The 72,089-nt window shown below is 41.9% G+C and overlaps 2 protein-coding genes across 4 annotated transcripts in view; one reads left to right on the top strand and one right to left on the bottom strand.

Moving 5' to 3' along the window:
• rspo1 (R-spondin 1) overlaps positions 1–11,626 on the top strand; it is a 20,673-nt gene extending 9,047 nt beyond the window's left edge. Inside the window, exons 3-8 of one of the 3 annotated variants that reach the window (XR_015106689.1) lie at positions 277–471; positions 3,058–3,201; positions 3,668–3,892; positions 7,953–8,042; positions 9,679–9,953; positions 10,083–11,626. Coding sequence is in view for 2 of the 3 variants with exons in the window: in XM_086153692.1 (XP_086009818.1) it covers positions 277–471; positions 3,058–3,201; positions 3,668–3,892; positions 7,953–8,042; positions 9,679–9,860 (836 nt within the window). In the remaining variant the exon portion in view is untranslated. Of the gene's footprint in view, positions 1–276; positions 472–3,057; positions 3,202–3,667; positions 3,893–7,952; positions 8,043–9,678 lie in introns of all 3 variants that reach the window. The other 2 variants (XM_086153692.1, XM_086153693.1) reach the window with 2 other exon arrangements.
• A 22,791-nt stretch (positions 11,627–34,417) lies between these two features.
• Positions 34,418–66,359, bottom strand: fhl3a (four and a half LIM domains 3a). Its single transcript, XM_086153691.1, has 6 exons — positions 66,092–66,359; positions 41,529–41,693; positions 39,927–40,101; positions 37,181–37,350; positions 36,855–37,041; positions 34,418–35,935 (listed from the first exon to the last, which is right to left on the bottom strand). The coding sequence occupies exons 2-6, from the start codon at positions 41,682–41,684 to the stop codon at positions 35,784–35,786; spliced, it is 840 nt and encodes a 279-aa protein (XP_086009817.1). The 5' UTR covers positions 41,685–41,693; positions 66,092–66,359; the 3' UTR covers positions 34,418–35,783.
• Between the last annotated feature and the right edge of the window lie 5,730 nt (positions 66,360–72,089).

Genomic DNA, 72,089 nt, shown 5'->3' with positions numbered 1-72,089 from the left:
TGGTTTGAAGTAAACAGTGAGTAACTGTTCAAACAGTTCGGCCCCCGGGCCCCGCGCTACAGTGCAACAAGCGTTAACCCCTGCGTGATAAAGCGCTGGCTACTTTACAGCTGCATCTGCAGGGATGTCAGCCAAATATCGAGGCTCCCACGTGCGCAGTCTTGAGAAATCCCCCCTTTTTTTTCAAATTTTATTTGCCGCAAACAACCTGGCTTCCCACGCGACGCCGCATCCCGCTGCTCCGTGGTCTGACCCTGATGTATTTCTCTTCCCCAGTTACCGCCGAGGGGCTGACGTCTTGCCCCAAAGGCTGTGAGAGGTGTTCCGAATACAACGGCTGCATCAAATGTAAGCCCAAACTCTTCATCTTCCTGGAGCGCAATGACATCCGTCAGATAGGCGTGTGCCTGGCCTCCTGTCCCATGGGATACTTTGACATGAGGAACCCCGAAGGAAACAACCGATGTACCCGTGAGTTGGACCGTCTTCTGTAAAAAAAAAAAAAAAAAAAATTGTATATTATATATATATATATATACTTATATGTATAAATGCACATATTTATAGTGAACGCATCAGTTCTCTGTTGCTACAACTTGTAATCTGCTCAGTATTTTTTGATAACATATGCTGCTGTTTGTAACATTTATGAGAAAATAAGAGCTACTCTTTTATTAGCTAAAGCACAGCAGGCCAATAAATCAATACAAGTGACTGCCTTATAAAAATCAGTCATTGCGTCGGAACTCTAAACGCACGGTCACGTGCGGAGGAGGAGGAGGAGAGTCGGAAAGCTTGCTCCGGTGGCATCGGTCCCGTTGCTCTAGCGAACGAGTGCCAGCACCACGGCATGTTGTCTGTGTCTGCTTATGTTTGGGCAAAGAGAGGGAGAGAGAGAGAGGATTGGAACAAAATCTCAACAAAAACATTTCTAATGCGTCGTTGTTTACGTGTTTTAAGAGGATATCTGTGTTTTCTATTTGGCCCTCACAAGCGGGGAATGGGCCAGACCACAACCAACTCCAGTTAGGATGTCACAGTTGTACTGCAGCCCGACCAATGGCTCTTTTTTTTTTTTTTTTTTTTCTTGAGCCGATGAATTGGTGTTAAAAAATAAGATAAAATGAGATAAATTAAAATGTGTTATATGATCAAACTGAAAATTAGGTCATTATTAATCATTCCCAGAGACTGTTGCATCCTTCCTTCAGCTATGTCTAAAAAATGTTGGGTTCAAGACGGGAGCATAGACACAATCAGCCAATCAGTCAAATATATTTAAATAAATACAATTATATTTGTCTGACCGATATATCAGCAACATTGGTGATTGGCAGCTATCCCTTATATCATAAATGATCCTTCCTTTTTCCAGATTCTTTTACGTCCAGATATTTTCTGTTTGAAGATATTTTATCCCCTCTCCCCGTTTGCCGCCTGTTGTGATTTTGCTGCGAGTTGTTCACGCCCAACATTTTTATTACTTTGTCATGTAATGTGTTACCGGTGTGCTCAATAATCACTACCAGGGCTGTGCAATAATTCCCTGCTTGTATTGTTCCTATTTTTAGATTTTTGATGCAGGTATTCTGTATAATGATGGTGGGCAGGGTTTTACTACACTTGCAACCCAACTACTTCAATATCTTACAACTACATTTATCTTATTTCATTTTTACCACAAAAGCTATAATAAAAATAACTCAGTATGCCATTCAAAATTAGCCGCAATCTTATTTTTCCTCAGACCAATATTAAATGAGCTATGGTAACTGGACATGATACTGAAAATGGAAAAATTATTGAGGCCATTAATAACCACTGTAAAAATATCATTCAGGAAACCATTAAAATTGGGTTGCAATGCAACACACGCAGAAAGGATCTTGTTTTTGCAATGCATTGATAATGCAAAGCAAATATGAATAAAACAACATAATGACCATGAATGCTTTTTTGCATACATGCATAAATAAATCACAACACATGCTGCAGTTCTGAAGAGAAATATTCTGTGTAAAATAAATGTTTTTCTTTTGGAATAGTAAAAGTTGCAATGAGTGGCAAAAATAAAGTAAAATAATTTGGTACACTTTTTGACAGAAGGTTTTCATTTTTTGTCATTATCATTATCATTTATCTATCTTTTAAATATTTTTCTTGAATTAATATAAGCAGCCCAATGGGACACATGTTTTGCTGACATATTTCAACCTGGTAATATTTCACTGACATGATATTTTGCGCCAAAGCCAGAATATCCCTTGCAATTACTTTTCTGAGCGGCCCTGGTGGCTAACCTGGGTCATTATCCAATCATCCGAGTAGCATGTCTGTCTTGTTCGCAACATTTATCTCACGTCAGAGGACTTCTAACCCTGTAATATACTTCTGTCAAATTTAGCTCTTGAGAGCTTTTAAATACCGATTAAGAGCAGGAGAGGAGACCACTAAGGCTCCGGTGAGGTTTGAAGGTTGGATCCTTCTTTTAATCTTGGTGTTGGATCGTGGGCGGGAGACATTCTTCGGGCTCAGCCCTCATGAACGTCGCTCTGCATAATATTGTAATACCCGGCGTATGGAAATGAGCACATTTCCATCCCTCTGTTCCCGTTCTGTCCGTCCAGTGTCGAAACCGCCGCCAAAAAAGTGAATGTTCCCTCCAACATGAGACCAAAGCCTTTGGGAGGAATCGCAAGGAAGTCTGTTTTTTATCCACCCAGTGTTTTTGATTATTGCGACTTCAATCATTGTATTAGCAAACCCAGGTTGTTTCTGTGTCTGAGCTTCAGAGAAACTCACTCCTGGCTGCACCCGTTTGCAACCCACCTGACACGGAGAACATATCCCACAAATAGATTTCATGTTGTTTAATTGCAGATAAATCTCTCAGGATTTATCAGGAAAGCAGTTTACGACTTTTTTTCTTTCAGACAATTGATTTCAATTGATGGACAATATGAGTCACAATTCTTCATCGCGACCTGTGTGACTTTGAAATAATTCTATCCTCCTCTTCTTCTTTTCTTTCTTTTCCCCCTCTCCCGTGTCTTTCAGAATGTAAAATAGAAAATTGTGAAGCATGTTTCAACCGCAATTTTTGCACAAAATGTAAGGAGGGCTTGTATTCACACAGTGGGCGATGCTACGTCAGCTGCCCTCCCGGCCATCGCACCGTCAATGAGACAATGGAGTGTGTTGGTGAGTGACCTTTGAACTCCCCCTTTTATAAACAGGAAGTTGAAAACCCACCGCTAGGTAAAGTCAACTCTTGGTCACACTATCAAAGATCCCTTGGGCTTAGTTGTAAGATAGAACCGACGCCATTAACGGCTGAAATCCTCAGCTGAGCCGTGGCTTGGAACCCTAGAGGCGCCGACCGCTATTTCCGGCATCATCTTCGTTGCCTCTAAACGGATCCCACTTGTCCAATGGAGAACATACATGCCGCCCTAAAATCTTGCCTTTTAGCACAACACGGAGCCTTACAGGTTCGGGGCAAAGCAGCAGTAACATTTTTGACCAATTTAATTGAATACGTAACTTTTAAACTACTGAGCTGTGGAAAATTAACAGGCTGGCCAAGGAGCAAATCAGTAATGTCGTAAATTCGGAATTCTCGCGCACAACCTTTTCTTACTTTAGTCGTTTATTGTTCTTTTTTTAGGTCAGCGTGCCTCAGAGTGCGAACTGGGCGAGTGGGGCCAATGGGGTTCCTGCATGAAGAAAAACAAAACATGCGGATTCAAGAAGGGCTCCCAGTCCCGGGTGCGGGTGCCGCTCCCGTCGGTCCCCAGCCCGGACAGCCCCCCGGCCTCCGCCCCCTCCCAGACCTGCGCCCCGCAGACGGAGAAACGAAAGTGTGTCGTGACCAAGACGCCCTGTGCGAGAGGTAAACAGCATACAGCCGATAGGAAACGGTTCCGTCCACTGACGAGAAACAACAGGGCGGATTGAAGGCAATGAGCCGGGATCAGTCAGCGAGCCGTAAACTGTGTGCGGCTTCAGGAAATGTCTCCGTCACGGCTGATGGATCCGTTACTCAACATCCACTGGGCTGAGTTCCCACTATGTGTCTGTGACCTGCCGCATGTTGATTGGGTTTGGTTTGGCCAGGGCCGAAGAGGGGTACTGAATCTCTCGATGTGTAAACAACCGGCCCCCGTCTTTGAGCGTGATGTTTGCACGATGATGACGTGTTTGCCTGGGAGGCTGTGTTAGGTAGCCCCGTCGACGCTTTGAAAGCAGGTACAGGTCATTCACACCAGTCAGCGGCCGTTATCGACTATCCTTAACTGCTTTTTAGTCGATCTTGGCTTCGGCTTCTGAAGGGGCTTATAAATGTCAAATCAGGCTGAACAGTCCCCCGTTTATTGAATAAAGCTGTAAGCGCAGCGGCATGTTTTCCCACATGTTTGGTCAACAAAATATCAGGAATGCCTCTCAGCACAACCTAGTAGCCCAAAATGAAGTTTTCGGTAGAAGACACTGCATTACCTTAATCCAGGTAGACCTTAAATGGCAAGATCACAAAAAGAGGCGAGAAGCTTGACATGTGTTGGAGCACATTGTTCCGGTGATGAGGCTACAACGTTGGGTTATGACAAATGAGAGGCAAATTCACTCTGTCTGACGTCGACATCCTGGAAAGAGCCTGGCTTTATAAGAATAATTAGCTGTGAAATATTATAAACTGCCCTATAAAACCTGCTGTTTTGACTGCTAAATACGGAGGAAGTTAGGTCATAGCCCGAGGGGAAGAATGAGATGAAGTGTTCGGCTTCACCTGACGCGATCAATCTTAAAAGCGTTGCGGGTCGTGAATCATCCGCCGGTAAAAATGACAGTGGGAGTCAAAATATCGACCTCACTCTTGCACTGCTCAACACGCTGCCAAAATGCACAGGATCGTGTTTTCTTGTGTGAGGTAATTCATGGATGATGGTACCGTGAATCCGATGAACCGGTTCGTGTGGGTAAACTCGTTGTGTGCAAAAAGGAGCACAGCTGTGGAGTCATCTGTGGGAGTTGGCTGGCAGGCTGGCTATATAAAACACTGGGGGCAGACCTTGTATAACATTAGTGATTTAGTGGTCTACAGATCTCACGCTTTGTCTTGGTTTGACTGCGGATTTTTTTTTTCTTCTCCCCCCTTTTCCTAAAGCTCTACAAAAAGGGTCTCACGCGAAAAAAAAAAAAAAAAAACAACCCCAAAACAGAATTTTCTGGATGTGTTATTGCATTTGTCAGGCAAAAATTTGTTTAGCTTGGATGGAGAGGCGGCGCAATCAAGGCTGTCATAAACTGATGGAGTTCCCCGCTCCTGCCTCCATTAGCGATTTGTTAGAGAAGTAATTAAGTCCTTAGGCAGTAATCACATCACCGCAAATACTGCAGTTTGTGTGAGGACCGTTACCCCCTTCATATAAAACGAAAGCATCACCGCTTAGCGCTGAGTGCTTTTTGGAAAATGGCAATTATTGATTTAGAATTACATAAGTGTCCTTGAGAGCGGTGGCCAAAATTTACTTATACACCATCAAAATAAATGTAACCGACAGACTGTTTTATCCAACCGCCTTGGAAAGGGATCCTTGTCTCTTGAGGTAATTTATAATTTTTGACATTTGGGTGTAAATGTGAGTCATTACCTTATTTATTTTCAGTATACTCATTTCCATTTTCAAGTATCCCGCATCCCACAAATTAATCCAACTTCATAACTTTGTTATACCGAAAATGCAGCATCTAACAAAAAAGCTATTTTTTAAATTATTCTTATACCCAATTTATCAGGAAACTGTACAGCAGGTCAGCAAATCTGTTAATTCTAGCCCCCCAAATGACCATTTAAGTCAATTAATGTACCTCTTGACCAGAATTGGTAAAATGTAAATATCCATGTGGTGAGGGGGATTTGTTGCCGAGCCAGAGTATTTTACTTCACACAAAATATGTCAGTGGTTTTAATGTTTTGGTGGATTTTTCTTTACTGAAGTTGATAGATGACTGGATGGTCCGATGCGCTGTGTAATACGTACTGTGATTGCCCAACTGGATCTGCGGTTGGATGTGGGATGGCAACCAGTGCGAAACATAGAAATAGAAAGTTAGAATTATGATGTTTTTAGTTTTTTTTTTGTTTTTTTTTAGTTTATTTCAAAAAGAAAACTTCATGTACGGATTTTATCGTGAAGCAAAATCCATCTGTGAAGCAAAGCCAAAATATATCTGGACTTTAACTTTGTTCATGTTTTTGTGCAGAAAAAGGTGTGGAATGTTATCAGGATAAAAAAACAAAACAAAGCGACAACAATGATGTTTTTATCATTTGGAAAACTCACTCAAAATTGCATTCTGATTGGTTTTGCCCAGTGCCTTCAGGCTGGCGCAGAGCCTTTTAGCTCTCAGACGGAGACGGAAGCATCTGCGCCTCAACGGAGCTGCGGTCCACAAATGCTCTTGTGCTCGATCCGCCCAGATTCACAGCGATGGATGTACATCATCATCGGATAATGACTTTCAAAGGGCCGTGCACAAACATATTTTGGGCGAAATTTGAGAAGTATTTGATGTGTGGCCTATTCTAAACTCTGCACATAAACCTTTGAATCGAAACCGTCTGTGCGACAGGTTTAAAAATGCCGATGGGGGAATAAACAAAGGCCTGCAGTTATTACTGTATGGTAGTAGACAAACACGGTGGCGCCATAACTCCTTACTATTGTCAACGGTGGAGCGAACACTCTCCAGCCCTTGGCACATGTTCACTCGCTTTCCAGGATATGCAAGGATTCTCAACGCATCACTTCACAACAAACATCCTCCAGTGTTACTACCCTCACACACATACAGTATACAAACCGAATACTTTCTAGTGTTCCTTAAACAATAGCCCTCCGATACTCAGTGCTAGGCCTCTTTTCACATTGTAACAGCTCTTCACGCATTTACGCGCCATCGTTATCCACTTGAAAACATTTAACTCGTTATTCCAGAAGCGATTTGGCGACAGAAGTGCCTGTCACTAAACGGCCCCAATTGCTTTTTATATTCCTCTGACGTCCTATTTTTGGGAAATGAAAAAACCTCTCCTCCACGGAGCCCTTTAACATGATGGGTGCTTCTATCTGGGCAGCGATTATACTCTTGAAACGTGTGACGTGTGAGTCCGAGTACATGTGCGTATATTTAATGGTAGACTGGAGTTAATGGTTGTGGAAATATAAATTTAAGAGGCCCGGAGCCCGCGGTCTCGCTGTTTGTTCTGTGAACCTGTAGGCGGGGGAGGACTAATTATATCTATGAGCTGATAATGGCACCACAGGAATCCATAAAGTGAAAACATTTTATTCTGAGAGAAACATGAACACTCGCACCAGAAATGACAGGTTATTCTTCAAACACTTGCTGGGATCCTGTAACATGAAACCAATATGAGCCACATGGCGGAACAAAAGAAAAAGCCAGATCAACAAATTAATTTGTCTCCATCCTCCAGGAGCCATAAATGTCATGGAAATGTACTCTTGAACATGTCAGTCCGCTCACTCGGACCGATAAAACACTTTGAAATGAAAAAATGTTCAACAATAACACTTCACATGATGGAGCCAGGGTTGCAGAAATCATATTTTGCCCATTCTGTCATTTTAAAGTATCTCTTTTATTTGACCTTCAAGTAATAATGTGGTCACTCTGTTTCAGATCTCAGCCTGTATCCTTTGCAAAGTGGGCTAATATTTAGCGATGTAACCCAGAGCTAATTTAAACTGTAAGCAGAATTTAATCTGATTTTAATCCAGCTGAATGCTTTTGTATTCCAGTAAGATAGTGAAGAATAACAGTCGTCGGCTCTCCCTGTTAAGTAACGGGACTCAAATCTGCATGGCATACACGTAACGGTATTTTGTTAATGAATGATATGTCCTAGTGGCATCATGTGTACACAGAACAAGAGGGGGACATCATTAGTGCCTTGGGGAACACCACAGTCAGAGGGGCCACAGAAGAGGAGACATTACCAGCCACTACTGAAAAAGGTCTGTCCTTTGAACAAGATCTGACAAAATCCAGGATAGCATTCCCGTTGTCAATTTAGCATCTCAGGGCGTGAATGGGGGGGGAGGTCGGTCACCGGTGAGCTCCATGGTAACCGGACAGGATTGTAACCTCAGAAAGATTATAGGTTATAAGTGATTACAGGATGACACAACAGATTCATGCTCACATACTGACATGTTTATAAGACTTAACTGTGCGGGTTAAGTGAGTTCGACACATGCTGTTCTTCCAGTCCGGTCGGCGAAGGAGTGTTCGGCAACTGTTCAAAGACTCGTTGTGAAAAGGTCGTCTTTTGAAGCGGTCCATCAACTTCAAATCTTTCCCCTCGGCACCTCCGGGATAGTAAACAAGTCAAAGCCAAGATGTTTCACAGCTGTTTTCCTCGCAGCTAATGAATCAGATTCGCCTCAACCCTCTGGTCTGCTAGGAACCGCGGCCCCTCGGTTTACCTACTTCTACACCTCTATGCTGTTACAGCAGCATCGCAGTAAAAAAGAAGCGCTAGTAGCCCCCAAAAAACTCACCACATAGGCAGAGATATGGGGACAGGTGGCTGGAGCGGTAGCTCGGTGGTGCAGAACGTGGCCCGTCATTTTCATTGGCATGACAGGCAGAAGTATGACCGACAGACTGAAGACTAGCCTGCAGCGGTAATGTGAACAAAAGGATGAAGGGAGGATTGTGACTGTATTTGTATTTTTGGAGTTGATATGTTGTTGCAGGACTCTAGACTGCAGTTGCTCCCATGTATCACAGCACGTGAAGTTTGAAGAGGTGGCCAAAGACAGGGAGGTACCGTTTGCCTGAAGCACTGGCGGTACTCCTCATGCAGCTTGTAGTTTACACTGACTGACTGCACAGCAGGCTTCATTATGGGAAATTGTAGATTACGTTTGCTTTGTGTGTCCCAAGGATTGTAGATGATTTCTGAGACTATAATTACGAAGTATAGCCCTCCTTATACCTGCTGATTATTAAAAAAAGCTTGTCCTACAAGTGTAACCGTTCGCTCCTTTGCAGACGTTCTTGTCCCGCTACACGTGGTGGGATGAACGTAGCCAGAGCTGATTATCCGTCATCAATCCACAGGGGCTTACAACAAAAAGCCTTTAGTCTCTACTCGATTAGACATATTAAACTGGCCTTTTATGTACTGATAGATATTTTCCTGCTTCTGCAACTCACTCAACGCTGGTATTCTGCCAGTACATTACCCTTTAATGAACTATTCAAAATAGAATATGGAAGGTTTCCAATTGTGTTTGTTTTTGTTAACTGAAAGTATGTACCAGAACCGGAGCTGGACACCAAACGCTTGTATTACTTACTTACTATTACTTTTCTCATTTGTCGTCAGACAGTTTTGCATAATTTTCTCAAAACTTCAGGCCACATTCCAACACTTAGACCAAACATGCCTACAGACCCCCTTTTTGGTTCCTTGAAAAGCCATCCCTGGAACTACAAGTTCTGTGTATGTTTTTTTTTTTTTTTCGTTGGAAATAGTGTATGTGGCCAAGCAGGAGCATTTTGTACAAAGTGATGACAGATATCTTAGAATAGTTTTTTTTGAGTAATAGCAAAGCTATTAATCCCATTTTCCACTTAACACAGACAGGAACAACAAAGGAGACAGACAAGACGAGTCAGCTGGGAGAGAGAGGGAGACCGGACGAGGGCGGGACGGCAAAGATGGCGGCAGGGGAGGAAGAGAAGGAGGTGGTGGTGGGAGGAGAAGAAAAGGCCAGAGCAGGACCACCACCGTTCCTAGTATCACAACCAGCTCCGTCACCTAAACTCGGAGGCCTGCTGGACGGGGCTGAGGGGAACAAAGACATTGTCTCAGCCAACGGCACCAAACAGAGATGAAGAACCTGACTAAGACCGAGGTGACGAACGGATGGATAAATGCTGCTAAGCATTGCAGATGATGCACAATGAGAACTGGAGGACTGCTAGAACTACAATGAAAGAATCTTCTGAAAGATCTTTTTTTTTTTCTCTCTTCTTTTTAACAGTTTACTATACATCCAAGACAATGGCATGGTTCCCAGAAACACTTACCGACTTCCTCTCTACTGAGGGAACCCTGCTAGATTGTGGTTCTGCATGGTTCTTGTCATGAACCGATCCATGTCACTTCTGAGTGAAGAAGGGACCCTTTGTTTAAATGCAGCGTTGAAGCTGGAAGCCTGATAAAGAACGGAGGGTCTCCTCCGGTCTATGATGTATTTTCTTCCAGTCTGATTTTATTCACAATCTGTTCCCCATTTGTGTTTGTGTTGCGGGAGGTGGCAGATGGATTTTCTCAACGGCTGCCGTACGTGACGCAAAGACAATGGATAGCATTAAGTCTTTGTACCTTTAGACTTTATCACGAGCTGAATCAAAGAAAGGCACTGGAAATCATTTGTGGTTGCCGAGGTCGGACGAGTTCCTATATATGTTGAGGAAAAAATCTGTTGCATAAACTGAAAAAGACGTAGACGGGGAATGACTGCAAGCTCATGCCCCTCTTGGGCCAACATGCAAACCGTTGCCGCTCGGTAGTAGTTTGTTCGATATGTCACCTCCCCCTTCCCCATAACCCTGCATAGAAAATAATGAATGATGAATTATGCATGGATACGAGGCTGCTTTTGTGTGTGTGTGTGTGTGTGTGTGTGTGTGTGTGTGTGTATGCGCGTCCCGCCGTGCATCTGTCTGTGCCTCATTAAACTACATTTATGACTGTGGGGTTTCACTTGCTTTCACAGGGGCCGAAATCCAGAACCCTGCAACTTCGAAAAAGGTTGTCCGGGGATTACGATTGGTTTGGAAGCAGGTCAAAGGTTCGGGGAATCACAATTAACCCTTGCGTTGCGTTTGCGCTTTCCGGGTCAGACTGACCGAGATCACACAGGAAAGCAATATCTATCTCAATGAGTAACTCCACAAATAACTTATAATTGCTTTTTATTTGATCTCATTATTTTGTTTAAAGATATCCAGTAAAATAAAGCATAAATCATGCTAATCTGAGGAACGTGAAATCGAATAGGATTTTTCTTCATGCACAAAACTGAAACAGATCGATGTTGACCCAAAAAACAAGCAAGGGTTCAAAGTGGGTTTTGAATTAAGAGGGTTATTACAAGAGGGGTTGGGATGGGTGGGTAGCAGCCAATTTATGAATGAATGTTAGTGACAGATCCAGATGTTTGCAGTACCCTCTCCTTTGTGTGTGTGTGTGAGTGTGAGTGTGAGTGTGTGTGTGTGAGTGTGAGTGTGTGTGTGTGTGTGTGTGTGTGTGTGTGTGCGCGTGTGCGTGTGTGTGTGTGCGTGTGTGTGTGTGTGTTCCATGCTCAAGTCTGAATTGTATGCATTTCTGCACGGGATTAAATTTGTTTTATTGACAGAACCCTATAGCCACATGTACGTACGTGTTGGTGTTTGCACATGTGTGTTTATACTGATCTCTGAGACTGAAATAATGGGGTTTGAGGAATAAAGAGGAATAAAATATAAATGCACAGTCATATATATATATATGTATATATATGTATATATATATATATATATATATACATATATATATATCAAATATACAGTAACTTCAAGCCACTGATAATGATATAAGCCATCCAATCATCAGCTGCTCAGTAATCATGTATGTTTGCAACAGGGTCTAAATATTTTGCACAACCAGGTTTCCTCCAGGTCAGGCTTTGAAAAGCGCCCTTGCATCGCACACATTTATACTCTGGCTTAAAATAATGAATGAATTTAAAAAAATGCAATTTCCATGCATCTTTTTGCTTTACATATGATATTAGTTTCAGGTTACATGCTGCATTATTCCATCATACTAAGGATTATGATACTGACTGTGTGTATCAGAAAACAAATAAATATAGGTATCATCATGTAAAGTGTATCCTGTGAAATAAAAATCAAATGAAGCAGTCAAGCACCGATTTCAGCATCTGGTTCATTTTGTTGGAGTCACTCATGTATCATTCTCACGTGTTGACGCAGATGAACGATGTTGCATTTTTGAACATGGGAAACTTCCCGTTTCAGTATTGCTCGGTGAAAAGCAAATCATTAGAATAAGCACCTCCATCTGTAAACTTGGAAATACCAAATGAGTGATTGAATTTGAATTAATGTCCACTTCTGCTTCACCTTCTACAACTCCTATGAAGACTTGCATTTGAATTTCTTCATTAATCTTCACTTTGACTCGTCATCCTTGTTTCTAAAGACTCTAGCGCCTACTAGTGGCAATAAAATCAAATGACATCAAGCAGCGAGAGGTCGAGCGAATCACTCCGCAGCGGATCTCGACGCTAAAACGGACAAAATGCGAAAAAAAAAAAGCAATTCTGTCGGTGAATTTGATGTGCCGTGATGCTGCTTCTCATGAGGCACCTGCATGAGGGCAGGGGGTCCCACCCGACCCCTGCCATCCCACAATTCCCCAGCAGACCACATGTCTATTCCAAGAGTACTTCATAGGTCCATAGGTGCAGATCCTTTTTCCAACCTCAGACAATACTTACTGTTTTCCAATATTTAGGTTCAAACGATCTGAAGTAGCTGTAAGAAATCAAAATTTGCACATCAAACCAAAGCTCATGTCTCAGGAAGTCACATAATTACATTATTCATTACTCACTTATTGCCGAGCAAGTAACACAAGTAAAACTATTGCAAAAACTTTGAATATGAGATGCAATAAACCAGATCTGCAATCAGTAGAGGATAAAACCATTAAAGTAAACATTGATTTATATTGCAGACGAAGTAAACACATGATGAGGGAAGGAGAGTTTGGATCAGGAATGTTTTGACAAGGTTTCATCAGCGTTTCCCGCCATGGGGATGAGCAGAGGAGGCCATCTTGGGAGGTGGAAGGTCTTAGATGACAATCCCGATCGACGGCCAAATGCTGGCTGCTGGGCAGGGGTCATAAAAGCAGAGACAGAAATAAAAACTAATGGTGTGTCATAGCCAGAGGGGAGGGGTGTAGGTTTTTTTGGGGGGGATACCATGCCTTGGACCCTACAACAAAACAGCCGTTTCTCATTACTGAAAGGGAGGGCAGGGGGAATGGTAGAGTATGCACCGTAAATTACACATTCATCTCTCTTCCTGACCATAAATTTTTGACCTGGCTCCACTGGACAGAGCCCTCCCACTTTCTTGTTGTTTTTTTTTTTTTTCTTATTTTTTTCACGCTCTTGTTTCCCAATTCCCTGTTTTTCAAAAGAAATGAATGGTAAGTCTTGAGAGTATATAGAGGTACTCAGTTCGCCAAGATTCTCAAAAGTGAATGACTTCATTGCTTCAGTTTGGCGTTCAGCCCCGGCCCCCCCAAGGAGGCATCGTGTCAGGGTACACACACTCTAAATCGGTAAATTCACCGTCCCTGACAAGTAGCAAATTTGCAGATAGAATTAAAAAATAATTTGCATAGAGCTTATCAAATGACATTATGTTTGTATTACTCCTACTAATTACCAACTATGCTGTTATATTGTTATTATTCATCCATCAGAGAAAAAATAAATAGAACTTTTTGTCTAAGTCGGAAGGTGGCTATATCTTCATTTGAAAGAAGTCCATTAATGCAAATATTATATATTTCAACACTGAATTATATTATTATGTCATAATAACTAAGTAAAGGCAGGAAAAATACCAAATTAATAAAATGTTATAAAATGACACAAAATCAAATAATGAATACCTTGATTTATTTTAACATCAAATAATGCAAAGTTTATCACTTTTTAAATGAATTTTATACATTCGTTTATTTTTTGTTACACGCCAATCTAACACCACATAAGAGTCGTCCTTTTAATCTGCTGTTTGTAAATTTGTATCAGAAATCACAAAAAGCACAAAATGCACAAAATCAAGGATCAAAGCACAAAAATGCTCCTTGTCTCTGACAGGCTTAGGCTTTTCACTCTCAGTCTCAATATTAAATGAGATTGATAATTTTGAAAAGAAAATGCAGAAAAAAATCATTAAAATAGACATGACCCCTCTTCACTCAGAGAAACTGCAAATGAAAACCTCAGCTTTGTCTAATTTGTTTCTCCTTTAGCCCACGAAATGAGTCTCATCCTAACAAATCCTGGGCTGAGAAGGGGCCAGAGATGGAATCACGGACTCCATGGATAAAGCCAAATGTTCAGCTGATATCATAGAGAAAATAACAAATTGTGGCTGGAATTTGGTCAATAAAACATAAGGGAGCAGAATTCACAAATTAGCGGTATTAACATTTAGCGGTATGTTAGATTCAGTGCAGGTATAACTGTTGCTCTCATTTCAACACTTCTCACTTTGACAAATACACTTGTACTTTGCGATTCGTTTTCACAAAAAAAAGGAGGTCAAGGTAATTTGACCCAATTTTGTCTTATCGCTTTTATTACCCTTATTATTGTTCTGTCTTTTCTAGATTCTGTGATAATACCCCAAGAGAGCGGTCGCTTTCCTCCTCCTTTTTGGGATCCTGTTAGTAATTTCCATCTCTGGGGCTCCGCCCGTCCTCCCTGTGGCTCAAGATCTGAGAAGTTGAATCTGGAAATCTACAAAGAGAAAATGTCCCTTAATATTCCAAAGAGCTTTATATCAAACATGGACTGCCAGACATTTCTGATCAGGAACAGAAGCCTATAAAAGCAAGGACGTTGTAGAAAAATGCAGACTTACTCCTTGAAGGCAGGGCGAAGGGTCAAGCTGTTCTTCTTTTGTATAATGACAAAATGCATGAATTCCTTCCTTCCTTCTTTTTTTAATTAGCATTTACAAACCTTGATGTTTATTTGGTGTGACACAGGATAGTTAGTGACGACTAGTCAATGCAATTCTGTGTGTGTGCTGCCCCCTGGTGGACATAGTAAAGACTGACAGAACAATTCGGTATTTGATGTAAATTATACCTGCACAAACGACAAACAAACACTGGCATTAGCAGATGTGAATTAAAACATTGTTTTGGCTTGAGGAAAAATAACAAGCAAGCCTCTGGTTGATCACATAAGAGTGCTGTAAAAATTGTTATAACCTAGCAGCAATTAACACACACACACACACACATATATAGCTACTGTTATATATACAAATATAATAGAAGCTATTGGAACTGAAAAATGAAAAGCCTGATGTCAGAGACAAGGATCGAAGCATCTCTTTGCTCTGATTCAAACTACAAACAGCAGTTGAAATGAGGTGTTAGATTGACCTGCAACAAACAAATCAATAAATTCATTTCAAAAAGTGATAGATTTTGCAGTATTTGATGTATAAAAAATCAAGGAATGCATAATTTCATTTTATTTTATCTTATTGTATTCATTTGGCATATTTCCTGTGTTTCTTACAATGTTATGTTATATTATAACGTATTATAATGTTCAATGTTGAAATATGTTATATTTGCATTGATGGATTTCATGCAAATAAAAAAAAGATATAGCCTCCTGCTGACTTGGAAAAAAAAATTCTGTTTAATTTTTCTCTGATGGATGAATAATAACAATGATATTACAACAAATTAGTAATTAGTAGGAGTAATATAAAAAAAATGTTATGCTATTGCTACTATATGTACAACCTCACTACCTCAACCCCTTCACTACCTCACCCATTCTCGTGTGATGCCCTGACTCTGCGGTCTTTCTTATCCTTGTTGGACCCAGCCCGCACACATCCTGCCTATTTTTGTTTATTTTATTCCAGTCATTGCTATTGTTGCTCTATCTATATTGTCGTTTGGGTCTGGTTGTCAACTTTTCACCCTTACTGTTCCATTATGTTGTCCATTCTTATCCCTGATGTTGTTCTCCCTGCTGTCCATTTATATGTGGATGTCTTGCCATCTTCTGTCTTCTAACTGTCTATTTATATTCATATTTATTTTTGACATTGTAACTGTTACGCTGCAGTGACAAAGGAATTTCCCCCATGGGGATCAGTAAGTTTCTTATCTTGATAGTAGCGAGATAAAATATATATATAATGGCAATAGTACAATTCATATATGTACAGTGGGAAGAACAAGTATTGGATACACAGCTAATTTTTCAGCTTTTCCCATTTGCAAAGCATGTAGAGGTCGTTTTTATCATAGGTACTCTTTAACTGTGAGTGACTGAATCTAAAACAAAAATCCAGAAAAACACATTGTATGATTTTAAGTAATTAATTTGCTTTTATTGCATCACATGAGTATTTGATACGTCAGACAAACAGAACTTAATATTCGGTACAGAAACCTTTGCTGGCAATTACAGAGATCAGATGTTTCCTGTAGTTCTTGACCGGGTTTGCACACACTGCATCAGGGATTTTGGCCCACTCCTCCATACAGATCTTCTCCAGATCCTTCAGGTTTTGGGGTACTCGCCAGGTGATATGAACTTTCAGCTCCCTCAAAAAAGAGTCTCGATTGGGCTCAGGTCTGGAGACTGGCTAGGCCATTCCAGGATCTTGAGATGCTTCTTACGCAACCATTCCTTAGTTGCTCTGGCTCCGTGTTTCGGGTCGTTGTCATTCTGGAAGACCCGGCCATGATGCATCTTCAAGGCTCTTACTGAGGGAAGGAGGTTGTTGGCCAAGTTCTTGCTATACATGGCGCCATCCATCCTCCCTAGTCATCCTGTCTCATTTGCAGAAAAGCAAAACCTCCATGCTTCACCGTTGGGATGGCGTTCTTGGGGCTGTACTCATCCTTCTTCTTCTGGAGTCTTAACCAAAAAGCTCAATTTTTGTCTCATCAGACCATATGACCTTCCATTCCTCTTCTGGATCATCCGGTTGGTCATTGGCAAACTTCAGACGGGCCTGTACATGTGCTGGCTTGAGCAGGGGGACCTTGCGTGCGCCATAGGATTTTAATCCACAACGGCGTCGTGTGCTACCAATGGTTTTCTTTGAGACTGTGGTCCCAGCTTTCCTCAGGTCATTGATCAGGTCGAACTGTGTAGTTCTGGGCTGATCCCTCCCCTTCCTCATGATCATTGATGCCCTACAAGGTGAGATCTGGCACGGAGCCCCAGACCGAGGTAGATTGACCGTCATCTTGAACTCACCAAGCTGCTTGCCTGGTGTCCTGTAGCCCATCCCAGCCTTGTGCAGGTCTGCAATTTTATCCCTGATGTCCTCACACAGCTCTCTGGTCTTGAGATGAGATGAGAACAACTTTATTTATCCCGAAGGAAATTGTTGTGCCAGAGTTTCAAGTAAAAACATAACAGTAATAGATAATAGTAGAAAGGAGGAAGAATAAGAAATACAATGAGATATAAATTGTCTTAACTGTTAACTGTTAACTACAAAGATTTGAAGATTTCCTGCGGCTGAGGGAAGAGGAATTAAAAAGTCTGATAGCCTCAGGTAGGAAAGACCTCCTGTGGCGTTCAGTGGAGCTCCTTGGTGTTATCAGTCTACGACTGAAAGAGCTCTGACAGGACGTCAATGTGGCATGCAGGGGGTGATGGACGTTGTCCATGATGCTGAGGAGCTTCCTTAGCATCCTCCTCTCTGACACCATTGGCCATTGTGGAGAGGTTGGAGTTTGTTTGATTGAGTGTGTGGGCAGGTGTCTATTGTCCAGGTAAGGAGTTCACCCTGGTGCAGTTAAAACAGGTAATGAATGGAAAACAGGATGCTTCTTAAAGAAGAAGTAATAGGTCTGTGAGAGCAGCAATTCTTACTGGTTGGTAGATGATTAAATACTTATGTCATGCAATAAAATGCAAATTAATTACTTAAAAATCAAACAATGTGTTTTTCTGTATTTTTGTTTTAGGTTCCGACACTCAGTTGAAGCTGAAGCTGCAAAATCAGCAGTGTGTATCAGATACTTGTTCTCCCCACTGCAACTTGGTCTTCTTCTTTTGGCTTTTCCCTTCATGGATCGCCAAAGCGAATCAACCTCCTCCATCTAACCCTATTCTCTGTATCCTCCTCGCTCACACCAACTACCTTCATATCGTCCCTCACTACGTCCATAAATCTTCTCTTTGGTTTCCTTTAGACCTCCTGTCTGGCAGTTCCAATTTCAGCATCCGTCTACAAATATATTCACAATCCCTCCTCTGTACATGACCGAACCACCTCAGCCTGGCTTATCTGACCTTCTCTCCAAAACATCTAACATGTGCTTATCATCTGATAGACTCATCCCTGATCCTATCCATCCTTGTCACTCCCAAAGAGAACCTCAACATCTTCATCTCTGTGACCTCTAGCTCTGCCTCATTCCAGAACTTCTCCTTCTCTTCTAATTCACATCCCACCTGCGAGGCATAGCCACTAACAACATTGAGCATCACACCTTCAATTTCCAGTTTCAGACTCATAAGTTTATCAAACATTCTTTTCACCCCCAGAACATTCCGAACAAACTCCTCCTTCAAGATATCTCCTACTCCATTTCTACTCTTCTTGTCAGTACCATGATAATACAAGTTAAAGCCTGCTCTTAAGCTCCTAGACTTACAACCTTTCCACCTGGTCTCCTTGACACATAGTATATCCACCTTTCTTCTCTGCATCATGTCAACCAACTCTCTACCTTTTCCTGTCATAGTCCTGATATTCAGAGTCTAAGTCCATATATATATATATATATATATATGGACTTAGACTCTTCCATATATATATATATATATAAATATATATATATATATATATATATATATTTATATATATATATAGGTGGTGTTTCAACTATGAAATAATGGCGGAGGCGTAGAGAAGTTTGATCCTTTAATTTGAAACACCAACAAATTACAACTAGAACTTGAACATCCAGGATCATCTTTATATACCCGGCTTAACCGTGTGCTCCGAACCCGTTATTCCCGTGGGGTGAGAGACCACGCCCCTTCGTGTCCGCCACAATATACACAATATATATATATATGCACAGTGGGGAGAACAGTGTCAGACAGAAATCCCCATGGACCATGATCTTTTGCAGATGACATTGTGATCTGCAGTGAGAGCAGAAAACAGGTAGGGGAAAATTTAGAGGTGGAGGTATGCTCAGGAAAGGAGAGGAATGACAGTTAGTCGCAGCAAGATGGAATATATGAGTGTGCATGAGAGGAACTCGGGTGGAACGGTGAGGCTACAGGCAGTGGAGATCAAGAAGTTGGAGGATTTCAGGTACTCGGGCGTCAACAGAGCAATGGAGAGTGTGGAAAAGAGGTGAAGAGACGGGATCGAGCTGGTTGGAAAAGTGTCAGGGGTACCAATGCGATAGAAGACTATCAGCAAGAATGAAAAGAAAGGTGCACAAGACAGTGGTGAGAGTAGCGATGCTGTCTGGCCTGGAAACAGTTACAATGACCAACAGACTAGAGAACTGGCGGTCGCAGAGATGAAGATGTTGAGGTTCTCTTTGGGAGTCTTTGGGAGGTTCAGGAATGACAGAGGAACATCAAATGTTAGATGTTTTGGAGAGAAGGTCAGAGAAGCCAGACTGAAATGGTTCAGTCATGTACAGAGGAGGGATAGAGAAATAGTGGTCGACGGATCCTGGAATTGGAGCTGCCAGACAGGAGGTCTCGACGATGACCAAAGAGAAGATTTATAGACGTAGTGAGAGAGGATATGAAGGTAGTTGGTGTGAGGGAGGAGGATACAGAGAATAGGGTCAGATGGAGAAGGTTGATTCGCTGTCAGGGGGGAGGGGAATTGGGGAAGGGGGAGGCAGAAAAAAGAAGAAGTATGGTTTTGCCTAGAAAGAGTACTACAGATGCAGTGTTTGCTTTGAGAATGCTCATAGAGAAGTACAGAAAAGGCCAGAGGGAGCAACATTATGTTTTTATATTCTTGGTTGCATATATGGCCTTGTGATCAACTGATGATTAAAGGAATAACTCCATGTAGTGGCAAGGATTTGATGCTCTGACATACAATTGCAAATCATCAGTGTACCAAGAGAGGGCGCCGTAAACATGTAAATAATCTATTTGCCATTTCAAAGAAATATATTTACAATGAAATTATACTTTTTCATGATATTTATGGCACTTCTTTTGCCTCCTTACCTCTCTATATTGCATTTAATATAATTTGAATTATTATTAATAATAATAATTATTATTATTTACATTACATTGTTTGTGTTTTAATAAAAATGAATTAAAATTTCTATAATGTCACTGTGGGAGCCCAGATTGTGCTGGTTGCAGGCAAAGATTTTGACTGTGGATAGGGAGTTATTCTTTCTTTGATTATTAAGAGGGGTTATTCTGTCATATTTTTTGTGCTCTGATTATTAGTATATGTATATTCTGTTACTTTTCAGGAAGGGATTCATGACGCTTTTGTAACTCGACAGCTGATAAGTAGCACTGACTTTTCTGCCAAATCACACTGAACAATTTCCATGACACATTTCTATGGATCTTTTCCTGCAGTTTGGTGGCACCTGCAGGATTAAGATGCATATTCGCTGGACAATGTTAAAAAAAAAATATATATATATATATAAACAATGATTTACACATGTTTTTATTTTGGGCAGATCGTGAGTAATGCAGAATGCAGAATGTGTTTGGTAACTTTTGTGAGAATACACACGAACAATTATTGACCGCATTAAGTGCAAAGTGGATGGGTGTGTGTGTTTGTGTGTGTGTGGGGTTCTGGAAGACCACCCTTTACTATCTCAAGGGGGGTTTCTCAGTGCCTGGGGTTAATAGGACTCAAAGTTAGTCTAAAACCACTGATTGCCTCTGGACATGAAGAGTGTTTTCTAAACACATGCTGTGTTTCGAAAGGGTTTATTTTCAACAAGTCACACCAATCACCTCAATGACTGACGTTGACACATTGACTTGAAGTTTACTGTGTAGCGACCAATGTAGGTGCCACCAGATGCTAAACATCACCCAGCTGTGTAAAAAGCTGAGTGTGTCAAGACACTCATGGGTCCATGTGAGAACCATCATTATCATCGTCATCATCATTACACTGACTTAGCATGTATTTCCATGTGGAATCATCAGTGCTTTGCAACAGGGGAAGAAATTATAACTCTCCTCATGAGGGACAGTCAGACATCGATCTCAAAGTTGCAACATGATACGTGAGGTTTTTTTTTCATCTATTTGTATGATTTGTTGTGTGGTAAAATACCCCACAGCCACAAACATGACATCGGGTTTGCAGTCCTTTGATTTGAGGCTCATTCCCTTTCGCCGAAGATCAGAAATACAATTGCGTTATTTGAGTTAACGGCGGTGAACAACATGGTTTCTCATGGTTGAACAGCTCTTTGTCTTCGGTCGAACCTCAGGAGCCACAGTTTAGCTCAGTCACGATACGAAGTTCTGATATTCTTGAGTGGCTGAGATTCATAAGCACCGTTGAAGACATGAAATCCAAAAAGAGCCATAAACAAAAAGTGAAAGGGGGAATAAAACCCCAAGGAAACATGAGGGCGGTTATTTACAGACAAGCTTTGTTAGCAAGAATTTTTCTGTAACATGCGGCTTAAAATTAGGCAATCCTTTCTTGTTGGAGTAAATAAGGATTTACGGGGAGGCAAAAGAAAAGGCGACATCAACGTGGATTGCAGCTGTGTATTCAGATGTGTATAACAGCTAATGCTAAATGAGTTTCTAGACATGTCCTTCAAAATGAGGTAGAGTAGCAGGTACACACTTTTTGAAAGTGTCATCGGTCACAAAGGAACGTGAAAATAATAAAATAAGGGTCAAGAACATTGAGTGAGTTTGTAGGCTTGGGAAAACTTTATTTCAAGTTGCCCACCATCATTCGCTGGTACCTTCCACCGACATCTTCCTGACTCCCAACTGCCTGGCTCATCAAGTCACCAAGCATCTGTCCCAACGGTCTGGTTGTGGGTCGAACCTATCTAGATCGAGATTGACATGACTGACATGATTGACAGCCCCCAACAAATTGTTAAGCCACTTGTACACATTGTTTGATGCTGGCTGGGGCGTTTGTCCCCATTGTGTTTGAAATAACCCAACAGGAGAATCATTAACCTCCTACAGGCCCGCACGGCTGTTTTTAAATTTCGTCTAAAAGTACCCCTATTGGCCCAGGGCTGGTTAGCCTGTAGAGACCATCCCGTCAACGGTCAGGATACTGTCTGGAAAATCAGTCGGTTCCCGATGTTGCCTTGAGTTTCTCCTCACAGACGTCCTCTATCGTATCTTACTTGTCCTCTTTGTGTTGTTGGAGTAGCAAAATTATTATTAAAAGAAAGACACAGCACTTTTCTCACGGATATTCGAGTGGGATCTCACGGGGAGTTTGACAACGTCCGTGTTGAACTTGTGATAATAGATATGTAACTCTAATTTTATTACCCCAACCGTAACTTTACACATTCCTGCGGGAGATTTTTGGGGCGATTTAACAATAAAAGTTCACGGTCGTGCGTATCGATTTATCTTGCAGTGTTTTCGACTCCAACGATTCCGTGACCTCAATCTTCAGTTGCCTGTCGAAGTAAATCCTTTAATATCAATAGTTTGGAAATGGATAATCACAATGTATACCATTCAGGGATCCCGGCCTCGCCTTTCGGTTTCAACGGAGACAAATGTCTTTTTCTGGTGAATGGAGGAGAGAGGTTACCCCCATTTTAAAGCTAAATAGTCTTGATGTTTTCAATTATGGTCAACTCAAACCCCTCCTCAAACATTTTCAGTTTCATCCCCCTCCCTCCCAATGAAATAAAGACAGATGTTATATCTATTTCAAATATATTTAAAAAAAAAAACCTTTAGGATATTAAGTTCTCCTGCGCTGAGTCGAAGCGCGCCCAGCGTTGGAGGCGCTGTCACTGACAACATGCGAAGCAGAAGAAGTAATTTGGTGGTTTTGGCGTTTCCTGTCAACAGATCGGGCTGTCTGCATGTGTCTTCCAGCAGTTTGCCCATTTCACTCACTCTTGGCCCGATTCTGTCTCTCTCTCTCCCCTTTTCTGCCTCTTTTGGCCGATCTGTGCTCCGCTGTTGCATTTCCAACCGTGCTCGTCAATTATCCCCTGTCGTGTCATGGGTCGAGTGCTCAGCGTGCCGACCGTGTCAAAGTCAGGTAAAGAGAAAAGAAGTGAACTGAGAAAGCATGAAAATGTCTTAAAATTGTTCTCGCGAGGTTGTCGCACATCGATGCTCATGCATATGTTGAAAACACGCTGGGATGTTTTCTGGAATTGTCATCAGTCATTAACCCCCAACCCCACCCGGATGAATAACAATGTGGACAGGCTACCCTGAACTCTGGAAAAGCCTGTGGAAAAAAATGCCTTGTTTTCGTGCTGAGATGCCTCATTACAAGACAGCCTAACAGCTTCCCACAAGCGAGCACAACTCCTTGACCTCAGATGGGAGCGAGCAGAGAGGAACGGGAGCTCGGGCCAAACCGCAGAGGGAAGCGGCCCGCCTCGCCAGCAAACACCAGCTCCACAACAGATGCATGTTGGGTTTTTCTCCTCCCTCCATTGGCAGCACACAGACGTAAGTGCAGGAGGAGCCTGGATCAAGCTGCAATGATATGGAACAATACAGCATAAGGTCAGTCAAGGTGATTGGTATTCAGTAAAATATAACTATATTTACAGTCATGGAAAAAAAAATGTACACAAAAACGCCATTCCGGCACAATAACAAAGAGCTAAATTCCACCTTTTTGATTGAATTGCAGTCATTTCTGGAAAAAAAAATCCTCAGAGGTGATTCCTTTGTGATATGACAGTTGCTTCAACACCACTTCTGACATTTTCCCCATTCTGATAAAAATTGTATTTAATTATAAACATTTTATTAAATTTTGGGGGCGGTGTGGCACAGAAGGTAGAGCAATCGTTTTTGGAACCGAACCTTCCTCCTAGTGTGTTGAAGTGTTGTTGAGCAAGACACTGAACCCTTAACTGCTCGGCTGGTGGACAGCAGCCTACTGCTCATGGTTCATCATGATGGGTTAATTGCAGAGAACGATTTTCCCCAAGAGAGATTAATAAAGGATAAATGATTATGAAAAAAAGCAGAACTGTCAACAGTGATAACTTATTTATTTTAAATATATAATTATTGTTTTCATTATTAACTGCTTTTGGACTCTTGTGCTCAAGCTCCTGATATTTTGTTACCTCTTTGCATTTATTTCCTGTTTGAGTTTGGTGTCTCATGTTTCCTGATCCTGTGCTACTTCCTGTTTCGGTTTGTTTTCCTTCCTGTGTGCGACCACCTTTCCTTTCCCTAACACATTTCATCTGTCTGAAATCAGTCTCTCTCTCCTTTCACACCTGCCTCCTTTTACTTCATCTGTATGCCTGGCATCCATTCCTCATTTTTTCCCCAAACCTCCTCATGGTGCAGCTCGGCTTCTCTTCACACTTCTCCAGTATCCATGTTTGACAGCAAATGGAACAACCTTCTTCCAGCTGACTCCATCTTTGGCTCCAGTTATCACCAAACCTCCGTACAACCACGTGAGTTTTGGCGACACTTTAAAAAAAGGTTTGACAGCTTTGTGTACATGTGTGTACATACTTGTGCTCTTGCTCCATGTTTGCTATGTGATTTTAATTTCTATACTGTATTGATTCCTCAAAACTCAACAACATGAAATGCATTGAGATGGAAATTATGTTAAGTAATGATGTTTTTTTTTTCATTTTTGGTGCAAAATTCTTCTCAAATGGAAAAAAAAAAACAATGTTTTTGTGTTCCTGGATGAGACGCTTTCCCTCAAACTCTATTTGAAAAAAGTCACCAGAGTTGATTTCTTCCATCTTGGAAGCATCGCTCAGATCAGACCCATCTCAGACCCAGATCAGACCCGTAACCAAAAGACGCAGAGATCCGAATCCATGCATTCGGGATATTGTAACTTAACTTCCCAAAGTCAATTTGAACACGTCCCTCTCTGCTCACTCCCTGTTTGGCCAAGAGCAGGCTTGGAGGTGTTGCTCTTCACCTAGAAATTAGTCAGTGGCATTGCACCATCTCATTTAGGAAAAGACTGTTGACAAAAGGGTCTTTAATCATTTGTGCTCCACTCTTCTTCATTTATTTATGATTTTATTTTTTTCATTTTTTTATTGTCATTTTTTGGGGCTCTATCCAGAACTTTAAGGTCCAACAACAAACAAACAGCACAGACAATTTGATTGTTCCGTATTGTTTTTCAGCTGCTTTGCTTGAAGACATTTTCCATCATTTGAGAGATTGGCAGCAAAGGGCTGTTCCATGTTCCTTGTGTGAGTCACAGCTAGTTAAAGTGAGGTTTCTTTTCTTTTGCCCGAGGTCTCGCTTTCTTTCTGCTTTTTTGTCTCTTCTGAGCTGAAGAGTTTGCGGTGTCCGTCATTAGGCCCTGCTGTACCGGTGAGGATGAAACCCTTTGTGCAGTAGTGTTCAGCAGCTATCTGGGAACATTCGTTCCCCTGCGAACCAACATCTTTGGGAATTTTGGGTCAAAAAATCCTTCAGAATAAGACGGTGGAATTATTGTATTTCAAATTCTTTCAAATGTGATATTTACATTTCTGTGCTATTACTTTTCACAATCATGGTGCCATTTCAAACCTTTGAAAAAGCAAGAAATAAGAAATCGGCCTTCTATTTGCAAGAAAGTACTTGGAAATCACCAAAAGCACACAACATGGGATTAAATTATGCTCTTTGACACCAAACTGCTATTATTTTAAAAAATGATTTTAACACAAAAACAAAGAAATATCCTGCTGGATCGTTTCGATAGTGTTTAATGTGGACGTACAAAGTGGATACTTTTTGAAGTATGTTTTTTGGAAATTTCTCTAATGATGTTGTCCTTGATGAATGTCAACTGACTGAAAAGAAAAACCCCAAGCATCACAAAACCATATATATATATTTTTTTTTTCACGTGGGTCAGTGGCTGCTACCCACCCCCAGTCCCTCATTTCAAAGAGGACCATAATATTTGTAGTTTTTAGCAGGAATGAGGTCTTGTTCAACCTGGTTCTAAAAGTCTCATGAAAGCTATTTGATGCTTGGTAAAGAGCCATAGAGTTCAGTGAAGAGAAGCACAATAAACTAAATACTTCAATAAATACCTCAGAGAAATGTCTCCGATCCATTCATGATGATCCCAGGCCATTGCTCTGAATCATTTTTACACTTTCTGTCCTCAAATATTGATTGAAATATTGATATTGATGAATTTGATGGTCCAAGGCTTGGCTTTTACCTCGTGTGTGTGTGTGTGTGTGTGTGTGTGTGTGTGTGTGTGTGTGTGTGTGTGTGTGTGTGTGTGCACTCAAATATTAAGGTGGCAGACTGCTCACCGGGTGTCTTTCCCCCGCCTCATGACGCTTTCAATGGCCCCATCTCGATGTTAATCCGCTACATTTGGTGAAGCATCAACCTTCACTATCACTGAATGTTTTTAATCTGAATATATAGTAGGATAATATTTTTTCTTATTTATCTTGTAATCTCTCCTGATCAAACTCCCTACCTCTTGGTGATTATCTCTCAAATTCCAGATCAGGAATAGAATATTATGAAATTCTTTTTTGGATACAGATTTTTGTTGAATTTCTTGCCTATTACTTTAGTAAGGTGTGTATGTGGGTGTTACTGTTCACTATTAAGCAGCGTGCTAGCAACTGATATGGCGTCATGTCCATTCAGTATACAGTAGAGGCGCAAATGTGTAGTACCATTGCTGGCCACTAGGGGGTTCAGGTAGCTGCAACTGCAATGCAGGCTGCCACATCGCTCATCTCTCTGTAATCTGCCTTAATCTAAAATTTGATATTCCAAAAAAAAAAGGAACAGAGCAACGCAAGACATTAAATTAAGAGCTTGTTGAAAATGAAGATCAGAGAGAAGCTGAGATATTCCGCACAAGCTATTCATTGAAGTATCCAGTTTTAATATAATAAGAGTCTTTTGAAGTGCTTTAAGAATATTATAGAATAATGTTATTTTTTTCACTTAGTCATTAGGATGTTAAAAATAATACATGAGAATACCTCAAATGCTTCATTTGTGTACTTCAGAAGCGAAAATGGTTGAAAAAAGTTATCTTTTTTTTCCCCATCCCACCACAGTTACAGACTGAAATTACATCTGAGTTGCGGGTCATTAACACTTAAATGACCCAATTCTAGGACAAGAGTTCACAACGTATTTAGAAATACTCAATTCCTGTTTCTGTATTCAAAGCTTGTGGATACCCCACACAGAAAGGCCTCCTGTCAGAGTAGAACCAGGGACCTTCTTGCTGTCAGGCGAAAGCAATAACCACTGCGTCTTTATATACACTGCTCAAAAAAATAAAGGGAACACTTAAAAAACACATCCTAGATCTAAATGAATGAAATATTCTTATGAAATACTTTGCTCTTTACACAGTTGAATGTGCTGACAACAAAATCACACAAAAATGATCAATGGAAATCAATTGTATTAACCCATGGAGGTCTGATTAGGAATCACACTCAAAATTAAAGTGTAAAAACAAACTCCAGGCTGATCCAACTTTGATATAATGTCCTTAAAACAAGTCAAAATGATTCTGTGTTGCTTCCTGAGTGAACACTATGATTTCTCAGAAGTGTGATTGACTTGGAGTTACATTGTGTTGTTCAAGTGTTCCCTTTATTTTTTTGAGCAGTATATTTTCACCTCCTCCAGTGTTGGACGGGCAAGTACACTTTGTTGATTTCATGCAGTAAATTTCAATACATTTGAAATCAGCATTTTATTTTTTTAAAGAGAATAATCTATTCTTTTTATGCAACACATAGCGGTATTGGACATTGGGTAATGCACCACAGCTGAATAGGCGGAAAAAAATGAACGAAAAAAAATAAGAAAACATCTTCATCTGTGTTGCAGCCCACAAAAACCTTTACCCAACACTCACTTGTAGCATTTCCACTTCCAGCGTCGAGTTGTGAACTCGTCTGCTAAATGTTGCATGAAAGTGATGAGGACGCCTCTCCTAATTTGCACATGCATTCTTAAGATGTGGTGCGGCAAGCTCCCAGGCCCTCACTTAAAATAACTTTAGTTGACTTTTATGAGTAAAAAAAAAAAAAAAAGCACAAAATATAATTTGATGATCCCGGGTGCTTGATTGGAAACATGTGCGTTGTTCAAACCAGACGTTCTCTAGAAAAAAACATTTTGCAGCAATGAAAATTAAATGCCTCTGTGTTTGGATTTCCTGTCACTTATTACAATTCATTATTCAATTTTGAAATAATCTATTCCTTCAATGTATAAACAGCATCCAAAACAGCAGAATTTTGACTTTTAAAGTTATTCTCAGGTGTAAAGGTTGTCAGTTATTTGCCTCTTGCATTGTGACAACTTACATATGAGTGAAATATTATGGGACTTGGCTGCCATCTTGAGAGAATCCTGTCTCTGTGAGGTGAGGAGTCTGATGTCTTATTCTGGGAAAAATAAGACATAGTAAAATAATAATCAAATTCCCTCATACTCTGCAATCAACCCATCATGGATGAACCATGAGAGGTAGGCTGTCGCCCACCAGCGCCAGGAGAGAGGTTCGGGGTTCAATGTCTTGGTGAACAACACTCCGACACACTAGGAGGAGCTGGGAAATGAACTGGGAATGTTGGGTTGCCAGACAATTGCTCTACCTCCTGCGCCACGCCGAAGTAAAACAAGTATAAATAAATAAAAGTATAACAAAAATAAATAAATAGTCAATATTATCCACTAACTGCAGTCCGATTGTGGCTGTTCTTAGGACAGTGACACTTCGCAGAACTGAGCCGGGAAAGGAAAACCAAGCCCGTAGATCAGACTCGTGCCTGTAGTTCTGTGATGGCAGCGCTACCTGGACGGGATGCCTTGTGTTTGTGGTTCAACAAGAAATTCAGCTTGATGATATTGTTCATTAGCGCTTCTACCTCATATCAAGAAGGTCTCTGGTTTGATTCCTGCATGGGGCCTCTCTGTGGAGTCTCCATGTTCATCCAATCTCTGCTTGGGTTCTCTGGTTTCCTTCCACAGTCCAAAAACATGCAATAGAGTCAGTGGAGACCTTACGTTTCCCAGATGTTTGAATGAGAGGGGGAATGACTGTTTTTCTCTATGTTTGGTCCTATGACTGACTGGTGACTGGTCCAGGGTGAACACCATCTCTCCATTGACAGCAAGGATAGGCTCTAGCCACCCCAACAACTGCAACTAACTGCAAGATAAGCAGTATTGAGAATGAATGAATGAATGAATGAATGAATGAATGAATGAATGAATGAATAGATGTCTACTGGCCTCAGATGGGAAGATGAACCATTTTATCCCTGGGTTACTTTGAGAAAAAAAAGGCAGCGCACCTATTTTGGAGGATTGGTTCAATATTGCATCTGAAAGCAAACAATATATAAGTTACCTTATATCGTGTAATTTTCCTTTCTTTTAATCTTTTTTTTTATCTCATCGGCAAAATAGTGCCATCTGTTGGATATGCAACTGCAACTGCATCTGAATGCAATATAAAATATCTTCTTTGCAAAATAAAAAGAGGAACTCAATAGATTTAAATGTTTAACCTATGCAGTGGACAAGAGCATTGGTGGGGAACATTGACCTCCCAACATCTGTATTATATGGGGAGGTGGAATCCCTCAGTGGCTGAGGGGGACTTGCGAACAGACCCATGGGTCCTGCGGCTTGAATTTTTAGAGCTCCTTGAAGAAAACTTTTCTTACCACAAACCACTGTGCATTGTGTCTCATAGCGTCTTCTTCTCCTTTCCTATATCTGGTCTGGCTAAGTCATCAGTGTGGTGTTTTTCTTACCCTGCTTATGCCCGACATCAGCAAGGCACCAATGACCCAGCTGCAGCCGGTGGACGCCTACTCCCTGGCAAATTTCTTCCTCACGTTTTGTACGGTTTAAATTTCAAAATCAATCACCGCCATTACTTTAATGAAATCCATGCCATGTTACCAAATCTGACCAAATGTTAAAGACCAAGGACTGCTGGAAGCTGACATTTTTCTAAACTTTTTGGTATTTGTGGCTGATTTATTTATTTGTTTATTTTTTCACTTTTTTGGTTCAATATCTTGATTATTTTTCCCGATTGGACACAATTTATTGCTCATTTTGATGTTATTTCCTCATGTGTGAATTTTATTTTAGCCAGCCCAGAGTTTAATGCGCTGGAAAAAAAAACAAAACAAGATCAGTCCCAGAACATTTCTCTTCAGGGTTCCAGAATACCATTCTAGAGAATCCAGTTTCACATCCAAAAAATTGTAGGATGCTCCAAGGGGTTTTACAAACACCTCCATACCTGACTGCTTAGAGTTCATCAAGCAATGAAGTTCGGGGGCTGGAAATGAACTGTCAGATGAACCTGATTTCAGCCATTCAGGAGAATAAAATAGAGGCAACTGGGAATAAACATTCATTCATTCATTCATTCATTCATTCATTCATTCATTCATTCATCCTTTATTTAAACTGCTTATTCTGCAGTCAGGGTCGTGTGGTTGCTGGAGCCTATCCCCGCTGTCATTGGGCGAGAGGCTGAGTTCACTCTGGATTGGTTGCCCGTTGCTCACAGGACCACATGCAGAGATACACAGCCATTCGCTGTTACATACACACGTTTGGCCAATTTAGTGTTTCCAATTAACCTGCTGTTCGTTTGTGGATTGTTGGAAGAAATCCCAAAAAACACAGTGAGAACATGTAAACTCCACACAGAGAGACCCCATGTCATGTTGCTGGGTCTAAACATTCTCATGGTCTCAACTCAAAAACTCAGCTCACATGTGGTTTCAAAGCGCTTCACACTGGATAGTCATCTTCTATGTCTTACCAAAAGACACTTGGATATGGAGCAGGAATCGAACCGCCAACCTTCCAATTGGAGGGATGCCCGTTCTACCAGCTGAACCACCACTAACTTTTAGGGATGTTTTAGGTGCCTCTGCTGGGACAAATGACACACATGGAAACCAGTAAATATTTTTGAAATGAGCACCATGATAAACTTTTACTGCAAAGTCTTTTTGGATCCAAAACAACCTTCAAATTTTTTTTCCCCAATAATCAGCATCATGTATATTTTACAGATAACCACAAATCAACAGCTTCACCCCCAGTAACAGCATCACCCTACTTGGAGAACTAGAATAGGGTTGCCAGGCTCAATTAAAAACCCACTAATTCGTCAATCCTGTTTACAAGCCAGATGTCTTTGAGGGCTCTCAGACATCTACGCTCTCAAGTCCAATCGAAGCCACTGGACTTGGTTTTGAGGGCCGAGAGGCCTGTACTTTGTACCCATTTGGCTACATCGGGGCTTCGGTCTGACGAAAAGCTCATAAAAAACACCAAAACCGTTGTCCCTAAGTGAAGACAGTGTCTAAGTCCTCTTCATTGTTATTGGTGAATTCTGTGCATTCAGTTGAATCCCTACTCAGCGGATGAAACCACAGAAATGCCAGTCAGAATCACTCTTACGGGGCCGACTGGCAGGTACACTGCGCTCACACTCTGGTGGGTTGCGAACCTTTTTGTGTTTGATCAATTGGAGTAATTATTCCAAGGCACCCCCAGTTTGCCTCGATCCAGAAGATTAAGACGGCTCCGGAACGGTGATAAATGCTTCTTACTGTAGGCTGAAAACGAACCCGCTCGGCCGAGTCTCGGGCAGAGCAGACAACTGGGAATGATAAGGATGAGGTATGTGCTAATCATCCTTCGCTGCTGGTTTTATGGACCAAACCTTCTTGAAACCATCGGGAGCTGAGCCTGTTTTAACATCTCCGTATCTGCCGGACTGCAGAGCTTTTTATGGACTTAACAAGTAGCCCTCATGTGTCTCGCATTTCGAGGCAGTGATTCACTTAAGACGGGATAATAGCAATGTGACGCGTGGTGAGGTAACGCGAAGACAATTCATGAGCAATGAATGCGGACGTGATTGTCTGCTCTCCTTTGGCAGAAGGCGTATTCAAAATTTCTTCTGAGAAATGATGGATTTGCAGAATAGAACCCCCCTCCGAGAGCAGAGCTTTGTTTCTTCTCCCTCGCTGTTGGAAATCAGATGTAGTCCAAGAAGCATCCAGACTCCCCAAACCGGGACAGCAGTCATATTCTTGCATAATAGCTACACTGAGCCATTAGAGTCGTAGCCACCGCCGCTGCCATCACTGCTACCGCCCACAGCGAGCTCCACTGCGTCATGTGTGGTCAGCTGCTTGGGGCTGGGGGTGGTGGTGGTGGCGGACTGCAGGCGGTTACTAGACACACATTCCAAATGTCATCAAACAGCAATATCCTCAATGGCATTCATACAGTATGGCATTCTTCATCTTAATGAGTATGAATGCAATGCGTATAGAAGTAAATTAGTGATGGAATCGGCCGATAGCGTTTGTGTGTGAGGGTAAAGTCCAACAAATGTAAACCTGAAGTACTTGGAAGAGAGAAATTTAACCGCAGTCTCCTGATTCAACCTGCATTAAGAGCATAAAACCTCATTTGGAGGCATTGTAGCTGATATTTGAGTTTTGGAATTCAGAATTCAGAGTATTTTTGATGGAAGCTGGTAGAGCTGGCGTCCCTCAAATTAGAAGGCTGGTAGTTCAATCCCCTCCTGTCTGCATGTCGAGACACTGAACCCATAGTTACTCCTGATGGCCTGGCAGGAATATTAGTATTTGACCATACATGAATTTCTTTTTCTCTTTTAGCACTTGCAAGTGCTTTTCAAACCGACTGTTGCTCTGATCCAGGCCCTGCTGGTGTCTGTTGACGTCTGTGTATGTTTAGGGTGGTTTATTACATTACTCTCTGATATGGTCCATTACTGCAATCCAGTTTAATGTGTTTTATTAGTATTTTAATTCATTTTAAACCTTGCTACATGTTATTCATATCTTTCCGAGTGTAATCTGATATATATTATGGCTTGTTTGATTTATTCAATTATTTTTCATGGAATTTTACTCCTACTTTTCTCATCATATCACTAACTATTTAGTGTAATTTGGCTCAACAAAGCCACTTCGATATATTCAGTGTTAGATGAACTCATTATTTGGTTTGGCTAAAAAACAAACACGAAAGGGTGTAAGTCAGGATTAATTTATACACAGGGCTGTTTGAGGATATAGCGATCACCTTTTGACAAATGTGCGCTAACTGATAGCAGAACTCCTAATACTGCAAAGCGTTGTCGTACAACACTATCACACACAAAAGTGGCAGTTTGATAGCGTCAGATATATTTGGTTTATTTGACAGAAATATCATCTCCTGATTATTTTAATCCTTTTCTTCCTCTTTGAGGAACAGATCAGTGTCTGTTATTGCTCTGACGGATGATGTTAGTTGTGTTACGAAAAAGTCAAAGCCACTCGTCACTCCTACGCAGCGCAAGGATTTAAAATGAATGAAGATTTAAAAACAAATAGAGTTTAACTTTTTTAGCAGCTTCCCCGGGGAAACGCTACATGGAGGTCCTTGTTGTGATCTTTTTTGTCGGGTGAAGCTCTGCCCTCAGCGCAAGGGGGGCCATTTGTTTCAAACCCCCTGTCATCGGTCACTCGGCACATCTCAACCCCCCTCCATCTCGCCAGTAATGAGTGTAAAAATGTGACCCGTTCATCGGCTACATTTGGCGTACGATACGGTTCGCATCTCCTCGGCACTCCCACCGACCCCTCCTGCAAGCTGTCACCTCCCAGCTCGTCTCCTCCTTCCAATAAATCCGGAGAGGCAGTGCACGGAGGTGACCCCCTCCCCGGTGAAAGTGCCATGGAGCAACTCCAGATGTGAACATCCTCCCTCTTGTCTTTCTCTCTCTCCCACACTTTTTTTTCTCTCTCCTGCTTCCACAACTAGCACAACCCCCCCCGCCCCCACCCCCCTCAGCCCTTCCCCTCCTATCCCCCCATGCAGCTAAGAGTTTTCCATTTCCTTTTTTGGTGAAAAAATCTGAAATGGAGGAAGGGAGGAGGACATTTAACCGATTCCAACAGGAGCGCGTATTTGGCAGCCTCCGTACACAGGCTTCATCAAGGTGACAAAGCAGTCGACTCAGCATAAACATCGGAGCATTGAAACACACTCCGATGCGGAGATATGAGCCGACCTGACACGCGTGTCTTCTCTCTTTCTTAATTACATGTGAACTCAACGTCTCGGCCTTCTGTCAGCGCGTTTTGGATTCAAGTGAACACACGCTGAGTTTTCCTAGAAAGCTTTACAAGCACATCTGAGGGATGCTCCCTTGCCAGTAGGCAAAAAGTCATGACCTCTTATGACCAGAAACAGATGCTTCATTAAAACCACAAGTGTAAAAACTGTGCGGATCGGCCCATTTATTTCATAAGACAAGTATACTAGAGATCGTAGCATTTAGCCATATCAGTTATCATCTGATTTACAGTAAGTTCATACTGTCAACACATCGACGGCCTTATTTTCCATTTCAAAAATGCACATTTGCCAACTCTGACTCACCAGCATCAAAGCTGAAATAACAATTTTTTTTTTTTTTTTTTTTTTTTTTTACTGTTTCTGTTTTTAACAAATTGACACATAATACAAATAATGAATAAAACAGTAAAAAAAGACAGACATATAAAGGCAAAGGAAGACATGCACACTCCTGCATCACATAGAAATGCATTTCAACTTCTTTTGGATTATAAATTCCGGCTCTTTAAGCAATGGTGTTTAAAATAAAAAACAAACAAAAATTTATTTTATTACAGCAAATAGAAAGGACAGAAAAAGGTTAATGTAGAAACAAAAGGTGTTATTGCAACATTCAATAAGCAGATAAATGACAAAGTGGTCTGTGAGCCTTGTGCCGTGGGTTGGTATTGTGTTTTTATGTGCACATAACATGGTAGCAAGAGAATATTTATTTCAAAGTGCAAAAAATACTTTATTGCCGATGTCTAAATTGCAATGACTCCCTCTCTTAAAAAACCTCATCAACAAACGAATCTGAATTTCCTCTCGTTTTTTTAAAGCATTTCATATTGCCCCGATTTCTGCCATGCCTCCTTCTGTGTGACAAAAACTGCTTATCCGTCAAGACACACATTACGGAACGGTGACTGACATGTGATCGAAAGTAGCAGTTGTTATACATTTATAAGAGCATTGGAGCAAGTCAATACTCTGAAAATACAGGCTGAGGTTTCTAAACCCAAAGGTATCAGTGTTGTTTCATTTTTCAATAGCTCTATCTCCATTTAATGTGTAAACCTAATGGTACATAACATTAGGCCTTTTTTTTTTTGTTTGTTTTTTTGTTTTTTGCAAAGTGACTCGCATTTTGCATTTACCTGGGTCACATTACCCAAACAAAGCATTGTGTTACTCTCAAGGCACTCGATAAACTTTGCTCCGCAAAATTTTTTTTTTTTTTTTTGGAAAGGATGCAATCTTGGTTGCTTGTTGAAAACACTGCAGCATCGAAACAGGATTTGTCGCTAACTCCTGGATGAAAACTTAATCCAGACAGGAATGAAGAACTGATCTCTTCTTTAAGAAAAAAAAAAAGGAAAATAAAGAAAAAAATGACCTGAGAGAGGCAGCATTTGTAAGCCTGTGTTACCTTCCTCGGTAATGACTTGGGGCTCTTCAGATGGTTCTTACAAGGGTGAGAGTTAAGTCAAGGAAAAGGCGAGCGGTGAGTGGAGAGTTGCTCTATAGGTTGTTGTGGCAGTCGCGGCAGAGGATCCTTTCACCCTCGGGGAAGAACCCGGCGCCCACCAGTGAAACTGAGCACTGGGAGCAGGTGAAGCAGGGCTGGTGCCACTGGCGATCCTCAAACGAGATGTACTTCCCCCCTCCAAAACCTGGGGGGCAGGAGATGGGGGGAAATGATCAAATTACAAATTTATAACATTTGAGCATAAAGAAAGCCCAACATTCTTTAACACGAGGAGATTTTGAGCTTGAGCACCCCCTATTGGCTAAAACACGGCTGCTACAATTGAATGTGGCTGATCGTTGAATAGGGTTTTTGATGGGAAAGGTGTTGGTTTTTGAGTTTAAGCGGGATAGGCTGTCAAGTAGGAGCACATTAAAATACAGATGTTTTTGTCTTGAAAATTATAAAAAAAAAATTAGAGGTTTAGCGCGATCATACACAGCAATAGTGTAGCATTACAGGCTGCAGCAAAAACAAAACAGGAAGTCAGAAATAGCTGCATGCTAACTCTATGATCTGGTGGGATCACATGAGTGTGTGCAGACCAACAGTGGCTAAAATGCTCATGGAATTCGAAGCTGAGCTTTTGTTTTTTTTTTTTAAATAAAACTGTGCTGCAGCTGGATGTGGCCCATCCCGGTGTAACCGTGAGATGAGTACTGTTGTTCTCACGTCACTGGATCAGGTGGTTGGATCTGGGACAAGATCATCCCTTTTCATCTCTTTGTCTGTTTATGTTTTAAAGAAAATCCATTGCAATGCTTTACTTTGCCAGAAAATCAACCAGGTGACACCTAGTGCAAAATACATCACCCTGTCCAGACAGCCAATCATATCGTCACCTTTTCGAAAGACATTTTCTCAAGTAATTTCATGGAAAAATATTTTTTGGCCTCTATCAACCCCTAATTCAACATAATTCAACATTTTTTGTGTTTTCTGAGAAACTTAAAAAAAAGTTAAGCCGATTATTTTAAGAAAGTGACTGAATATATTCAACATTTTGTGTTGACAATTTCTTGTATCAAATTATATCCAACGTTACACACAGAGTTGTAATCTACCTGTAATGGGTTTGCTGCAGGCCTCACACTTCTTAGCATAAAGGCTGCCGAAGCACTTGAGGCAGTAAGGGGTGTCATCTCGTGAGGTGAAGTGTTGACCGGCCAGCTGCGTTTTACAGCTGGTGCACACAAAACACTCTTTATGCCACGGCTCATCTCGATAAGTCACTCCGCCTTTAGCCACAGTCTGGAAAAGAGTGTCATCGGAGGATAAATAAATGCATAAAAATCAAACACAAGTAAATAAATCTGCAATTTTTTCTGCCACCGACAACCGAAAGAAACAGGCAAAAGCCAGGAAAAGATAAGATGTCCATCCGGCTTGCCTTTTTACAACGTGTGCAGCGCGGAGCAAACTTGTCCTCATAGCAGGGCACGCAGTAATATTCGTCTTTGTCGGGGATGAAGGACTTTGAGCCAATCGGCTGCTCGCAGCTGTGGCAGATGAAGCAGCCCTCATGCCATGTGGAGCCTGCGTACTCGAGCTTCCTTGTACCTTGAAGACAAAAAAAAAGAGATGGCAGAGGTTGAGATGGAAACAGAATGGTGGATATAATGATCGGTGTGTATGTCGTGACCTTTCGTTACTCTCTTGCTGAATTTCTCTTGCAAAATGCATTTTCCTGCATTTTCAGCATGAAATTCAATTCTAAGTCAGAACAACCAGTGAACCAGTGCCTAAGAGGATAAAAAATGCAACATCTGGCGTTGTTTTTTATCAGATCAATCAGAGAAGCAAAAAATGCTTGAGAGGAACTTGTTTTAATGGTGCCTGGCAAAAAAGAAAAATAAGCATATCTTCGCTTTTGTCACTGACATAAATCACTCCAGCGACGCAATCGATGCAACAAACCATGTCATATATCCTCATCTGTTGAGTCGACTGTGCTATTAGCTGTGGTCTGTGCCTTTCCAGCTGAGATAAGATGTTTATAGTCACTGCTCAGTCAGGAGGCAATAACAACACACCACCCTCCACCTAGAAAGCCCCAGTGCTTCTTTTCTCTTCGTCTGGTTTGTCTGCCAGCACTGTCGATGACGAGGTCTTTCCATTATGAGTTTCTGAAGCCTCCTTCTTTGGTTGGAGTGGGACTTCTGGTCCAGATCACTGTGAGCCCATGTGGTTGGATTTCCCCCTGCGGGAACTCACACCAAGGGGCAAGTGTGGTGGAGGCACCTCAACACCAAATTATACTTTATTTGAGCAGAAAAGGTATGATAGAACCAGAATTTAGAATTGGCAATAGATAGATATGGCAAGAGATCAGATGCTTGAAAACTTGCTCGTAGGTTTTTTTTCTGGTTCTGAAACAGCCTATAGTATATTCCTGTGGCAGGAAGAAGGTCCACCCTTGAATAAAGTCTGGAAAATTCAGATGGTACCGAGTGGCGTAAAGGCTCCCACTGTGATGGGTCGTCTTCTACCCCCAAGCCTAAAGCGATGTGGTATTGGCAAATGGTGCATGACAAGAGGCCCCATTCTGTAAGCGCACCACCTACAGATTTTCCTTCAGGTTCTGCAAAACCTGTTTTAAGAGTCTCTGGTACATCTACCTTTTTGCAGTAGTGATTATAATCATGAGGGTTGATTCAATCCTGGTCAGGGGCCATCATCTCAAGCGGACTCCCTCCAAGAACTCCAGAGGTTCAAGGCCTCTCCTTTTTAGCACTTGGTTCCTCACATTGTTCTGGTGGTTCCAATGGGTCCACCTTTTGATACACTTGACCTGGTGAATTTAACCACAGCACATCCCTTGCAGTTCTCTTATTGGAACTGTGCCACAATTCCATGAACTAGTGTCCACTCCAATCCACACTCACGGATTAGAGGGTTGTTCATGCGTGGGGGCAGAGTCGGAGGTCTTCTTCAGTCTGTCAGAGAAAGTGAACAACTCCAAGGTCTGAGTGTTCTTTGCTGTTGAACCATGAACCAGTGGCCATGGCAGTCAGAATCTGCAGGTCCAGAGGTATACTATTTGGATTCTCCTTGCAAACCCTCAGGCAGGTGAACACAACAGATGGATCACTTCTCTTTCTTTCAGGAGGGATGTAGGTCCAGCTGGAAGCTAGCTCTATAGCTGCATGCTCTACCTCTGATGAAGGGTGAGCAGCAAAGACACCGATGTCATACAGGAAGCTGGTAACGTTAGGCTACAATCTCAGACTGGGCAACATGTGAAGATCATTTCAAAGGAGAAACAGCAAGACCTTGGGCTGAATGCATTTAAAGAAATGTCACATTCATGTAGCATCTCAGATAAGATATGACTGTCCATATTTTCAACGACAAAAGACCGCTCCACTTGAGTTTTAGTCAAAGTGTAACAGTACTGTGTCACACACACTCCCTCGACCATTTGATACGGTCGTTGCCTGTGATAATATTTACTTCTCAATGTGACTCCGTTGTGTTTAACTTAAATTAAATGGTGTATGGTACAAATGTGACCTCCATAAATACTGCTGTGCTAGTTCATGAGAGCTGTGTAAGCTGCTGCAGGCTCTGTAATAACACACTGGCTTATCGCTTATCATCGTCTCCTGGCTGCATTTCAGCCATGAGGATCTGGCTTGCAGTCAACAAGTGAGGTCGGCTGACAATTAGCCAGGTTTGGCCCAAGTTACTGCTCGGGCTTAGATGCTCTCTCCCTTTCTTGCCACCCTGTTTTTCATAAAACCTCTTTCCTTTTTATATCTGCTAGATCTCTTGTTCCTGCTTCCTGGAGTTTGCCATGTCATCATTTTCCGAAGTTATTTGCCTATAGCTTGAAATTTGAATTTGTATACTACATGGAAAATAAAATGTGGGGCAGTGAGGCTAATGGTTAGTGGCTGATTTAGGCGTCTTTTTGTTTTGATCATCTCTGCCTTCGTTTTGCCTCGTGATCTAGTTCAAATCCTGTTTTTTTTCCCATACTTTACAGAGAGTTCTATCCACACAAAATGAAAAAAAGAACAGCAACCTAGAGGGCAAATAAAACCGAACCTTACAAATCTCCAGAAGTCCAAGCATCTGAGCCCACTTAGGTTCCTCTGAACAAAATGCCTCACCCCACCTGTTTTCCTCATTACCTGGCATGACAATCTTGTCGCAGGCCACGCACTTGGAGGAGAACTCATTACAGTAGCAGTCGTTGCAAAGCAAAGCCTCATCCTGGCTGGTGAAGGGCTCGTCCGCCAAAGAGCGATCGCAGCGGAAGCAGCGGAAGCAGTGCTCGTGGTAATGCCGGTCTTCATAAAACAGCTCCTGAAAGTAGAGTAGTGAGAAGTCGTTGGGTTTGCAGTTTGTTATGGGTGCCATTGTAATTAAACCTTACTTGGCACATGAGTCATTTTGAATTATCCGTACAGCTTATCCTGTACTCGGGTCGCAATGGATGCCGGAGTCTATCACAGCTGTCATGGAGTGAGAGGTGGGTCACCCTGGACCAGTCGCCAGTTGTTCACAGTGCCACATATAGAGACATTCAACCCTTCGCCCACTCATTCACCCGTCTGGGAAAATAAAGGTTCCAATGAACCTCCTGCATCTTTGGAATGAGGAAGGAAACCCATGCAGATATGGGGAGAACATGCAAACTCCAAACAGAAAGGGCCCCCTGTTGGAATCAAACCTGAGGCCACTGTAACGCCCATCATCGGACCTCTTGGTTTGATATCCTATTATTATTATTATTGTAAAAATCTGTGGAAATGATTGACAGCTGTTGCACCAGCTCTGTTTTCTCATTTCAAAAGCCGTTACAACCTTTTACCATCCCATGATTCATAGCCATCTGACCAATGCATAGCAGCCGAAACATTTACTTGAGGAAACCGTAAAGGTTTGTTTTTATATTTTTTCTGGATTCTTTGCTTTATTCTTTTTTCTAAGAATGACATCATTTGACGTTGGCATGCCGTGGGGTCTGAAACAGGGCCGGTGGTCCAGGCTCACATCCCATGCCCTGCACCCAAACATTTTTAAAGTCATTGCTCAATCCCTGCTTGATTAGAATGAATGCACAGTTATCTGCAAGGCGCAAATCCAAGAAAACCCTTAATTTTTTTTGCGTCCTCTGCTTACGAGGGTGTCGATAGCTCATTGGCCTGCTAAGCTGAGCAAACCACTCAGCACTGTTGCCACTCCAAGTAAGCAGTGTATTTAGTGTATGTGGCTCCTGAATGATCCACTACATGTCAGCATTTTCAACTGAGAGAAGATTAAATTGTTACTTGATTGGAATGGAGAAGGAGACATTCTCTCATACTACTACATTTTTACAATCTTACACAAAATAAGCTCATTGGCTTAAATGAACTTAGCGGAAATCGCCTGTATAATTGCGTGCTAAATTGGCCTTTACCCTGTCAAGACACAAAAAATATATAGAACACTGCTCATTTAGCACGAATTATGCATCATTAGCATGACATAACTTCTGTTTTTGCCATCCAGAGCCATGTCAAAACATGGTTGAATGGTTTCACAGTGTGGAAAGGCTTAGATCATACGTGGGACGCATTCCAGAGCATGGATTACAGGAAACGAGCGCTGCCAGAAACATGGTAACGGTACTGTTTTTGTTAATTTTACAAAAGAATGAAGAAAAGTAAAAAAAAACCAACACAATTCCATATGCGCTCACACTTTGCCGAGCGCATGTCTGGTCGCATGGAGGTGAAGGCCCTTACCCTTGCGTCATGGCCGATCAGCTCTTTGCACTCGTCGCATGTGTTGGAGAAGAGGCTGTCGTAACACGGAATGCAGTACGGGCTGTTGTCCGATTGGATGTACTTGCGTCCATACAGGGACTCCTTGCAGTTGTCGCAGTCGAAACGGTCGGCCATTTTTGCATTCTACAAAAAAAAAAACAAAAAAAAAAAAAACGAGACAGCGAGGAGACGCTGATATCAGCAATGGTTTAAATATTCCAACAAATCCAAATGAGGGTAAAAATAGGGGGCTGAGATAATGGGGAGGAGGGGAGAAAAAAAGGAGTCATCTCCTCCAAAACTGCAGTTGGACATCATTTCAGACTTTCACTGCCAAGACTCGCGCTGTAAATACTTGTACCAGGCCTGGTCCTGAGCTCAATCAAAACATGCAGCCCAATTAAGAGCAAATGGAAAAAGAAGGAGACATTTATTGCTATGTAATGACAGCTCAGTGTATAGACTAGAGGGGGACTCACTACACTTTACTACCACCCTCATAACCTACAAATGCAAGATTTAAACACCCTTCCAAAATAAAAAAGATTTTTTTTGTACCCAGGGATTAAATGATGCATCCTCACATGTGAGGCCAGTAAACATTCACCCATCCATCCATTCACTCATTCTTATATCCTGCAGTCATACGCTGAGAGGCAGAGCTACGTGTAAAGACAAACAACTATTCACCCTCTAATTCACACGTCATCTAGGAACATACAAACATTCACCCTCTCATTCACATGCCTGGGCTTTTCAGTGTCTCCAATGAACATCTGAACCTCCTGCTTGTTTTTGGGCTGAGGGAGAAACACAGAGGAAACCCACGTAGACATTGAGAATCAACACAGAGAGGCCCTCAGTCAGATTCCAAACGGGGACCTTCTTGCAGTGAGGTTGAACCGCTAACTACTGCATCTCAGTGCCGTCCCGGAAGTATTATTTACCTGTGAATAGTTGTGAGGCTGGAGTCTGTTTGTGTTTACGGATGCACATTAACATTTCAGATCTAATAAGTGTGGACACTTGAAGTTGCTTTGAAGCGATTAACTGTCCGTGTAATTATTTAGCTGCAGTAAACGTACATGCTGTTTGGATTCAGTTCGTGCATCATCAACAAACACAGGTTTTGTTGCATGATTTGCACAAATATGGCCCTATAACATTGCAAGGACATTTCAGCAATGAGGTCAAGTTGCTACAACCAGCTTTCCTGGTAATAATTATCAGACATCAACAAATCACATGACAAGTGGGGACTGTACTGCCTGTATACATGTAAACAAATACGTAATGAGCGCAGCACCAAAAGAATCCGTACAAAAACACACAGCGTGAGGCAGAAAAAAGGACAAAGACAAAAAGCCCAATCACACAGGATCCGTCATCAAAGAAAGTAGCACCCCCCCCCCCCCCCCCCCCCCCCCCCCAAGGCTCGTGTTTCATTCATCTGAACCCTTTGTGACTCAGAATTCTTCACAACTCCGGGTTGGGAAAAGATCTGACACCTGCTCCGAGTTCAATCTAGCACAGGTTTTTTTTTTTTTTTCGCAAATATGACGATGAATTCCCGAAAACCGGAGAACCATCTTCAGTGACCTCAGCACATAAATCAGAGAGTGTCAATGCCGTCCAGCCCTGCAGTCGTGTGTGTATGTGTGTTGTTGCAACGGTCTGTTCACAGGTCTGTAACAGCAATCAGTCAGACTCGGCTCCTCCAGAAAACTGCCAGAGTTGTTACATAGCAGAGCGGCACGGCCTCACAGATCATCAGTCCGGTGGGCTCCGCTTTCACACAGGATCGGCTTTAACATTAAGTTTAATGTCTGAATTTGCCCGGTGGTTCTGATCACATTTGCTGACCCTGTATGACCCGAGAAAGTTTGGTTGCCCATTTTGATATTAAAATGACTCCTGTCCTTCAGATCGCTTCTTTCTTCCACCTTTGTTCCTCCCGCTATTAAACACACTGCTCAACTTGTGCAAAACTCTGGCCAAGATCACTCGACTCCCATATCTCAGTTTAATGGCTGCACGGCTACATCTTAAGTACCTCATGTCTCACATTATAGTAACCATGTGGAGGTTATGGCAGAATATCAGAGTAAGCAGCTGTGGTTTGCCTGTGTAATGTACTGCAGGGTCTGAGCTGGCAAGTCCGCATGTAAACATCAATTGAAGCGCATTTGACTCACAGTCGATCACAGAATCCCATCCGTCAGCTCAAGTGTGCACAATATCAAGATTAGATCGACGCAGTCTCGGGATGAAAATGAACGCCGTGTTCTTAATGTTATCTCTGATCCCAGGTAGGTATGCGCCGACTTGGCTTGCCTAGTGAAGCGAGAGAGACTAGGCATGAGTCACAAAACCGAGAAACCGGCGCTCTGACGTCCGACGTCAGCTTTGATTTCCAAAGCAAATACGGCAGCTGTTAATTGGCCTCCTCAGTTCACATGCATCATCCGTGTATCCGCGTGCTGGAGGGCTGCAGAAAGTAGGTCAAGTAACTGTTTCGGACAAATCGCGACACACATTTCTTTCGACAGTTTGAGGAATATTTTGTCTAATTTGCAATCCTATAATTACCTGGAAAAGTTCATCAGAGCTATTCTTTGAGTTCTTATATTAATCACAACTGCAATCTTATAAAATCTTGTCTTGTTTCCCCTCTCCCCTCAAATCATAGTCTCCAGAGACAAAGAGCAAGAATAACTCACAATCAGAGATTCAGAGGACTGATAGATATATGTTACTTTACAAGTACAAAGGGTCCCTTTTGACCTCCAGGTCTGACAGTTTCCATTTCAAAACTTAAAATATCAGCGTTTAAGTGGCCGATTTCAAGCCCCGGACGATTGAGCTCCCACAGGCAGCGGCGTGACGTCAGTGACTGGCCTCTGGGACAGAGGACTAAGATGTGCTGACCCAAAACCCTCAATCCACAATCTATGGGTCGGATACGGGTCACAGACAGCCGAGTCCCGGCTCCCCCAAGGCTTTGTATCTACTACTTTGTTTGCAACCTTCCCGGCAAGGGTCCATCTCCTCCATGTCCAGGATTGGGTGACTAAGACCCCTACCCTGGGTTAATAACTCTCCCAAATACCAGAACTGTGACTGAATTTAGCCCCCTGGGAGTTTAGTTCAAGGAAATCACTCTTTCTTCCACAGTGGAAAATAGCCCAGGAATATTGAAGTGAGTTTAATGAAAGTATTGCAGCAAAAAAAATCTCACTAGCTCTCTTTTTTTCTATTTACACTAAGTGTTTTCTGTTTGTTGCCATTATTTCCTTATCATATCACTCCATCAACTCAACTGTTTTTCCCTGTTAGATGTTCTGAGTTAAAGTAAAACACATACCCTGTATTTTAGAGTAAACACCAAGGGATTATGGGAGAATAGCGTCATAAATTACCATTTAACTTGGCCTAAGTCGAATTATAAGTGTCATCTAAGTTCATCATCATCTTAACATGTCATATGTTGGCTTTTAATGAAACCCTTTGTGATCTATGTTTATACATATCCTTGATTTTTATTTGTTTTCAATTTTATCTTATTTTACTTTTGAGGGGGGCATTCAAACAGCCTTTTACTATTCCACTTGTTTTGACGCCCTAAGATAGAAAATGAATTCCAAGGTTGCATTCTTCTAGTCATCGCTGAAATACGGGGTGAAGTTCAGGGCCAACCGAGAGATACTGTGAAGCCACTGATCTATACAAGCAGACTGCACGCTGTTGCCGAGCAACGCGGTCATGCTTGGTTACAGAAGGGCCAGCAGATGCCGTGTCCAGTTTGGTCCCATCGGCAGGACCGTTAATCCCCAGCCCAAACTCTGCTTACGCTCTGGTTGATTCCAAATGAGCAGTCCCTACTCCCCGCTGGGAACAAGCCTGACCCCTAATTCCTCCTTCCCCGCTGTCTAGTAAAATAATCTGCTTTATAATGCGTTTCACGATGACCAGACAAAGCATGTGACATCAACCGAGCGGAGAAATCACCTGGGCTGAAGCAAATAGCAAAATCACCTGGACTGAAGCAAAATAAACAGCCCTTTTGTTACGTTTATTGCACGGACTGGAGATGAGTTCATCTCTTTGGATGTCTACTGTTTTTTTTTCTTCTTTTTTTTATCACAGCATCTTTTTTTTTGTCTACCATATTATCTGACTTCACTGTAGACAGCAAAGTAAGAATGTCAATGTACAGGGTAATCATACTGCCACACTGTAGACATGACTATGCACTTTGAATCTTCTATGATAGAAATGTTACAATCTGAATTAATGCTTAATTCACGTTTGGATTCCCACATTTGCGCATTCAAACCATTAGTTGTCTTCTTCAAAGTCGGAACTGAACAGCTTCAGAATTTCACAGTAATTGCATTACTCCAATGTGAAGAGGCTAAATGTTTTGGCGGCATGAAGCTTTACAGCCCCCCAAAAATTGATAAATTAGCGACATCATTGTTGAAGCTGCAGTGTTAGAAATAACGGCTTATAGTCCAGAATTTACAGTAATCAAAAAACATGACATGTCTTGCCAGATGATGGCCAAAAGATGGGTTGTTTATGTGAAACTGAAGTATTTAAGATTGTTAGTTTTGTTTTTTAAGGCCGGGCGATATGAGCTTTTTTATTCAGATATCAACCAAATGATGACCTTTTCTACATGGACTTGGCTTTTTTCTTTCACTATAGTGGTTGGTCAGTGGGAAGGCCTTTGAAGAATTCACTTTGTTATCAGGTTGGTTTTCTAGTGAGTTTTATGTTTATAGATGTATTTCCACTACACTTTTGATACGATAAGCGTGAATTTTACAGCGAGTTTTTCTTCTTCAACTGTTCACTCACTTTTGACAATAAATAAACTAACGGAGAAGTCAGGCGACACAGTGGGACAGGAAAAGGAGAGGGTGACGTGCAGAGTGTGGGATCTTAAAACTTACTGAGGAGTCCTAAATCAAAATTAGAGGAAATTTGGATTTTGGGTAAATGTGTCCCATCACACTGCTCTCTGTCTGGCGTTTGGAAAATATCCAGACACAGTAAAGTTATTGCAACCGTGCAAAAGTACAGTACCGGACACTTTGGTTATATCATTTAAAGGACTGGTTGAGCATAATGAAAATAAAGCACAATTTATAAAGCACACTTCAGAAAGCTCAGTTTTTTGAGTGTTTGACAGAACCCCAATGGAGATATAATTTGCTTTTAGTTAATTCCAATACAGAAGTCCATTCTGCTGACTACAATGTAAAAGGCAACCACACACCATACTAATGTTTCAGTACATGTGATATGAAGGACTTCTATTCCTTTTACGGGAGGAATCTGAAGTTACTTCCCCTGGAATCTGTCAGATTGAGCGATTTGATTAATATGTCTGACCGTTCGAAAACATTGACTTGAGGTGTCGGAGGATTTTCCGGTTGGCGAAGATGAGGAAGATGCGGATGAAATAACGCTCCCGGTGGCTTTCCGGTGTTAGATCAATGGAACCCACTGTCTGAATGGGCCCATTGAGCTTCTTATCGCAAGAAGAGGAAATTGCTTATGAGGGAACGATAATCCCGCGACCCAATCTATAAACAGATGTGTCTATTCAAACAAGCTTGCTGATAATGGAAATATACAATAAAATAAAATAAGAAGGGAAAAAAAAACTGTAAGAAGCCTCAGTCGTCAGAGTTCATACAGAAAGCTGCCACCCACTTAGTTATAACACTTAGCACCTTCAGAACATTTGATCTGAAAGTTTAAAATCTGATAGGATGCACAATGTACATTAAGCCAAAACACATAAAAAGGAAAAACAAAGAAATTTATTTACAGGGCAGTGATTGAAAACTTTTGCTTATTATGATTTGTTTTCTATATATGTATATAATGAGGAAGTTGGTAATCTCCATGACTTCCTTAAGAGCAAAAAACACGCAGCCCTGCGCAGAAACAGGAACTTACTCCCCTTCTGCTGCGACGGAGGTCAGATGAATGGAAAAAATCCACTTTGCTCTGCAACTGGAGCACTAATGTAACCTCCTGAGACCTGAGGCTGGATGGTATGCTCTTTCAACAAAAAATGTCTCATTGGTATTTGATATGATAGAACCTAAAGATTTATATAACTAATGATTGTCTTTGAGGGCAGTACAGGGGGGGTTAAGTGGTTAGCACTTCTGGCTCACAGCAAGGTCTCCGGTACGAAACTGACAAGGAAACTCATCTGTGTGGAGTCTCTGTTTTTTCCCTGTGGATTATCTGGTTTCTTCCCACTGGGCAAAAAAATGCAGTAGGTTAATTGGAGATTGCCGGACGTGTGAATGAGAGGTGAATGGTTGTATGACTCTATATGTAGCCCTGCGATTGGTTGGCGGCTATTCCAAGGTGAACCCTGCCTCTCATCCAATGACAGCTGGGATGGCTCAAGCCCCCCCCCCTCATGACCCTGACTGCAGGATAAGCGTTATAGATAACGCATGAATAAATGAATGATTGTCTTTGAACAAGGAGTGCTTTTTGCAGACATATAAAAAATGGTTTTCATGCACTCCAAATGTTAATTACCTACCAAAAAAGCAATAATGACTCATAAAAGTCGATGAGGATTTGCATCTTGTCCTCTTTAGGATCATGATCTGTTTTGCTGATTTGTGTTGTTTGCTTTTTGCTGACTTGTGTGTGGGTGTATTTGAGATAAAGGTGACTTCGAACGTTGCAAAATAGATTTTTTGCTGAGGCAGGAAAACCATTTTCCTCTGAGGGACATTTTAAAAGTTCCCTAATCAAATTAAACGGTTTAGCAATCTCGCGGGAGTCAAATGGCATCTCAAGTACTTTTTCCCCCTTTTTGGAACGAGGACCGCGAAAACGGAAACGGGCCACCCGCAACAATGCGAGCACCGACTTTCATTTGCAGAATGTCGCCAGAGGAGCGAGGAGCAGGGTCGGGGGGGTCGGACTGGAAGGGTAGAGCGCAGACAGACACTGGGAACGCTAACCTGTCATTGCCCCAGACTTTCAAACAGCAGCTGGCGTGGAGTGGGAGGTGACGGAGGGCTGGAGAGAAGGCCAGAAAGATAAACAGAAGTGGGGACAAATGACTACCTGCAGCCCAAAATGCTACCGCGCCTTTGTAATTTGTTCCCTGGTGGAAACTTTTAATGACCATGAGAATGTGGGGTTGTGACTCGGCGGCTTTTAATATTAGGGCCCCGCATGTTGACCTGAAACAATGAAGGGCAGCTGGTTTTGAAAGAGCCTGAGTTCTGGGTTTGAAGAGTTGTCGAGAGCCCACAGTTTGCTCGGTGCCTTTTAAGACAGAAATGTGTTCCGACCTGACATTTACTTGACACACCAAGACTTCTCGATGGCACGCTGGCGAAAAAAAGGGGGGAGCCGCGGAAAAATAAATGCAAATGTCTCCCCATCGCTCTCCTTTTTCACTGGGCCAGTGTTGAGCCGGGGCCGGGCCTCCTCTGCTCTCCACCGACACCAAACAATAACATCGCAATTACTCTAAATCACACAGTACTGTCCCAACCCATTGCGAAGGGGGAAGTTCAGAAAGAATCCAAATTTATTTTTGAATCACTGCATGTGGATGGCCAAAAGGCTACATTTTTGGCCTACATTTTTGCTTCCTTTGAAGAAGAATAAGAAGAAGTAGAAAAAAATGCTGCCATACATTAGTGCTTCACATCTGGTTTGCATCGGGAAAACTATGCAGAGGACTCCAGTGTGTGCCAGTGGAGGTTTTGGAGAGTCACTGCTCGGAGAATGCAAGGTTGTCTTTTTTTTTTTTTTTTTTTCCTGCACGCTGGTATTTGCTGGTAAATGTTTAGATGGCAGGGAAGAAGTGGAGAGCAAGTGAGAAAAAAATCAGTAAACCTTGAAAGCTAGCATGATGGTTTTTTTTTTTCTTTTTCTTTTTTTCACAAGAATCTGCTCGCTGATGTTAGAAAGCGTGTTGAGATGGTATGAAGTGTGGTGGATATAAGAAACACATTAAATAGACAACAGAAACCACTAAGAGCAACCATACTTTCAAATTCAGTGCTGGGAGATCTTAAGCTCATGGTTGCTCATGGCGTAAAATGTATATAACTTCCTTTTAATAATTCTCGTAATTAATCCGACAAACCCGTTGACTTCCAGTCTTGCTTGCCCCTGTCTCCTCCCCCTGCGCAGACGTCGGCTGTTAAAAGCCATCTCCATCATCAAGTTTACACATTCCATGCGACTGTTTGTCTTTACATTGGCCCCCGCAATTGCAACATTTCCAGGACGACACTGGGTCTGGCCCGGTGTCGTTCATGTCGGGTGAAATTTTATTTTATATGGATCACAACACAGATGTCTCATGACGCTTTCCATGTAGAGCAGGTCTGGACTGCGCTCTTTAAAATGATCTACGGAGACTCAACATTCCTCTGTGAGCAAGCATGTGGTGACAAAAGTGAGGAAAAAAAAAACGCCTCAATGTGGGCGGCCTTCCGCCTCAACCAGCTGGGGGCAGAGATAGAAAGCAAGAGTGTGATAGCGACGGTGGGGTATTAGGGTTAAGAGGGACAAGTAATCTGTTACTAATAATCCCTGACAGTTGCATGGTAATATCTAACAATATGCAATAATAACTTCAATCTTCGTGAAAGTAGTAACAAAGGTGTGCGCTTGGCAAAACTGCTGCAGTATATCAAGCAAAGCCCCCTGGGATCCTGTGAAATGGGAGAGCCCAGGAACTTGGGAGAAAGAATCACATGCATTTTGTCTTAAAGGGCAAAAAGGTGAATCGCCTGCAGTTAGAGTGGGGAAACAAAATATTTTATTCACAGATTTATCAATATTTAGTATTGTTGTAGCCAAACTGAAAGCACTATATTAAAGAGGTTTAATAAAAGTGAGAGATTAGAACTACTTTGAGAGCTCAGTTTGCATTCAGAAGGCATTTCCATATGAGGTTGCGACAGCCAAATACAGCCCACTTGTGTCTCATTTCGAGACCCATATTCGAGCTTTATTTTACCACTTTTCTTTTCAAACCAAAATTCTTAATGCGCATTGCCAAAGTTTTGCCAACAGACCCCAGAAAGGGGATTAAAAACAAATAGCCAGACAATTTGACCTGTATGCAGATGAAGACGGGGAAAAAATCCAATCCGTGAGACAGAGAGACCGTGACCGTGATGTCATGAATAGCTGAATCATCATTTTTGCGATGACTGGCTACTCACTCTGACACGGAAAATCTGTGTCGTTCGGGATCAAAATATTGGAATTGGGTAACAAACGCTAACGCTTAACACATTTGTCTTTTCCCCGGACCCGGTGGAGAATCACTTCAGTATGTAGAACTTGTAAAGACGTCCAATTTAAATCAAACAGGGCAGCGTGACAAGCCCGGTCTTTTTTTTAAGCCTCTGGTCAAGATGCAGTTTTGACAAGACTAACCTCCGGCAGAAGAACAGAAAATTATCATGATGTTGATGATACATGGATTTGAGGGAGAGAAAAAAAAAAAACAGACAGCTGGCGTTAAACTTCATTTTCACGTGTTCCTGGTGACATGTGGGCTCGGATCTCATTCATCCAGCGTGAACTTATTGTTGTATTACATTGGGCAGCTTGAATTGATCTAAAATGACAAGTAGATGAGTCAATCACATTAAGTGAAAGTAAAACATTGAATCGTACTTTTTTTTTTACGAAAAAAAATGTCTGTTTTGAATTGTTCAATGTCATTGCAAGGAAAAATCAGCTGCTGCTTGAGATGGATTTGCTTTAAAATAAGCTACCGTGTGTGGATTTCACGCAAAGATCTGGCGATCGATGTACCTTTTCAAGAAATCAAGGTCGACGGTTTTGCAGTTGGTAAAAACAGAAGAACTTTGTAAATCTGGTGGGGCTGGATGTCAGTCAAGTGTAGTGTCATCCATTTGTAGAAATTAAACAAAATAAAAAAAATTAAGGATTTACTAGAGATACAAAAATTTCAAATCAACATGGCTGAAAGATTTTTATTCTCTAGGTTCTAAAAGATTGTCTTCTCCTAAGGCTGTATACAGCCAGCCATTATGCATCCCCACCAGTGCTACCCTCGTCTGTCCTGATACTAAAGTTGACCAGATATGGTTTAATGAGTTTAACATGATCAGCATTTGCTATTTAATGTTCATGCCAATCTAAAATAAAATTACTCCTGTTTTGAGGCAAAGCGCTTATCATTTGCGTTAAAGTAAAGATCTTAATAACTCAAACAGCGAAACAAATTGATTACCCCTGCATGAGGACGTCTTAAGAGGAAAGAAATAAGAAAAACAAAGGCAATACAAAACAAAAAGGTTTAGGGTCTCAGGAAGTCATGCAAATGTGGAACAAAAGTCCCGGAGAGCCTTCAGCACGCTGGTCAATCCCAGGTGGTCTCCTAATGTTGCTGACTCAGCCCGAGCAGACAGGACATCAAGGGACTGGGCTAAAGTTTCACAGGCCGCACACTCAGCAGTTCGACCGTTGTGCCACATACAACCGCGCATTACACACCCGCAACTGCTAGTAATTACTTATAATTAATCCAGGCTTGAAGCTCAAGGCTGCGGTAGTGGCATCTGACCTTGAGGTTGATCGACGAGGAGAGTTTCTTTCTTGAGAAAATGAGCAAATAACAAATAAAAATCCAACCGAACCAGATCGATTCTGTTGTTACCGAAATGGGAACAGATAAAACACCCACCTCTCCCGCATCCGGCTCCGAGGAGGAGGCGCTCATGCAAAAAAAAAAATAAAAGCATTACATCGGCCGTGAAAATTGAAAGAGGCCTTCCAAATGTGAAACGACTGGGATGAATATCTCAGAAGTAATTTCCAGTACATACAGCCATTTTTCCCCCTGGTCAGAGGCGTCGTCTTGGAAACGTCCAAACACTGTCCTCTTTCCACAGGATCACAGACCTCTTGGCGGTGATGTTTTGCCCTCATTTCAAACTCCTAGGGAAGGTAAAAGCTCGCATTTCTAATAGGATTCCGTGGCGATGCGGGGAAACAATGTTTTGCACTGTTAAATAAAAATCGAAAAGAGGGAGGTCAAAGAAATACATTAAGCTGAGCAGATGAAAGGAGCTAAGGCCTCTGCTGTATAATGAATGTCAAATCAGATGGTGAACTTCAGAGTGGAACTGATCATATGAAAAAAAATTAATCGGATAAAATGCATTGAATTGTGATTCATCCCTTTGCACCGATTTTTTCATTGCTCAATTATATCTCCGTCAGCCTGCTATTACCTGTATAAAATACAAATAATGTATAAGATACAATGAGGGTTCATCTCCCCCACTCCCGGACCCCCTTTGACGCAATTGCTGAGTCTGTTCAGGCGCATACGCTCCAAATCAAAAACGCAGATTCCCACGCACATTCGTAAAGCTCGCAGAGAAACATCCAGCATATTGTGTCTGAACCCCAACCCGCCCCCGCGGAAGGACAAAGTCGCATGGACCAGAAAAACACCTGCAGCTGCATGCATGAGCAGACACACACCTCTGGAGTCGTACATGCAAACACAAAGCAGGGGGGCAGATAGTGGGATCAAACAGAAAATAAACACGGCGGCCCTACCGGGGACAATGGGTGACTTGTGCAGGAAGAGCATACACAGCCGGCAGCTGCATACACACACACCCGCCGCTTGTTAGAAATGCCTTTGTGAGGACTTCCCGTTGAGCGAAATTACCTCTTACACTGACCTGACTATCTCTGGCTCTTCTCTTCAGTTCAGTGAAGATGATAAGATCGAACTATTTGATGCACTCGAGATTTTTTCCTTAAGTGGAAAGATTTTTTGTAAGAACATCACAAACAACAGGCAGATTGTAAATTCAAACCAGACCGAGGCACTGGAACCGACTTCTGCCAAGCCACCCTCCTTACTCGTTAACCCTTACTAGTAAAGGAAGCGATGTCACCGCTGACGGGCATGGAGGAAGATTCAGACTGCTCCACAGGATTAGAAAAAACACAACGAAAATACAATTTCCATCCATACTTCACTGGAGGAACCATAAAGTTCCTCCTTAGAATTCATCAGACTGAAGCAGGAAAAAAAAGACAAATCTTATTGGGAAAATTAGACCATCCCGTTTATCGTACTCTATTCAAGACATCTTAAACCATCACATTTAACTGTTTGAAACAATAAGAAAAACTTGCATGAAAACAAAGACATTGTATATAATGTGTGTGTGTGTGTGTGTGTGTGTGTGTTTATTTATATATATGTAATGTGTGTATGCATGCTTATGTATTTACATATATATGTATGTATGTTTATAATAGTGATATCTAATACCCAAGATCGCCCAATGATGATTGAGACCCAAAAAGTTTCACGCCTTAGTCTCCCATTGAACACGAGAACATCCAAAAGAAGAACTGAATACAAGGGAGTCAGTGGGTCAGTCGAGTATTTTAATAAGAAAATACTGTGCTGCCCATTACATCGCACAGCCACACTCTGTGGGTTTAGTCTTACAGTCATTGGCATTTGGGTAACTTGAGATCACATCCAGCTGTATTATAAAACTGAGTCAGAGAGAGAATGGTCACAAAATGTTGCTATGTTTATACATGTAGTCAAAGGTTTTCCAGCTTCGGAAGACTCTGACGGCATCAGAGGTGAGAAGTAGCCAGTAGATCACGGACTAACATTTGATAAACACCCCCGTGTTTGTAGTTCGTCAGTAACCCTAAACCTCGACGTGAATCCATCGACATTGATTTTCAACGAAAAACCAAAGAGCGAAATCACAAAGAATAGTCCACGGTGCAGTGCTTGTGGGGGGGGCTGCAAAACTAATATACTCCTAGGACAGCTGTGTTTTGGGGTCTGTGTTCAGTGTTTGCTGTTTTTGTTTTGTTTGTCTTCGTCCAATGAATTGCACAGTGGTAGAGGTCACTGGGATCTGGGTTAGGGGTTAGGGAGCATCGGGGGTATGTCCCAGCTCCCAGAGGTAGCAGTCAGGCCCTGTGGTTGGAATGAGCTCACTTTAAAGTTGCCCATAAATCACACCGCCGTGCAGCCCAGGACCGCCTCCACCCTACTTGACAGCGTCTCTGCACCCTTGTTGTCTATCACTCCGGGTTCAGATTCCCTTTGTTTTTGCGCCCTTCGCAGCTCAGACTTTCTAGTGACTACATCTGATGCTCAGATGGATCGCGCTTGATGGACACTTGGTCTGTAGGTCAATCAAAGATGAGGAATCAGCTCTGGTGCGTGTCCTGCAATTCGCTCTGAAGGTCAATAGCCTCAGATTTATTCCAAGGTGGAACATGTACAGTATGTCTATGCTCAGGAGACCCATTGCTAAATGTACCATATGTAATATCTCACTCGCTAACTTACGATAAATTATGAGGACATTTATTGCAACATTAAGCGTACTTGTGAGTTTTTGACATTGTCAACCTATACTCAGGTACTTCTTAGCACTATTTTCAGTCAAGTACTTTTTTTCAATACTCGCTGAATTTTCAGTAAGCAAATTATCAAAACTTTGTGAGGCTCAATCGCTCAAATGGGAGCCTATCCCACTTTTCACAAATATAAATTTAGACACACAACCTAATTTGTGTACATATTATGTATGATTGGGTTGATAAATTGTATGCAGCAACCATGTGACTGATTTGTATTGCTGATGTAATCAATATAGTTTAAGGCATTTAATTAATTTGCACATGTATAAAAAAACATTGCTCTCGTTAGTAGCCATTTAATCTCGGAGTTAATTTGAACCTGAAGAAGAGGAATTCGGACTTCTTATGGATAGTTTCTTGACTTTGCCAGAATTGACCTGCAATCCGTCAGGTCTTATCTCCCAGTGTCACGCTGGGATTTCTTTATCATGCAGCCATGCAAAACACCATTTGTCTTCCACGCCTAATTCATTATCGCTGATAAAATGCAAAATACCAGTTGCGATGGTTAAATGGGTAGATGACACAAAAAAACAGCTGCTTCGGTAAACACTGATAGGGCGGTTGAGTTATGCTGCTTGCCCAGCAGATCAGTCTATCTGTCTCGATCTATTTACCACGGCTCCATCCAACTCTTGCCTGCCCTCATTCTGCCTTTGTTCCGCTCGATGTTTTTGCAAAGGAGTACTCCTGGCTTTGAGGGATGCGAGAACAGGGCTGAACTTAAAACAGACGCAAACGAAACGAGGACCGCCGTAACGGCACCCGGGTTCCTGTAACGGCTCTGCTGCTACCTCATTAACCAGGCCAGACATAAATGTAAGTCACACACCGTCTTAAGTAAGAGTATATGTGCCTCTTCTATTTTCCTGCTTATTAGACGTTCAGGATTCATTGGCACAAATATACAAAAGTTAAAAACACCCTCAAATGACGTGAGGAATCGCTCACGTTGAGCGGCGGCCACTCACGAGCAGCGTGCGTGACCTCTGAGAGTACACTTTTTCTTAGGTTCTGTCTCCAGCGATAATTAAACCCCTAAACAGTTTCCACTCTCCAGCGTTGAGAAAGCATTGCAATGAGATGAGGCATGGGGGTTGGTAAGCAGGGTTGAATATTTCCACAGTGAAGTCATGGTGCTTGTGTCATAGACCCTCTCCTTTGCCTTGCTCACCGTCTGGCCCCCATTTTACCCATTGATCTAATTTCCATTGCAAACACTGGATGTGGTTCTGTTTGAAGCTGGATGGCTGGGACCATTAAAGCGGTAACAGAATTGCTAGCGTATGATGGACCCGGGGAAAAGAAAACGGGAAAACATTCTGGTGACGTTTGCCAGGCTCTCCCGGTGGGAGAGGGGGACCGAGTACACAGAATCCGTCGTTTTTAAACCGTGTTTTGTGAGAAAATCTCGAAACCACTTTACACCTGGTGTTAACAAGCTTCTCGCGTCCAAAAAGTGGCTGCTTTTAATAAACATGTGGCAGCGCTTCCACTTGTGTTATTCGATACGGAGCCTTGGTATGGTCTCTCTCACGGTGTTTTAGTATCTGGCCCACTTGTTTTAAACTGCTTGTGCTCCTCGACGTGTCAGCGTCTGGAGCAGGTTGTCCAATATATGGTTACCAACACGCTACATTTGCACTTTAAAGATGCTTGTGGTCCGGCTTCATCTTTGTAGGTGGTTTGGCCAACAGCCAATGAGGTCTACAGTCCGTCACTGGAGTCTTACTCTCTACATCAGTAAGATTACTTCATTCGGAGTCATGAAAGCCGAAAAAACTACGATAAGACAAGTTGTGCAACGAGCTTGACGTGAATGAGCTGCAGTTGTCAGCCGATTTGAGGATAATACGAGGGCTCTTCCTTTCATGATGTTCCAGTGTATATAAATGTTTTGATGAAGGACAAGAGAGGTCACTTTTCATTGAGATGAAAGCTCTTAGCTGATGCTGACCGCGTTTCAACCAGGACGTCTGAAATTTCACTCGGTCAAACGAGGAGGAAACTGCTACAAAAGCACACCGCCTTGCCATCTGCCATAATCACAGTGTAGAAGTTAATTTCAAGATGATTTTAAATACCATGTTCCTTTGAGTAATTTTGTTTATTGCCACATTTTGAGTGACATGGAGGTTTCTTTGTCATTTTTGCTGAATATGTGAATGCAAAAAAGATCTTGGTTTCTTGAAAATGAAAACATAAGTTCTGGACTTGGAAATATTCTTAATGAAATCCCTCAAACCGAGTGCCGTGTGAAGGAACCCTTGGAGCTAATTCTATTTCAGGTTATTTCATATGTATTCAGATGATATGGCGACCATGCTATTACCTGCTCGCCTCCCTTGTGTCAAATCCCTTATCTATTCACATCTTGGCATGCTGCATCACCTTTGTAACATTTCCCTCTGGTGAGCGACTTGACTTGATTGTTTTAAACAAATGTAATTTACACGATGTTTGCCTTTATGCCAATGCCATCCAGTTTTTAAAGTTTATTTTCTTTAGTAAAACCGTTTTTCATCAGATCTATGCAAATGTGTGAGAGCAGTGGGGAAATATTTGTTTCCCCCTACACAGTCAAAAAAGAAAACGATATTAATGCTCCTTTATCCAAAGGGGGCTTCCAAGAAAATAATTCAGCTAAATAAATGTGCTTCTGCTCATTAAATGAAGTCCCAAAATTCAATGGGTGTCTTCTGCTCACCATCAATCTTTATGAAAACCGCCCTGCATGTTTCTTGAAAACGAAAACATTGCCGCCTCAGTAGTGGTAATGGCAACTATAGTATTCCCTGGTGATAGGTGTTAGGGTGGGGGTACAAAGGGGTTGCCAGTGAGTCACTTGGCATGTATATGTTCCGGTATGCCTCTGGTCTAACTCCATGTCTGATTGCTGCAAACATCCTGAGCTCGATTTGATCCGCTGGGTCCTGAAAACGCTGTCGGACAAAGCAGTTCATCAATTTCTTTTTTTGGAATGAGGGTGTCTGCTTTCTGCACCCACTGTACTATTTGGTTTGAACTGGAATGGACATTCATGCATTTCAACAGAAACCCTATAAGACTGAAGCGTTGCTGGACAGCGTAAATACATGCTAAGGGGATTTGCATGTCTTTGATTAAGTTGTTTCTGTCTATGACGGCCTGTTGACAGAGGCGACAGTGAAGTGCTGATGTGTTACAGTCACTCCTTTTCCCAAATCGTCCTTTTCATTCTCTCCAAACTTTGGCTAAAATGCCAAGAACTCCCCTCCTACTTTCCCTGTTGCTCGTCTCTGCAATAAATCAGTGTCATCCCCTCATTGAAGGGGTTGGAGTCCCTTTATAGCCTCGCCAAAGACACTTTCTGCCATTTATGGTTCATCCGTGGTACTGTAAAAAAGGATGGCCTGCATCCCATGAAGGTGAGAGAACACAGGAAAGGAAAGAAATATGATTGCCGCCATTTTCTTCTCCTCCAGCCAATACACTTGGGGCGTCACGATCAAAAGTCCAGATCCAAGTCACTTTTGTTAATGTGCAAAGGCAGGGACCCAATTCCATACATCTGTACTATGTTAACAAATAAATCATGTCAATTTTTCCCCAATGGTTTTCAATTGAATAACACAATAAATCATTTCGAGATGTCTGATATGGTTCTTAATCAAGTACATAGCTCGTGAGACGCCTGCTTATCTGAGTGATGCTGTGAGTTTCTGACAGTTTTTTTCCTTGCCAAAACAGCCCGGTCAGGCATTTGGTGACAGTAATTGACAAGGACAGAATGTAGTCTGTCATTTGAGCGACGTTGCTTGCTTTTGGAGTTTGATTAGAATTCCATGAGCAGGCTGTGTCCCGTTTGTCAGACCCAATTTGCATAAAGTAGATTTTCAGTGTTTGTGCACATTCAAAGAGAAAATAAAGCGCTGGCTATCATGCAAACGAGAGAGTGGACACCAGAGATGGTGCATCACTATCGTTGAACAATTGTTCCCTGCAGAGCGCAGCTTAAGGAAATAATACAAACATGTTCTCCAGGGATCTTATCACAAATCTTGTTAGCAAAATAATGGGAAAGATAATGGGTTACAGCCTCATAACCACTGGCGGGTGATAGATTCCACCGCAAGTTGTACTCAGAGTTTACGGCGCATGTGACAGCTGGTGTAAAACAAAGATTCGAGTTTATATTGAAGCTGATAGTGAAGGACTTTGATCACTCCCTATCTTGATCTGTTGGAACCCCCCTAAAATGCAACTGATTCCAAAGGTGTCCAAAAGCCATGCCAAGTGCTCCATCTTTGATAGATTTATGGATTGGTGACAGATATAAATCCGCTCCTTGGTGTTCTGTATTGCTGCTCCCCAGGCTTGTTTCAGCCTGTCTCCTTTGTAGAGATTACTGTCTATCAAGCACAACCAGAGAGACGTACAGTATGCATGAGGGCGAGAGTGGGTCTGTATGCCTGCGAGTAGTCGAAGTAAAGACAATGGCGAGGCAGCACTCTGGGCAAGAAGTCACATTCTTGGAGGCTCACTAGTTTCATCATGCAGTGTTGGGATTGTAAGTGTTTACAGTCGGTGAGAGGAATGCTCTCCCCCATAGCTGCACGTCAAATAAACAGCCGTCCATTTATCAGAGACAAGATAATACACATCTACATCGTACAACCCCAAAGTTCAACAAGTCACGTCTTTATGGCTTTTTGCTGGTACACGGTTGCACAATCGAGAGTAACCACTGAGAAGAAAAACACAAATTCCCATGACTGTATTCTGTCTGCAATGATTTCACCGTCTGGGTTCCGTCTTTGCAGACGGTGAACCAACCCCGTTGATTGTTTGGGTTGTTATCAAAGCGAATGCAGTTGTGGCAAACTGAAGTTACTAGCCAGATAAAGTCACAGCCACCCAGCGGGCATGGAGGTAGCGATGTGGTGAGGCAAACAACACACACTAAATCACCTCGATGAGACATCTGTTAAGAGAACAGTCATGCTTGGATACCGTCGCTGAGAAAATACAATCTTGCTAGGGTTTACCGTATTTTGAAAGGTGGCATTTTTAGCTCCAGGCATTGTTGCTTTATTTGAGGCCTGCTGTGCATCATTCTGTGGTTAAGAGCTGCGTGCCATATGGTCTCTGAGTATTTCCCAATTAAGTTAGTGTGCAAGAACATCCAATGGGAAGGATGACGGCACCGCGCTACTTGTAGACATAAAACAACTCTGACAGCCCAGGCCAATGGTTGCTGTGAAATACTTGGAGACTTATGTAAAATACGACTAAACCCATTATATGATACCATGGTAGGTAGAAGAAATTAAAAAAAAAAAAGGGATTTGGTTCTAAAGCAAACTGCTGGCACTTTGCGACAGAGGTTATCCAAACTTAATGCCAAAGGACCAACAAATTAATCATAATGTGATTAGATTTGATGTTTGAGCCGTGAGCTGAGGTTTGGCCGTGTCCTCGCAACAAAGTTACCTTGTGAATTGGAGAATTTCTCTCCACCAACGTGTCTGTCTTCTATTAACTTCAGGCTAATGCTGTGATTTAGCCAACAGCTCCGATCCAATAAGACATTTCTTAGATGTATTAAGAAATAGAATCACATTACCAGTTGTATAAAAGCGCAATGTTGTTGATTATGTAACTTTCGCTTCCTCTACTCTGTTTTCCCACAAACACCTGTTCCTTGGTTGCCAATGTATTGAGAAACTGATATTGAGCAATGATGGACGTAATCTAGTAAAGGTGAGTCAGTCAGACCTCCTGTACACATAATTCCATGGAAAAAAAATCAGGCAGGGCTTCCTGAGATCCCTCTCCAGAGAACAAACAGGTACGATAACCTGATTAAGATAAGGGAGTCTGATTTATTACGTCACGCCACTCCTTTCCTTTCAAAACTGTAAAAGTCAAACGCTTCAGCCGGAGCTCGCAACCTGTCACTACGAGTAAGGGCGCAGGGCAACAGTCACTGCTGATTCACAGCTCTCCTCACTGGTTCACACCACTGACAGGACGTGATGATGTAGCGATGAATCACCTCGATTTCAAGCCCCAAAACGACACCTGTTTCTCGTGAGGCGACAAACAGGAAACGGCGATAGGGTGCAAACACCGCAATTGTATACACGTCTCTGACAATAACCCAGACGACGCGAAGCAGACGGGGCGAGAAGAGCGAGATGCAGATATGAGATTATGAATGGAAATTGCTTTTTCAACTGAAAACAACATTTTGTCTGAGAGCCATGGGTAAGTGCTAGGTGTAGACCTGTAATTGTATCCCTTGAGGAATGTAATTACCACATTAGCACAGTCAGTTACCTCTTAGGCTCCTTAGCTGCCTATATAAAGTTTATGTTCTCTAAACTTGAACTCATGGAGCGAAAACTGGCACAAAGTCAGAGAGAAAGAGAGCAGTCCTGAATGACTGGACTGTGAAGAGGCGGAGGAAGGGATATTACCTCCCACAGGGGCCCGGGCCCAAAGGATCAAATTTCAGACATTTACCAACAAAGCTTACGCGGAGGAAGTCTTGTGCCCCTCACAATAACACCGCAGCACCTGGCCGTCCCAGTGCAGGAAATCTGAGGTCACTTCCCCCCTTTTAGGGAATGCAGACACACTCCTGCTGCCAGCCACGTGCCCCCACAGCCTGTAAAAGCGGGGGCTAAAACAGAAGGAGTGTGTATCCATGATATCTGAACTGTGGCAAAACACACTGAACTTCTTTGTTGTTCTACTGATGAGGTCTGCGCTGGTTAACTTAAATAGCCTATGCCCCCCCCCCCCAAAAAATATAAAAAAATATATATATGCTATCCCCTCTTTCTGGATAGCTGCAATAATTTTATTTTGTATTTAACCCTTTATTTATTTATTTATTTATTTATTTATTTATTTATTTACTTACTTACTTTTTTGTTTATTTAGTTATTCATTTTTATGCTTTTTTTTTTTTTTTTTTTTTTTTTTTAAACACAAAGAATCTTGTTGGTTTCTGTGAAATTTTTAGAAGAACGTTATAAACAATAATACAGATAGGGAAATTCTTGTAGATGATAATTGCTTTAATTATGTGTTCATTTCAATTAATGGAGATTATAATCTGGGGCATCATCCAGTGGGATGGACAGTTAGCCTTAAACAGAATATGAAAGGCTGTGATAGTCTGCCAGTTGTAAAAATGCCTGAATGAATGAGTAATGTCAAGTCATACTTTTGGCCAGAATGCCATTCGCATCACTGATTTATTCATTGTGTATTAATGAATACGCGCTTATCCTGCACACAATCATGGAAGGTTGGCTGCAGCCAATCCTGGCTAGCGTTGGCCAAGAGGCGGTGTTTCATTTGAATCAGTCACCCGTCGTTCAGGGGGCTGCGTATTGAGACATTAAAACTCTTGCCTTTCTCAACCACACCTGAACTTTGGCCTGAAGATGGACAATGGGGGGGAACCCAGCAAGGCCGGGCGTTAACATGCATACTCAACAAAGTAGCTGTGACGTTACTCCAAATGAAAACTGAAAATGTGAGTCTGAACACTATAGTCCAGAGTTGCCGTATTACAACAGCTATTTGGATTTTTATATTTATATTAATTCACTGATTTTAACTATGAATAACAGCTCTTGAACCTATTTCAAAAATATAATTTTATGGTTAGTAGCGACATAAATTGAAGGTGGGAATTCAAAACAAAAGCCATGAAATGCAAATCTGCAGGAGTGGATTGCTGTTTATAAAATCACCATATCAGTTTCCGATCCCTGTATCTTTACACCTCTGATAACCGCTTATTTGCTAATCTCGAGCTCAGATTATCGAGATGCGACAGGCAGGTAGGAGCTCCTCAGCTGCTACTGACCGTCACTTCAACTGATCGGACTGACAAATGTTGCCCAGGGCGCTTTGCATCAGCTGTCGCTCATTACTGCGAATTCTTTCAGGCCGACTTTTAACACGTCTGGTATGTTACACCGCAGCCAATGTCCATAGGCCAGCCATCCGAGCTATGTCAAGAAACAACACGCGCGCTACTACTCTTACAAGTCTTTCCCTACTTAAAACAAAGCCAGTCACGTTAATCGTCTACCGTTTGGTGCATCGAATTACAGCCTTGTGAAAAGCACGTCTCCGGTTTTGTTTTCCTTCTGTCAAAGTTGTTGTAAAGTTTACAGAACTACTATTGTTTTCTTTTTACATTATTTGTACAACACAGGATCAATCTGATACATTTATTTATAGTTTTATAGTCTGTTTAGGTTATTTTTTTAGCCCCGTTTTCTATTCTTCAATTCTAGTTTAGTTTATTTTATCACAAAATCCAAATATTTCAACAGTAATCCAATATTTCAACCCACTAACAGTTCTTGTAGTCATATTGGCTGCTCTGCATTAACCATCACTGCATATCTTGACGTAATTATTCACATAAACTGGTTTTAACACCTATATAAAAATGTAACATACTAAATATAAACCTGTACAATTCAAAAAGAGAAATGAGCAAGCTGATGCGAGTGTCTCAGTTGCAAAATATGAAATACATATATATAGAAATGACAAGAACACAATGTTGTAACTGGATTTGACATATTTCAGATTTTTGATGTCTGACATTTGGATCTAGTAAAAAACAACTTTTCAGATTTAATGGGCTGCAGTTGTTCTTTCGGCGGAAGGTGAATGTATTAGATCAACAATGGACTGAGAGAGGGCTGAGACGGGGGTCTGCAGTGGCATACAGCCATCAATAAAGCCTCTGGTATGGAATCCGAGTGAACCGGGACATCCCTAACTGGGAGAAATGTAAACAACGCAAATTTGTTCAGAGTCCCCTGAAACAACACAGAGGGACAGCTGAAGAGAGCCGAGGGGGGGGACGCTTGGACACAAATCAATATTCTGCTCCCGGAGCCACCTGCAACCACTTGACCGCTGATTTTCCGTCATTATCGTTGGCCCGGTTTCAAACAATGCCAACCCCCGAAACAGCTGCAGCCGGGCCGAGTTGTTTAGCCGCAGTTCCGCTGCAGTTTCTCGCTGGCTCTGGTCCAAGCACCACACGGGGCCTAACCTTTGGAAAACACAGAGACCTCCAAAAGAGTACGACCGGTGAAATAGAGGAGGAAGAGGAGGAAAGCAAACAAATCTATTATACAGCCCGTGGGCTCTGTCAAGGCCAACTTCCAAGACGCTAAATGGGACAGAATGGAAAAATATCCTTTCAGCGGTGAAAATGCGGTGTGATGCTCGGAGTTCCTCCTGCTGTCATTTATGGAGTAACTCAACCCCTAATTCTAGCAAACCTGCCTAAATACATGCGTAAAAGAACTCCTTGAAGTGAAAATCACAAAGGCCTTGAAAAACGAGGTGGTTACACCCACGCAGGAGTGACCAGGAGTGATGGATAACTGAGCTGTGTCTCTAGTTGGACACCAAACACCCAGGATAATCCAACTTAAAGCAGCATTGGTTTTATACACTGCAGCCAATCCGGGTTGGGGATAGTCCAATCTCCATTTGTTTTTCGCCTAAGGGCCAATCAGAGCCATTTGTTTTCTAAAATGTTACTTCTGTGACACATAGACCGCTTCCTTAGGAGACCCTTCTTACTTTCATATTTAAAGTATTCAAGAGATTCAAAGAAATTCAAAGCGTTTATTGTCACATGTATTGTGTAGAAACGTGTTTCCTACTTTGCTTTCCGCAGTGCACTGGCATATGTGCTGGTAGAAGAGTTCCCAACCTCCACAGCCGTAAGTAAGTAAGTAAGCCCCGCCAACACGACGTGTCTGAGTATCATACTTCCTCCGGTTGTGCAAATCCACCACTAAGGTTCATCCAATGGAAAATGGACGATGACTTTTCAATTCCATCAGACAGATTACGTGCAACTTGGGATGGAGGTCCTCTGACTTTGCATCCAACCCTAACCCTTCTGCTTGCAGCGACACGTCAGGCAACGGATCTTCCAAAATAACCGCACGGCCTCCTCCGCTATTCACTTTTAGCCGATACAGCGCCCGGCCTCGGGTCACCCTTGCCCTCCCCCACACACTTCACTTCATCACGCGCGATTCAACATGTCAACGGGCCAAACTTGTTGCTGCAACACTATTTGTCCACGCAGAGATGTGAAGACGTGCCCCGAAACTACCCCGAAGGCTTTGGCGCAGACACACCCATCCCAGATGCTGCCATAACCCACTTCCTGCCTCGAGAGAGAGTGAGAGAGAGAAAAAAAGAAGCAAAATTTAGCTGGAGGGACTTTGCCCTCTGAGGTTCTGAAAGCTCCTATGACACAACAGTTGTTCCTTAATCTTTCCTCCAGCAGCCTGCTGTGCTTCCCGGCACCGAGGAGCTCTACATTAGATGCAGGGTGATGTCATGAGACCGTGAAGTGAGAGAACTGGAGAAAAAGGAAAAAAAAAAAACAAAGCATGCATGCAGGGGGAAAAAAAAAAAAAGTTCCGTACTTGTCACAGGAAGTGGTTTCTCCTCTTTTTTTTTTTTTTATCAGAAACTCTCTCTCCTTGGCGGTGTGTTTGACTAAGGTTCAAAGAATTAAGGCTTGTCACTGTCAGGCCCACGCTTGCCTCCATCCCCGATGACGAGACAGCTCACACAGAGGATGACGAGTTCAGATATGAGCTAAACATGCAGTAATTCCTTTGCACCCACCCTGTACTAGGACTACTATTACTACTACTACTACTACTACCACTACTACTGTTTAACAGGACTAATACTTATAACACTGAGTTATAAACCCAGCTTGTGGATGTGAAAACTCCCCTGCAGCAGGTATTCATGCTGCTGACCATGAAGTCCACATTTCACGCCACTGATCCCCCTTGTCGCCATTCATTCTCATTTAAAAACCCATGGCCATGACGTCACTCGGCGCACATGAAAAAGTCCACAGTGGTGTAATTATATTTTCCACATGGTTACGCAGCTGGATAGTGCGTGGGAGTGGGAGTGGGAGTGGGAGTGCGTGTGTGTGTGTGTTAGATGGGGTGTCAAGAGGGTTTTGGAGAAGGAAAGATGAGTCCTACCGGGACTAAAGGTCTGAAGTTCTGGAGGCACCTCTGCAGCCTGACAGCGGATCCCTCTCCTCCTCTCCGGTGTCGGTAGCGGCGGCACCGGGGAACAGCGCGCCGCAGCTCCGGAGAAATCGGCGGCGACAATAACCTTCGGGTGGAAGTTCAAGGGGAAAAAATTGCAACAAAAGAAAGGAAAAAAAATAAAAGAGAGGCTGCTGTCAGTCTTCCGGGCGCGGCGGCGGGAGCAGAGCAGTGAGGAGGGATGCGGCTCGCCGGTTACTTTTTGTTCCACTACTGAGGAAGTTACTAGTGAGTCACAAGATCCCGCCCCCCCACCCCCCTTTAAAAAAACAAAAACAAAAAAAACTCCCCCTTTACTCACCTCAAATGAAACCGTCAAGCCCAAGAGTACTGGGTTTATGTACTGTACACATACACACACGCGGAGACAGTTGTCCGTAATATAGCCATTCATTCATCAGTTTCTGTTCAATTTGGATTCTCTTTCCTTATCCAATTAAGCATGTATAATGTTCATTGAAAATCATCTAGACTGCAATTAATTCATGTGAAAAGGGGGTGGAGCGCCCAAATAATGAAAAAAGTCTGGTAGAAGTCAGTTTTTAGGAAAGCCAGGAAAAAAATGACAATCGCAAAAAAGAATACAGGAAGAATAAAACCTAGTTAATTAAACTACTGGCTGAAATTAACGGGAGTGTACAAAATGATCGTTGTCTTATGTCTTAAAATTAAAGAAAATGATTACATGTTTATGAATTGGCAACAAATTACAAAAGAAATAAACAAGAAATCACATCAATAACATCTGAAAATTATTTACTTAAAATTAATAAAGAAATAAAATAGAAATGGGGGAAATGTCACCCCTGTTACTTTTCATGTCTGGTTAGTTCATGCTTGTTGTCAAAAATATAATACAATAATAATAGTTTTTTTTTTTGAGATTCCATGAGATTTCCTTAATTTAAAGACAGAAAGAAAAAATATTAATTCGAATAATTTTTGAAGCTGACAGATGTTTTTGACCTTTCCATTTGATGTTTTCTCACAGCTTTTCATGGAAATCCAATGTGATTAATTCAAAAAGTGAGCCTCGCTCTTGGTTAAAACTTCAAAATAAAAAAGAATTACTGTTAAAAATCAACTGACTTTTCCCGTCCTATCTCTGACTCCCCTATCACACAGTTTTTCTTCATCAGGTTATTCAGTGTGATTCTTTTATATCATTCTGGCTTTTTTTTTTTTACTTTACAGTTATGGAATAAAAGCAATGTGAAATTTGCCTAAAAATGAGGCTTACATACTTTTCCTCTGTCTTAAATCTCCTTTATCCCCTTGGCTGTTAAACACACCTCTCAATTGTAGGTTAATAGAAAATTGTATTTGATTTAATTTGTAGAGGGGAGAGAATTTAACCTTCATTGAGTTAAAGAGGTTTTTAATTTGTGCTTGTTTTCCTGGTTATCTATTAATTTATCTGTTCACAATAGTAACTACAAGGTAATCCAATCAACACAAACCTTTTCACCGAAATCCGCCACGACGTGATTTTGACCGGCAGCACTCCAGACCCCTCCACTTCCCCGCGACCCTTTAATTACTAATCCTAATTTAACACCATGTACCCGCCATTTCGGGCTGTTTGTTACAAATTAACGCGCCTGCAAATTCCCAGTATGACAAATCACCCCCCTCCCATCATGGGGAACTCGTCTTTGTCGTAAAATAGCTCCCGGTCGCTGTTTTTGAGAAACAAGTTGACACAAACAACCATAATGAATGAATCAGACGTCTCAGAAGGAAAGAGCGTTATATGTAGGGTGAAGAAAAGAAGCATCATGTGAACTGTGTCTCATGTTCCGCTTGGTGACATTTAGATAAATACGTAGCTGTAAACCTTATTTCTTGGAGGCGAGGTCTTGGAACACCTAAGTGAAATTAGGACTAATGAGAAGCCATGCTTGTGGAAGTATGACTTTGTAACACTGTTTGTTTGTTTTCTCTCATGCCGTAAAGAGGAGAACGTGCGGCCTGTCCCAGCTGCATGACAGGGAACGGGTTCATAAAAGCGACACATCGAATTGGAGCCGCCGTGACTTGTGGGTAATTTTAAAGAATGCGGCGAGAGAACCTTTGGATCACAACGGCCGTTTGTTTGGCTGTTTGTTGTCGTCCAGAGCCCTTCCGAGGTGATTCTCGGGTCTATAAAAAAAAAAAAAAACAATTGTCCTCCAATATCTACTTTGAAACCCAAGTGAGGAAAATGAGCACCATATTTGCATTTCATTTGAGACGGTTTCGTTTTACAAGGGTTTGCGGTTTTGCAAGGCCGTGGTGAGTATCCCACCCAAGAATGCACCTACTGTGGGCCTGGTGGCCAGACGCGGAGCAGCCGGAGAAGAGTTCTCCGCGGCTGGTGATGCCCAACGCACCGGTGAACAGCTGAATGCGGTAAGAGATAAAATATGTAAAAAAAAATCATTTTAGACCTAAGTCAAAGAGTCATAAAGGCAAGATGAATAAGACTTCTGCTTCTTCTATTTAATGTTGTTTTTGCTTTTCCATTGGATTCCACTGTTTCAAACCAAGGTTACAAAGAGCCCTGTTAGCGAATGAGCATTCAAGATCAACAGTGTGATTCATGCTTATTTGTTTTTTGACTCATTTTTATCTTGACTGGGGCAAGTCGCTCTGTAGAAAGAGGGGCAATAACTGCCGGTATTTTGACCAACCCCCTTAGATATCTGTGGATGTTGTGAAAGAGCTGGATTGATGCAGATGGTCATCGTGTACAAACTGCAGGAGTCACTCATTGGGCCCAAAAAGTCCTCTGTTCATTTCCATTGGGAAACGTCGGCATGCCAAAATATGTTATGACTCCTTTACTCACCTGATTCCATTTATTTAAAGCAATAGTATTCAATTACTATAGCTCTTTTCCGAACCTGGGAGTTCATCATGCAGTGCTGTGCAACTTTTAATAGAAACAAATGGAAGCACCGGCTGTTTCCAATGGGATTTTTCAGCGAAGAGGGAAAGTTAGCGCACCCAGAGGATAACCCTGTCAAAGGAGGGAAAGAGTCTCGGCTTTGCTATTTTTCACCGCTGTTGTTGCAGTGGATGCGATGGAGAAATTACAAACCAGGACCATCTCGGTCAGGCATTCTTTGACTGGGTTGGCCTGGCCGTTCACTACAGCTGGGAACCGACCACGGTTAGCAGAGACATACCAAGTCCCTGACCTCAGTCTGTGAGCAGCAGCCTAGCAGAATGTCAGCGGCGATATTTTTACAGAGCCGTATTAGAAAACCAAATGGCTCCGTATCTGCTCCGCCAGGGCATTCCTCCATCGTTGACCCCAGAAGAACTCACCAGTTCCCGTCCCGCTCCCATTTTCATAGCGGGATCCGCCTCTGTTGAGCATAGCGGCGCATCGCACTTGCAACGATGAACACTCCTGTGAAATTAAAAACGGCAAGGAATCAGAACGCAGTTGTTTAACCTGCAAATCCTGGCTGCCATCTGTGTTTGCCTTGTTAAATACATGTTAGCAGCTCAGAGGATCAGTCAGGACTTGAGCTGAAAACCCTCATAGGATAGGATTCTGGGTCATTAGCCATCAGACTGATAAACAAACCTGTGACATGATGTGGAAACACTGATCCCATTCATTGGTCTCATCACCGGTGAAAACATTCTGCTCGGCGGGCAAATCTCACACATATAAAACAAATTCCTCGCGGTTGGTGGGGGATAGTGAGATGCCACTGGGGGAAAATGGCTCTCTAGTGGAACATCACTCTCTGTCCCGCTGGCTTGTTCTTGCATCCACACGAAGATGGGAGTCTGTGTGAGATTAGCTGACTGGTGCCGCTGTGGCTTCGTCTATTGCCTCTCCTCTCCAAAATATCTTGTCAGGAAGTGGATAGTCTTTCCCCCCAGAGTGAAGCGGTGACCCCAGAATCTTCGAAGTTCCTGTGGCTCATTTTCCTTCCACAATGTCAAAAAAAACTTTCATATGCACATATTTATCTCGATTTCCTGTGGATTCTACTCAATGCCGAGACACACACAATACAAATATTCTTTGTTTTTCTTTCCCTGTTCGGGCTGATGAGTTTATGTCACCCGAAACCCTTGCTTGGCATTTTAATAGTCCCCAAATATATGACATTTTTCTTTGATAATTGTTCATTGTTTTGGAATTTGTATTGTATTCATGGGAAGGAAAACTGCTTGAAGATAATCAAATATATTTACGGTTGATGTTTGAAATGAAATTCCACAATCTTGGATACTTTATATTAATATTTTCCAACAGCAAGGTTCCGGTGACAGTTTTGAAGGATTCATTGACAACTGAACCCATGAATGGAAATCTGAAGTCCCAGGACTTAAGTTAATCATAAAAGCTTACTTTGAATTGAATATTTAAGTTTTGAATATCCTTAAAATTGAGCTTATGAGATCTTCTGATTATTAGACCAGCTCTGATGGTAATCTCAGTACAGCCATTAGACCATTTTTGGAGGAAACAATCAATTTCAGTTGCTAATCAAATAATAAAACGTATTCTTGCATATTTAGATAAAAGACAGACAGTTTCTCATACACTTTTAATCTTGTAGTTTTGACTTAAACAAATACATGGCACCAGAATGGTTGGAGAAACCTGAATGAACAGAATCATTTTAGTTGAACATAAATATTTAGTCTCAAATGATTCCCTTTAATTGTCTGATATTTTAGGCTGCAACCTGGCCATGACCCTCACCTGGTTATTCTTACTTTTCTGTCTTAAGACCCAAGATGCCAACTGAATTGATGTTTTATTTGGCAAAATATAATTAAGACCCCTGCCTGCTTCAATAAGTCCCATACAACAAAATAATTTCATCATGTTCTTTGAATCCAAATGAGAGCTTTGAGCTTTTGCTAAATTGTGTTATTAGATAATTCAATTCATTTCAGCTTTATTTGTAAAATCTTAGCTCACGTTATTCCCCGTACTTTCCCTATAGAACAATAGAATTGTGAAGTGTATTTTTCACATGGCAATCAGTAAGCAAGATCAGAAATACCCACATGGGAGATCCCAGGAGGTGAAAACATGATGCTTTGTTCAAAAGTTTGTAATGTGCTTTAAAGCAATGCCTGTATGTGCAGTTAAGTAGGCGAGAATGAGGACGGAGGAGCTCAGCCCGTCATGGAATTCGGACAGCCGTCTTGAGATATTCACATGGCTGGGATGTGATATTTGGCACGATGGCTCACAGGAATGGCACTACAAAAATCCAGGATGTTCACTGAGTTTATTTATGATTTATTTTTCTATTTTGAGACAAATATATTTAGCACTGATACTTATGTGAAAATAAAACAAGTAGATGAATGGTAATTCATTATTACCACCTCAAACTCAAACTTGACCAATAAAGTATCTAAATTAGTATAACACATGTACTGTTACAAGTTATAGTTAGAAATAAAATATGCCACATGACAATAGATTGTACATCACCTCAAATATAGATACATTTAACGAACTTCAAAGATAAAATTATTCAACATTTTAACTAAAGTTGTCGGTAAAAAAATGTAATAAAGTTTCTGGTGTAAGATTAAATTAAAGCTAATTTGTCTTGTTTTAACTTTAATAGCCCATATACTTGTTACTTGTCTAAGGATTGGTGTGTGTTATATAACTTCTGCCAACTAGAAAAAACAAATACTTTGGTAACTTTTGTTGATGTAAAACTTACAATAAATGTTATGGATAAAGTGTGACAACACACCGCTGGACTACTGTAACAAAACACGAGAAGAAAATATGTCATTTCGTTCAACTGTTTGCAGGTTCGAGTTTTCGAAAACATGTAGAACAGCGCCATCCATCCCTTACATAGGCGTCAACGCCACGACGGGAAAGGACTTTATTGATTTTTTTTTTGAAAGAAACCTCTTTTCAAAAACTTTGATTAGAATTATG

This window comes from Fistularia commersonii, chromosome 10 (genome assembly GCF_037954325.1).
Source record: "Fistularia commersonii isolate RoL2024-O1a breed Wild chromosome 10, RoL_Fcom_v1.0, whole genome shotgun sequence".
Classification (NCBI taxonomy): domain Eukaryota; kingdom Metazoa; phylum Chordata; class Actinopteri; order Syngnathiformes; family Fistulariidae; genus Fistularia; species Fistularia commersonii.
Note: the sequence above shows the minus strand (reverse complement) of the source record. Positions and strands in the feature narration are given on the sequence as shown.

Bases quoted from the DNA above. Each gene is read 5' to 3' on its own strand.
- fhl3a (XM_086153691.1), bottom strand. From the start codon at position 41,684: ATGGCCGACCGTTTCGACTGCGACAACTGCAAGGAGTCCCTGTATGGA. The intron at 40,102-41,528 runs GTAAGGGCCTTC...CTCTACTTTCAG, and splicing joins TGATCGGCCATGACGCAAGG to GAGCTGTTTTATGAAGACCG. The intron at 37,351-39,926 runs GTAATGAGGAAA...TTTGTCTTCAAG, and splicing joins CGACAAGATTGTCATGCCAG to GTACAAGGAAGCTCGAGTAC.